Here is a 65,700-nt window from a genome sequence, read left to right as displayed (position 1 = left end):
AATTAACCAATGTTATACTATAGTCCTCAGGAAATCTGCTTCAACCTTGGAAGTCTTCCCAATTTTGACTTTTACCCCTTTGTATCTTTCATTCGAACATATTTATACATTCCCTTTAGTTCATACTCAAAGGGGGAAAACTTGTAGAGAAAGAATTCATACCCATTGCACAATTTGCTTGATTCATCATGCATAACTATTTCTGCCACTCTATGTAGTTGTATATGACAGACTTTGGCATATGGATAATAAACTGTTACGTCCTCTTGGTGTTTTTGTTCCCTCATTCCCTTAACCATCTCAGTCTTCTGGTTCCCTTAATCCTTTAATTCCCTTGACTTCGTTGGCTCAGTTTTCTCAGTCACTGTCCCCTGATTTCCTTTGTCTCTCCTCTTTTCCCCAGTATTCCTTTCTTGCCTTCTTACACCTCATGTCTGCTCCCCACCCTGTGTTTTGTGATCCAGTGACATGGGTGTCCTCTCTGTTCCAACAACACACTCATCTCTCCGTATGGGCATTTTCACAGGCTGTCCCTCATACCTAGAATCCTCTCCCTCCTCATCCTCTAAATCTTGCCTTCCTTGAGTGTCTTCAAGTCCTTGCTAATATTTCACCTTCTTCCTAGTTCCTTTCCTCTTTACGCAGATAGGTGTCTTAGAGCATTGAGTGTTACATATGGAGTCATGAAGAAGTGAGTTCACATCTGGCCTCAGATAACTGTGTGACCCTTGGTAAGTCACTTACCCTCTGTTTGCCTCTGATTTCTCATTTATAAAAGTGGGACAAAAACAGTATCTACCTCTCAAGATGGTTGAGGATAATATGAGAAATTTGTAAAGTGTTTTATGAACTTTAAGATGCTATATATATGCTAGCTCTCTAGCTCTGTGTGATTATCTCCAATTTATCCTGTATATATTTTGTTTGTATATTGTAGGTTGCATATTTTCTCTCCCATTAGATTGTGAGTGTCTTTAGGGCAGGAATTTTTTTTTGGCCTATCTTTGGAACCCCAATGTTTAGCATAGTGCCTTGCCCATAGCAGGTGCTGAACAAATGGTGGTTGACTTGACTTCATGGGTCACTGTCCCTAACTGGAAAAAATTTTCTATCTCCAAATTATAGGTTGTTCAACTTAATTTTCAGTCTAGTATTTATTTTAGCTTAAAAGAAAAGTAGCAACAAATGAAGAAGTAAAAAGAGAAAGAATCTATTTTGCTCTCTCCAAGAGACGACCAGAAACTTGGATATCATGGTAATTCTGTTTCTGTTTATATGGAAATATGTGTGTTGACTTCAACATTATGTTTATATGATTAGGGGAATGAATGGGGCATTCTAGGAAAATAAGGAATGAAGATACAGGAATCACCTTGGGGACACCTCAGAGCTTCCCACTTTCCAAAGATGCAGTATGAAATTTCATGGAGATCAATGTTTGGTTCTACAAGAATTCAGAAAAACCACTGTATGAGGACTTTTTCCTGCCTCTCTCCATGTCTGTAACTCTCTCCCTCCTTATTGCCACCTTCCCTGACTTCCTGTCCAGCTGAGTCCAATCTTCTGCAACAAGTCTTTCATGGTCTCCTTTAATTTTAGTGCTTCCTTTACGAGATGATCCACCATTTATCCTGCATATAGTTTGTTCTGGTCTGGTGTCAGGTCTCCACCAGACTGTGAGCTCCTTGAGAACAGAGACTGTCTTTTGCCTTTCTGTGTATTCTCAGAACTCAGCACAGTGCTGGGCACATGGTAGATGCTACTAGACAGACTTTTTGACAAGTAAAGCATAGAGGGTAGATTTGGGGTATTTTTTTGGGAAAACGGAATTTGTGGGGGTTTTAGTGGTCCACAATTTCTATGAGTTGACAGTATGATCCAGTACCCGATAGGGACTGTAGACATGGAGGGAAAAGGAAGCCCTCTTTCACTTTGTCTTGGACAGCCCCCAACCAGGGCTATTGAGTTCAGTTCTGGTCACTGCATTTTTAAAAAAATATTGAGGAAGTGGAATGAGTCCAGAGGCAGATGATGAGAGAATGGTAAAGGGGGAATCAGGTGAGCATCAATTTAGAGCTGGAAGGAGCCTCAGATAAAGGATGAGAGACCAAATCTGAACAATGGCCATTCACCATTTGTAATGTTAATGGGATATAAGATATTCCCCGCAGGTTAAAAGACCTTACATGTATACCAGTCTCAGAGATAATTAGGCTGTGGACCATAAGGATTCTCATATCTTTCCAATTAAGCTTCTCAGCACTAAGCCAATCAAGTGCCAAGACTTTCATTGGAAACAGTACATATTGTATTGCTTTGAGGGAAAGGGTGGAAGGAGAGAGAAGCAGGCATAGAGAAAAACAGGAGGAAGGAGGAACTTGTCTAGGGCAACTTGCTTAAGAGGTCAGCACTCCCTGAATTGGTGAAGAGTACCTTAGTAAATCTTGTCTTCTGGTATCCTAATAGCAGTGCTCAAAATCAATATTTTGCTTTTTTCTTGTAGGAGAACAACCCCTGGAATACATATGCATATTCATAGCAGCTGCTATGGGCATTGCATTGGCTTTACACCATTACTCCCCCAAACAGGAATTACTGTGTGGGAGGGCAGATCTAGAACTCCCCATGTGTTCTCTTAGCAGGTGCCATTTTCTACAATTATCCCATTATTTGCTGTTTTCATCCATAATCCTTCAAGTCAAACCTTTGTTGTGCCCAGGGGCTCACTTCCTCTAACTAGACTCTGACATAACTCTCTGGGCTTCAATTTCCTGCATGCCCCTGCATACTTTAACCACAAATGCTAGATCATCTCCTCTCTCTCTCTCTCTCTCTCTGTCTCTCTTCTCTCAGTCTCTGTCTCTGTCTCTCTGTGTCTCTGTCTCTGTCTCCTCTCTCTCTCTGTTTTTCTGTCCCTCTCTCTTCCCTGTTTTTCTGTCTATATCTCTGTCACTCTCTTCTGTTTCTCTGTCTCTCATATCTCTCTGTCCTCTCTATTCATTTTCTTTCTTTGGCATTGCCTCTATCTACGTCTCTTTCCTGCCTGCCCAACCATTAGATTAGGAGTTCCTTGAAAATAAGGACTATCTTTTGCCTCTTTTTGCATCCCCATCACTTAGCACAATACCTGGCATGTAGTGGTGACTGATAATTATTTACTGACTGACCGACTATCTATATCTCTCTCTGGAACCTTTTTTTTCACCCCTATTCGAAGACAGCTTGTTATTATAGAATGAGAATCTAGGTGTAAATGCCACCTCAGATGCTTCATAGTCCAAGTCCAAGTTAGGCCACTTAACTTCACTTTATTCAATATAAAAGAAGGGAGTTTTTGAGGTCCCTTCTAGCTTTTTCTTTGATCCTGTGATTCTTCCCTCTTCCTATTTGGCCCCTTCCCCTTCAATTGATGGAGTCTTAATTGCCTTGGTACATTGAGAAACTAAATGATACCTTCCTATTCTCCACAACAAAACTGTCCCCGGAAAAACCACCAACCAGCAAATTCAGCAGTTGGGCTCAGAGAAACAATGGTGTTTGCTTGTAGGGTTATGTGTGTAAAGGAATCTCAGGTATATCAGAGACAAGTGAGGAGGGACAAATGAGGAGGCAGGGTCAGCCTGAAGTTCTCATGTTATTAGGCACCTCCTTAAAACCCAGCCAATCAGGGAAGGTCTCCTCACTGGAGTTTTCAAATCTATACACACATTTCTGATGAACTGTTCAAAGGTGTGTCTCTGGGGAAAGAAAACCAACCCAGAAAGTCTTCTTTGGAGACCATCACCTTCCCTCACTTCAGAATGTGACTACTTTGCATTCAATGACCTTAGGGGACAGCAATAAGCAAAAACTTTCTTTGAAAGAGGCAGAAGAAAGTTATCCCTTTTTATGAGGCATGAGGAGTAATCTAGGATGCCTCTGAGTCCAGGGAGGGAGTGCGTTTGCTGTGATTTGGAGCCCAGAAAGGGTAGATTTGTCATGACCTGGGTTGATTTTCTTCATAGTGAAGATCATCACCTGCTGAGTGCATCCGCTGAAGCACCTCAAAGACAGGTTCTACCTGGAACCAAGGTGTCCCTTCTGGGTTGGGAGTGTAGGAGCTGGTGAGAAAGAGCTGAAGTTATTCTAACTTCTTGCAATCTGGTCTTTAGTAAGGGGGAGCCAGTAGCCTTTCTCCAAGGCAAGGCAGTTCTACAAAACTCAAGCCCAGTTGTTCCAGAGAATTCTATTGAATCTCCTATGCACAGGTGAGCAATTCTGAGTGCAGTTTTTCTTCAGATACTGAGAAGTGAGAAAACAAATCACTATGGGATTGGTCCTGTATCACTGTAAAACATGTTCCTAGGTGATCCACTGGATAGAGTGCTGAGTTTAGAGTCAAGAAGACAGGAGTGAAAATCCTTCCTCAGAAACTTCCTAGATGTGTGATCCTGGGCAAGAGACTTAATTGCTCTGTGTTTACTTATGGGGATACAATCCCCTACAACATACATGGGTGTTGTGAGGCTCAATCAATTAAAATATGTAAAACACTCTCAAAAATTCTTTTTAGGTTTCCTGCAATGTCTGTAGTCACAGTTAAAAGTAGTAATATTGGAAAATATTAGTTCTCCATAAATGTATGAGCAAGTCACTTAACCCTGTTTGCCTTAATTCCTTATGTATAAAATGAGTTAGAGAAGGAAGTGATAAGCTATTCCAGTTTCCTTGCCAATAAAAGAAAAAATAATGGGATCATAAAGAGTCAGACACAAATGAAACAACTGAAGAACAACCACAAAATATATAGAAACCATTTTCAAAGCCTAATTTTTTAGATGAGAAAAATTATACCTTTTATAATCATTAACTGAGTGGTTGCTATTCCTTTTTACATAATGTCAACTAAACTATTTCTGAACTTAATGCAATAAATCTGTACCTTTTTAGTTAGAGAAGAAAATTCGGTTCAATTATAAATATCATTACCAAAGTTTAGCTTTTTAATCAAATAATGTATTAGCAATTACCTAGTTTCAAATTAAACTCCTAGAACTTGACAAAGGTGATGTTTCTGTTTTTAAAACAATTTAATAAAAGTATTTTTTGTTGAATGGGAGAAGATCAGAAATTTGTCTACACTGGTTCACCACTCCACTAGCAGTGTATGTGTAATTTTCTTTCTATAACCCCTACAGGACTATTTGCATACATTAGCAATTTTTCTCAATTTCCTGATACTTTCTGATTTTAATATCTGATAACTAGATTATGTTTGATCTTTCTCCATGCAAGGGGTATTCAAAGGCTCCAAAACAGCCAGACAGCTCTAGGATTCAGTGTTTCCCAATTTTTTTTCCTCTCCAATCCTTTCAAATTTCCTGTGTAGATGAGTTTAGAGGAGTCAAAACCCAGGAATCTAAGTCCAGAGGGTCAACTCATTATCATTCCTATCTAGCCAGATTCCTGGTCTTTTACAGGTATGAAGACATATTAAGAAAAGCCTTCAGACTTTTGAGTTCACCCTTACAGGTGCTTAATACATGGTGGTTGAAGTCAATTGCATTTGTAGAGTCACCTGACCAAAAACTGCATGGACATCCCAATAGCAGCAGGCCAAGTGCTCCCGACTAGTTGAAATTCTCCATAAACTGAAGGGACCTCCAAGAAAGGAAATCCAAATCTGGGTTCAGGCTGTCCCACTTTATCCTGTGTCAAGTATGGTGAGGGAACCCAAGAGGAGATTCTGCTTTCCAGTCTTTCCTTCAAACCACATTCAGACCTAGGGGCTTTACTGACTTTTAGCAACTGGTCAATTCTTCCCTCTGTCCATGGCAAGAAAATTTATTTCCTTTTCCTCTTTGTTAGACCACAGGTCTTGAGGTGGAAGGGAGCTCAGAGGTCATCCAGCGCAGCCTCATTTTACAGTTGAAGAGACTGAGGCCTCCATAGGGTGACTTGTCACCTACAGGTGTTGAGTGTCAGAAACAGGGGTTGAATGTGGTTCCTCTGATTTATTAAGTATCTTTTACCTTCCACCCAAATAGCTCACTTTCCTTTTCCCTTTTCTCTCTCTCTCAGGTTCTGCCTTTTGACTATGCACCAACATGAACCTCTCTGTCTTCCTGGAGCTATTCTATTCCTTAGGAGGAAGGGGAGAATGGAGGACCTAATGGAGAAGGGAGGACTGCTTAGTAGCCAGTCTGACTCTTGCTCAGGCTGACATACCAGTGATCTTTTGTACTTGCCTTCATTTGGAATGCTACTCTGGCTGCACCTGCTGAGCTAGCCCACTGAGAGCTAGATAGAAGTGACTGAAAGCAATGCTATGGTTTACCGAAGCCTCCTCCCCAAGTCATCAAACAAGAACATCCTTCTTCAATGCTCTAGTGGTCCCTGGAAGGGACTGACCCTTCTCCTCCCCCTATACCTTTCAGTGTTGCTGAAAGACCCACAGATATCTCAGGCTTTACCTGCAGAGCCAGATGCTCTTGTACTCTGTATGCAGGGGTCCTCTCATGTATGTCTTTGCTTTTCCTTGTAATAAACTAAGTTGATACCTGACCTGATTAAACTCTCATTTGGAATCCAGAACTCTGGTCAATAGTCTCCACTAACTTGCCGTAAAGGAAAGCCTTCTGGATTAGCAGTCAGAAATCCCAGGTTTTATTCTCACCTGTTTCTAACTATCTGTGTGATTCAGTTTTCTCATTTGTAGGATGAACATGTTGGTCTTACAGCTCTAAATGTATGATCTGTTGACACTGTGTCAGAGGAAAGCACTTGAAAACAAGCATTCACCAGTAAATAGATTTTAAAGCTGGGGATGTAACCTTTGGACCCACCACTCCTTCCCCTTCCTCCCCCCCAACCCCTAGAGTGGAGAGAGGGGAAAGGAATAAGGTTTTTATTGGGGAGTCAGGGTGGAGGAGGGAGGAGCAGAGTGAGCAGTTTGGATATTTACCCAGGGCTTCCAAGAAGTCTGAAAGCAGGCTAGGTACTGGCTGCTTCTTCCTGAGGTGGGGAAGGACCTAAGAGAGGAAATCCAGATTTGAAGTCAGGTTGTCCTCTTGTCCTGTAGAAGAGGGAGCTGATGATTTGAAAGCAGTCCCTTCTACTGCATAGAGACTCAACATCTGCCAAAATCCTTCCCTGGGGAACTGCACTGTTTCTTAAAGGAGCTGCTCAGTTTTACCATCCATCTGCAGGAAGTAGTTGTAATTACTCCCTCTCTTTCTTAATTTTTGGGTAACAAAAGTAGAATTTCAAGAAACGTAGAATTTATTTCATAATAAAGTTTTTAGGAGAAGTTGGGATGAGAAGACGAGAATACAGGACAGAGATGGCATACCCATTTCGCATCATTCATCTTCTACTGGACATCTGGAGCTGCATATTTTTTCTCAGGTCAGCTCTGGGTCTTTTATTAGAAGGTATGTATTTCCGTATATTTTTGAAGTTCCATGGGGCAAGGGGAGAAAAAGAAGGAGGGGCATAATCAAAAAGAGAGAAAGAGGAAGGGGAGTGAGGTCAGCAAAGACCACAGGATCATTTTCAAGTGGCAGTCCTCCAAGTGGAGTTGCCTACCCACATTAACATGGTATTGTGATTTTTATAGCATCTTGTCTCCTGAGTCCTTAGACATAACACTGTGCAGTCTCGTTTCCTTTTTTAATGATCTTATATGAGTTTGTATTCTCTCTTCAAAGAGGTCATAAGCTTCTGATCAGGGACTATGTTTTATTTTACTGAATATCCCCCTGCACATCCCACATTGGCAGACAAGGTACCCAACTTAACTATTAACCTAGTTTGAAGACACCAGGCAAGACAAAAATAGGTCTTGAATACTTGGTTTGTCCATTCGTAGTAGACAGGACCAACCTTGGACAAAACTATGAAGTTGTTTAAGTTTGTTGTTACTCTCTCCAGACTCAGTTGTTGTCTTGAATCTCAGGCGTTCTGTTTTTCATTGTGAGCACCTTGGGGACAATACCCTCATTTTTGTTGTAGTGTTCTTGGGATATTTTGTTTTGTTTTCTTGTACCTTTATTAACGTAAGTTTTGTTTTACTTTGACTTTCTATTTAATGAACAAACATTTATTTTATATCCTTCCCACCTGTACATGCACTTAAGAGAGAGAAAAACAGAAGCCATGTGAATAGTCAAGCAAGACAAATAGTCACGCAGAGAGGAGAGAGGGGAAAGGAATAGGTTTTTATTGGGGAATGAGGATGGAGGAGGGAGAAGTGGAGTGAGGAATTTAGGTGTTTACTCAGGGGTTGCAAGAGGTCTAAATAACAGGTTAGGTTCTGGTTACTTCTTCCTAAGGTGGGGAAGGACCTGAGAGAGGAGATCCAGATTTGAAATCAGCTTGGTCTCTTGTCCTGTGCCTTGGATGGTGGAGTTGGTAATTGGAGAGCAGTTCCTTCTTAGAGACTCAACCTCTGCCAAACCCTCTGCCTGGGGAACCCCAGAGTTTCTTAAGGGAGCTGCTCGGTCTTTCTTCATTTTGGGTGTTCAAGAAAAATAGAATTTCTTTCACAATAAGCTTTTAATGGAAGTTGGGGCAAGAAGAGGAGAATGCAAGGACAGAGATGGCACACCCATTTGGCATCATTCACCTTCTACAGGATGTCTGAAGATGCACATTTTTTTCTCAACGGAGCTATTTTATTAGAAGGTTTGTATTTATGTATATTTCTGAAGGGCGATGAGGAAAGGAGAGAAAAAGAAGGTGGGGCATAATGAAATTCCCCCCCCCCCGAGTCACATGACTTTATATTCTCACCTATTTTCTCAGCTGGATCTTCTGACTCAACTTCATGTTCACTGCCTCAGAAGCACTCTCCCAAAGGTGTCCAGGATACATCTAGCGGAAACTCACACGTTAGGGTAAGCAAGAGGCCTAATTGATAACTAAATCAGTTAATTCTATTACTGTTCTGGTGAACCTCACTTTATGCAATGTATTCCTGATACCTGTCCTTGCTTCTGCTGTCTGTTCATGTCTTTTAAAAATCTAAAGTGGTGTAAGTTACTTACTCTTGCCTTTCTTGTCTCTTCATGGATTTTTAAAAATCTGAGGTGGTTTATAAATCTGAGGTGGACATTTACGTGAATCTTTTTAGATAATGTCTCATACTGGTTTACCAGAAACATTTCTTTAGACAGGATAGGATGGGTTGGTTGCTTTGGAGGGCCAACTAGATTCCAAGCCCTTAGACAAAGAGAGACTATTCATAGCTGTTTTATGGGAAAGGGTCTCAAGGTAAAATGGACAATCAACCAATATTATACTATAGTCCTCAGCATATCTGCTTCAACCTTGGAACTCTCCCCAATTTTGACTTTTACTCTTTCATATCTTTCACACTGACACATATATACTCACACATACTCTTTAGTTCATACTCAAATGGGGACAAATTATAGAACAAGAATTCATAAATCATGTACAATTTCCTTTACTCATCATGCATAACTGTTTCTGCTATTCGGTACAATTATATATGATAGACGTATGGACAATGATCTGTTATGTCTTCTTGGCATTTTTATTCCCTCATTTCCTTAACCATCTCAGTCTCCTGGTTCCCTTAATCCATTAATCCCCTTGACTGCATTGGCTCAGTTTTCTCAGCCACTGTCCCCTGGCTTCATTCCTTCTCCTGTTTTCCTCAATATCCCTTTCTTGCCCTCTTATATCTCATGCCTCCTCTCCACCCTGTTCTTTGTGATCCAGTGACAGTGATCCTTGCTGTTCCAACAAGACAGCCATCTTCCAAGTGCAGGCATTTTCACTAGCTGTCCCTCATGCCTGCAATCCTCTCCCTCCTCCTCATCTGTGTCCTGCCTTCCTTTGCTGCCTTCAAGTGCTAACTGATATTTCACCTTCTTCCTAGTTCCTTCCCTTTTTAAGCAGAGAGGTGGCTTGGAGCATAGAGTGTTAGATGTGGAGTCATGCAGACCTAAGTTCACATCTGGCCTCAGATAACTGTGTGACCCTTGGTAGGACACTTAACCTTTATTTGCCTCAGATTTCTTATGTGTAAAACTGGGACAATAATATTGCCTACCTCCCAGGGTTGTTGTGAGGATAATATGAGAAATTTTAAAAGTGTTTTGCAAACATTAAAGTGCTACATAAATGCTAGCTCTCTAGGTCTGGGTGATTATCTCTGATTTATCAGGTATACATTGTTTGTACAGTGTACTTGGCATGTTATATCTCCCATTCGACTTTGAATTTCTGGATGGCAGGAACTAATTTTTTTTTTTTTGCCTTTCTTTGGAACTCCCAGGCTTAGCAGAGTGCCTGGTACATGCTAGATTCTTAGTAAATGCTGGTTGACTTGACTTGATGGGTCAATAACCCTAGTTGGGGAAAAGTTTCTGTCTCCATTGTGGGTTGTTCAACTCAATCTTTAATCTTGTATTTTTTTAGCTTTAAGAAAACTAATGAAAGATGGAAAAAAAAAGAGAGAAAGAATCTATTTCACTCTCTCCAAGAAAGAATTACGTGGACAATCAGGGACTGGATATCACGGTAATTCTGTTTTTTCTTATATAAAATATGTGTTGGCCTCAACATCATGTCCAAACCATTGCTCCTCTCTCTCACTTATGTAGTCTTTGTGCATACTTATAGGAGGAAGAGCCAGATATTGTAGAAAAAACAAGGAATGAAGATACAGGAATCAACTTGGGGAATACACCAGAGCTTTCTGCTTTCCAGAGGTGTAGTATGACATTTCATGGGGATGAATATAAAGTCCTAGAAGAATTCAGAAAAACCACTGTACCTGTACTTTTATTGCCTGTCTCCCATATCTGGGACTCTCCTCCTCCTTATCCTCACCTTTCCTAGGGTCCTTCCCAGGTAAAGTCCAGCCTTGTTCAAGAAGCATTTCATGGTCGGGCTTAATTTTAGTGCTTTCCTTATGTGACTATCCACCATTTATCCAGTATATACTTTGTTCAGACTGTGTCTTCTTTGCATTAGACTGTGAGCTCCTTGAGAACAGAGACTGTCTTTTGATTTTCTTTGTATTCCTAGCACTGAGCACAGTGCCTGGCACATGGTAGGTGATAGTAGGCAAACTGAGAAAGTGTACTGGATAGTTTTTGTGAGACATGTTTGTGTGCAACTGTGGATTCTGGGGTTTTCGTGGCCCACAATTTCCATATGAGTCAATAGTATGACACAATAAGCAATAGAGACTGTCCAGTCAAAGGGAAATGGAAGCCAGCTTTCAGTCTGTCCTGGTCAGACCACCACCAGGGCTATTGAGCTCAATTCTGAGCACTACATCACATTTTTCTTCCTTCCTTCCTTCCTTCCTTCCTTCCTTCCTTCCTTCCTTCCTTCCTTCCTTCCTTCCTTCCTTCCTTCCTTCCTTCCTTCCTTCCTTCCTTCCTTCCTTCCTTCCTTCCTCCCTTCCTTCCTTCCTTTCTTTCTCTGTCTTTATTTATATTTTAAAATGTATTTATTTTTAATTTTCAACGTTTATTTCCACAAGGATTTGAGTTCCAAATTTATTGCCCCTCTCTCCCCTCCCCCATCTCAAGACATCATGCATTCTGATTACTTCTTCCCCCAATCTGCCCTCCCTTCTATCGCTTCCCTCCCTTCCCTTATCCCCATCTTCTCTCTTTTCTTGTAGGGCAATATACATTTCTATACACTATTATCTGTATTTCTTATTTCCCAGTTGCATGCAAAAGCAGTTTTCAACATTCATTGCTGAAACTTTGAGTTCCAACTTCTATCCCTTCCTCGCTCCTCATCCATCCCCACTGAGAAGGCCAGCAATTCAATATAGGCTATAAATGTGGAGTTATGCCAAAGACTTCCATAATGGTCATGTTATGAAAGACTAACTCTATTTCCTTCCATCCTATCCTGCCCCCTCCATTTATTCTATTCTCTTGTTTGACCTTGTCCCTCTCCAAAAGTGTTTACTTCTAATTGCTCCCACCTCCCATTTTCCCTCCCTTCTATCATCCCCCCCACACTCCACTTCTCCCCTGCTCTCCTGTACTGTGAGATATATGTTCATACTAAATTGAGTGTGCATGTTATTCCCTCCTTAAGTCAAATGTAATGAGAGTAAGCTTCACTTTTTCCCTCTCACCTCCCCCTTCTTCCCCTCCAATGAAAAAGGTTTTTCTTACCTCTTTTATGGGAGATAATTTGCCCCATTTCATTTATCCCTTTCTCCTCCCACTACATGCCTCTCTCATCCCTTAATTTTTTTTTTAAATATCATCCCTTCTCTGTGCCCTCTGTCTATATGTATATAATCCCTCCAACTACCCAAATACTGAGAAAAGTCTCAAGAGTTACAAATACTATCTTTCCATATAGGAATGTAGACAGTTCAACTTTAGTATGTCCCTTATGATTTCTCTTGTCTATTTATCTTTTCATGCTTCTCTTGATTCTTGTGTTTCAAATTTCAATTTTCTATTCAGCTCTGGTCTTTTCATCAAGAATGCTTGAAAGTCTTCTTTTTCATTGAATGACCATTTTTTCCCTGAAGCATTATTCTCAGTTTTTCTGGGTAGGTGACTCTTGGTTTTAATCCTAGTTCCTTTGACTTTTGGAATATCATATTCCAGGCCTTTCAGTCCCTTCATGTAGAAGCTGCTAGATCTTGTGTTGTCCTAACTGTATTTCCACATTACTCGAATTGTTTCTTTTTGGCTGCTTGCATTATTTTCTCCTTGACCTAGGAACTCTGGGATTTGGCTAAAATATTCCTAGGAGTTTTTCTTTTTGGATCTCTTTCAGGAGGTGATTGGTGAATTCTTTCAATATGGATTTTACCCTCTGGTTCTAGAATATCAGGACAGTTTTCCTTGATAATTTCATGGAAGATGATGTTTGGGCTCTTTTTGTGATCATGGTTTTCAGGTAGTCTCGTAATTTTTAAATTGTCTCTCCTGGATCTGTTTTCCACGTCAGTTGTTTTTCCCATGAGATGTTTCACATTGTCTTGTATTTTTTAAATCTTTTGGTTTTGTTTTGTAATTTCTTCATTTCTCATAAAGTCATTACCTTCCATCTGCTCCATTCTAATTTTTAAAGAACTATTTTCTTCAGTGAGCTTTTGAACCTCCTTTTTCATTTGGCCAGTTCTGCTTTTTAAAGCATTCTTCTGCTTATTGACTTTTTGCACCTCTTTTGTTATTTGGGTTAGTCTATTTTTAAAGGTGATACATTCTTCAGCATTTTTTGGGTCTCCTTTAGCAAGCTGTTGACTCATTTTTCATGCTTTTCTTTCATCACTCTCATTTTTCTTCTCAATTTTTCCTCCACTTCTCCTACTTGATTTTGAAAATCCTTTTTGAGGTCTTTCATGGCGTGAGACCACTGCATATTTTGTTTGGAGGTTCTCAGTTCCTCCAAGGTGGCACAATCAAAGGAGAGGAGTATACTCTTCTTCTGGTCTTTGCTCTGGTCTCTGAGCAACCACAAGCACTCTTTTCTGCCCAGGATCTGTCAGTAGGGTTCCCTCTCCAGAGCCTCCACCAGTTCCACCATACCAGTACTCCTCCTCCCCCCAGGACAGTCACTCAGAACTGAGAGACAGATCGCCTGCTCAATTCACCCAAGGTCTTTAGGCCCAGTGCTCCAAAAATGGAAGCTGCTGCTGCAGTGGGTGCCGCCACCCTGGGACTGGGGCTGTGGCCAAATCCTACTCCCTTCTAAGCCAGGTGAAAGAGCTTTCTCACTGACCTTTGAAGCTGTCTGGTGTTTGTGGGTTGAGAAATCTGGGAACCGCAACTGCTGCCCATGATTCTGCGCCCTGAAACTTGCTCCAGTCCTGTCCCAGCCAAGGCTGGGCTGTACTGTGTTCTGAGCCCTGTGTGATAGATCTTTTCTGTTGGCCTTCCAGGCTCTCTTGGGCTGGAAATCTCCTTCAGTCTGTCATTTTGTGGCTTCTGCTGCTCTGAAATTTGTTTAGAGTCATTTTTGTAGGTATTTTATCAACTATGGGGGTAGAGCTAGAGCAGGTCTATGCTTCTACTCCCTGGTCACTGCATTTTAGAAGGAACATTGACAAAATGAAAGAGTCCATAGGAAGATGATGAAAGGATAGTAAGGTGGCAGGGGAGGGAGTCAGGTAAGCATCACTTTAGAGCTGCAAGGTGCCTCAGATAAAGGATGAGAGACCAAATCTGAACAATGGCCATTCACTGTTACTGCCCCAGAATTGGAATTACTGTGTGGGAGGGCAGGTCTGGAACTCTACATGTGTTCTCTTAGCAGGTGCCATTTTCTTACTTACCAGTACTTACTGTTTTCATCCATACTCCTTCAAGACAAACCTTTATTCTGCCCAGAGGTTCACTTCCTTAATCTAGACTCTAGAAGAACCCTCTGAATTCCAATTTCCTGAATGCCCCTTTATATTTTAATGGCAAATGCTAGATTATCCTCTCTCTCCCTCCTCTCTCTCTCTGTGTCTCCTCCTCCTCCTCCTCCTCCTCCTCCTCCTTCTTCTTCTTCTTCTTCTTCTTCTTCTTCTTCTTCTTCTTCTTCTTCTTCTTCTTCTTCTCTCTCCTTCTGTCTCTCCCTCTCCCTCTCTCCTCTCTGTTATTCTGTCTATATCTCTGTCACTCTCTTCCGTTTCCTGTCTCTCATATCTGTCTCTCTTCTCTGTTTCTTTTTCATTCTTTTTCCTGTCTGTCCACTCATCAGATTGTGAGTTTCTTGAGAAGAAGGACTATCTTTTGCCTCTTTTTGCACCCCCAGCACTTATAAGGGTGCTTGGCACATAGGGGTGACTGATAAATGTTTGTTGACTATTTTTTTCTCCCTCTACAACCTTTGGTTTCCCCCCTATTCAAAGGCAGCTTGTTACAGTGGAATGAGTATCTAGGTTCAAATGCTGACTCTGATGCTTCCCTTTTTCAGCCTAGGCATAGGCTAAGACCAAGTTAAGTCAGTTAGCGTCAGTTTATTCAGGGTAAAATGAGGGAGCTTTTGATGTCCCTTCTAGCTCTTTTTCTATGATCCTGTGATGCCTGTCTCTTCACATTTGGCCACTTCCCCCTCAACTGATGCAGCCTTAGTTGCCTAGGCACACTGAGCAATTGAATGACACCCTCCTACTGTCCACAACAAAAACTCTCCCTGGAAAAATCACCATCCTCAAAGAGTTAGCAGTTGAGCTCAGAGAAACAAGGTTCACTTTTTGCCTTGCAGGTGTAAAGGAAGCTCAAAGATATCAGGGACAAGTGAGGAGAGGCCAGTGAGGAGACAGGATCATTCTGAAGCCCTCATCCTATTAGGTACCTCCCTACAACTGAGCCAATTGGAGAAGACCCCCTCCCTCACTGGAGTTTTCCAGTCTGTAAACACATTTCTGGTGGACTGTTCAAGGGTGTGTCTCTGGGGTGAAGAAAGCCCAGAAGGGCTTCTTAGGAGACCTTTACTTTCCCCCACGTCAGAATGTAACTACTCTGCATTTAGTGACGTTAGGGGACAGCAATGAGTGAAAACCTTCTTTGAAAGAGGCAGAAAAAACCTATTCCATTTTCTGAGGCATCAGGGATTATTTGGTATACCACAGGGTCCAGGGTGAATGAAGTTTGTTGCTGTATGGGGCCCAGAAAGGGTAGATTTGACACAAACAGGGTTGGTTTTCATCATACCAAAGACCGTCATCTTTTGAGTGAATCCACTAAAAAAGACAGGTTCTACCTGGAACCAAGGTGTTCTTCCTAGGTTGGGAGTATAGGAGCTGGTGAGAAGGAGCTGAGGCAATTTTACTTTCTTGCTATTTGGTCTTTAATAAGGGGGAGCCAGCAGACTTTCTCCAAGGCAAGACAGTTCTACAGAACTCATGCCCAGTTGTTCCGGCAAATCCTCTTGGGCCTCCTATGTACAGGTAAGACATTCTGAGTGAAGTTTTTCTTCAAATACTGAGAAGTGACAGATGAAATCACTGTGGGATTGGGGTTGTATCACTATAAAACATGCTGCTAGGTGGTGCAGTGGATAGAATGCTGTGTCTAGACTCAAGAAGACCTGAATTAAAATCCCTCCTCAGAAAATTCCTAGCTCTGTGACCCTGGGCAAGTGCCTTAACTGCTCTGGGTCTGCTTATGGGAATAATACCCCCTATAACACACAGGGATGTTGTGAGGCTCAAGTCAATTAATATATACAAGTACTCTGAAATATTCTTTTAAGGCTTACCAGAATGTCTTGTCACTTTAGTTGAAAGTACTAATTTTGGAAAACATTAGTTCTCCATAACTATATGGGCTAGTCACTTAACCCTATTTACCTTAGTTCCTTGTCTGTAAAATGAGCTAGAGCAGAAAGTGATAAGCCACTCTGGTGTCCTTGCCAATAAAACCTTGCCAATCATGGCAAGTCAGACATGACTGAAACAAGTGACCAACGTCAACAACAAAACATATAGAAACCATTTCCAAAATCTAATTTTTTACATGACAAAAATTATACATTTTGAAATCATTTACTGAGTGGTGGCCATCCCTTTTTATATAACATTCCATCTCTCTCTATATGCTTCTGACCTCCTACCCTGTTGCTGAACTTGATGCAATAAATCCCTACTTCTTTTGTTTACAGTATAAAAAATATGTTAAGTTGTATATATCATCACCCAAAGTTAGCTATATAGGTAAATAATGTATTAGCAAATATCTTATTTCAAATTAGGTTCGTAGAACTTGCAAAATAGATGTTTCTGTTTTTAAAATAAATTAATAAAAGCACATTTTGTTGAATGAGAGGACATTAGTTAGAAACTTAGTGCTTCAATATGAACTAGACACTTTCCTTTTTTACTTTTTGAGAAAAAAGCTTTTGAAAACTATATGCATATTTCATTAAATTATGCAGTAGTCTTCTTTTTTTAATTGTCCCAGAATTATTTTAGTGAAGATATGTGGTCAACTAATCAAACCTGATATTTCAGGAAAATAAGAATTATAATCCCCAGCCAAAACTAAATGGCCCTCATTTTGCATCCCTCCACCACATTTGTCTTCCAGGCTGTTTAGATCTGTTACTAAGAACTGTTGCATTATTATTTAACATTATGATTTTTCTTGTAGCTCATCCAGTCTTTTCTCTTGTTTAATACTTTTAGAATATTTCCTGAATGGCACCAATTATTTGCACCTGATCTTATACATGCCTAATTTTGTCATTTTCAGATCCAAATCTTGATTTGCATGGACCCCTTAGGAAAAAAAAAAGTCCTCTTCTTCATCTGAATCTTCTTCCAAAAGATTTTTTTCTCTTACTTTTCAGGGATCTAGTAACATCCTCCTTATTTTGGGGCTAATCAAATTTAGGAGGCATCTTTATGACGCAAAAAGTTGTTTTCTTTTCCCCAACTTTAACAGAGAGGTCTCTTGTTGTCCCTCAGAGCCAGAGTGGGATGGGCTGGCCTGGACAAGGCTAAGCTGGCCTGGGGGAAGGGAAAGGAAAGAAAGAGGAAGAAGAAGAAGGTAAGGAAGTGAAGGAGAAAATGGCCATGTGCCAGAACCCAGCTTTGTCCATTCTGGTACTTTTCCAGATCAGTAAGCTATCCATCCCTTTGCACATTTCTCTTTTTTTTCCGCAATAATATTTTATTTTTTCCCAATTACATGTCAAAACAATTTTTGGCATTCATTTTTTAAAATTTCGATTTCCACATTTTCTGTCTCCCTCCCTTAAATCACTGTTCCCTGAGACAGTAAGCAATTTGATATTGGTTATATATGTTTAATCATGCACAAAATATTACCATATTAGTCACATTTAAGAAACAGAACTAACAAAAATTTCCTATGAAATAAAAATACCGAAAATGAAAAATAATATGCTTTGATGTGCATTCATACTCTACCAATTATTTCTCTGGATGTGGACAGCATTTTTCATCCTGAGTCCTTTGGAATTGTCTTGGATCATTGTATTGCTGAGAGGAGCTAAGTCTTTCACAACTGATCATCATACAGTATTGCTCTCACTGTGTCTAATGTTCTACTGGTTCTACTCACTTCACTTTGCATCTGTTCATATAAGTCTTTCCCAGTTTTTTTTTTAAATCAGCCTGCCTGTCACTTCTTATAGCACAATAATATTCTATTTTAATCATATGTATATATATATATATATAATCATAACTTGTTCAGCCATTCCCCAATTGACGGATGTCCCCTCAGTTTCTAATTCTTTGTTACTAGAAAAAGAACTGCTATAACTATTTTTGGTACAAATAGACTCTTTGCTCTTTTTGTTGTTGTTCAGTTGTTAAGGTCACCTCTGACGCTATGTGATCCCGTTTGGGTGTTTGTGGCAAAGATACTGAAGTGGTTTGCCATTTCCTTCTCCAGATCATTTTACAGATGAGGAAGCTGAGGCAAACAGGGTTAAGTGACTTATCTTGGGTCACACAGATAAAAAGTGTCTGAGGCCAGATTTGAATTCAGGTGTTCCTGAATCCAGGCTCAGCACACTATCTATTTCACCACTTAGCTGCCCAAGAAAATCTTGAAATATTATGTAAATACTGGTTATTATGATGGCTGCTACATCAGTGGGTGGTAGAGTTTTAGAATTTTTATTTTGTTTTTGCTATCAAAAAAACCTAACAGGCTATGTTAAAATCATGTCTTATTGGCTTAAGTGAGAAATTTTTTTAAAAAGAAAGAAAAATGAGAAAGAAACATCAAAGAATCATCACCTTGCTCAAGGCAGGGTGGGCTCCAAAGAAGAAGCTGTGAAGGCCTCAGTGTTTCCTCTGTGAAACAGATGACCTCCAGTGTTGAGAGGCAGCATGTCATAGGGCACAGGCACTAGACTTGTGGACAAAGCCCGTCTCCCATACTTGATAGTGATGTGGCCCTGGGCAAGTCACTGAACCTTGTCCATCACTTGGGCAATAAATGATGCAGTGAAAAGGATGTTTTCAGAGAAACTTGTGTGAAGTGATACAGAGTGAAGTGAGCAGGTCCCGGAGATCAGTTTATACAAGGACAACAATATGGTAAAGACAAACAACTTTGAAATATTTAAGGACTTCGATCAGTGTAATGTTCAAACATGATTTCAGAGGATTCATGATGAAACATCCTACCAACATCCTAGACTTCAAATGCACAATGAGACATATATGCATGAACGTGTATTTATATATTTTTTCTTTGAGACATGATCAATGCAGAAGTTTGTGTGCTTGATGAAACTTGTTGGCAACAACATTTTAAAATTCTCGTTTAGGGGAAGGAATGAGATAAGAAGGAGAAAAGACAGCTTTTTTGTGATTGAAAAAAATAACACTTTTAAAGAAGAAAAGAAAATGACAGATATCTGAGCAATTCAGCTTAGGTCAAAGGCTATGTGATGCCAAGGACTAGGCTGAGCTTGAGAGATTGACTGTGGGTCTTTCTTGCTCAGATCCTTCAAACTGATGGCAGATGTTCTAGTTGCCCCTTTCAAGTCCATTCTCTGACCTTTATCCTTTTCTCTTTGAATTCTCTTTAGCCTATGCTGCCTACTTCCTGGCAGCCTGTATCCTGGATTTCCAGAGAGCCCTGGCTTTGTTTGTCCTCACCTGTTTGGGCCTCTTCTTGTTGGCTTACAGTCTCATTAAAAGGCATTTTGGGAAGAAACTGTTGAGATATGGGAAACCTTTTGGAAATTCTCAGCTGAGGCTTTGGCTAAAGTGGTGAGTGAGAAGAGAGCTTCAATGGCCAGTTGCCCCACAGTTTTGTTATCTTTGAGATTCTATTACTATGGATTATGGAATTCTTTTCCACCTCTCTCCTTTGTCTTCTCTCTCTCTCTCTGTTTCTGTCTCTGTCTCTGTCTCTCTGTCTCTCTCTGTCTCTCTCTCTCTCTGTCTCTCTCTCTCTGTCTCTCTCTGTCTCTGTCTCTCTCTCTCTGTCTCTCTCTCTCTCTGTCTCTCTCTCTCTCTGTCTCTCTCTCTCTCTGTCTCTCTCACTCTCTGTCTCTCTGTCTCTCTCTCTCTCTCTCTCTCTCTCTCTCTCTCTCTATATATATATATATATATATATATATATATATATATATATATATATATATATATATATATAAATATCCTGTAAGAAATTATTGGTGGATTCACTGGGGTTGTTGGGTTTACCCCTACCCCTTGCATCCATGTAGGTTAGCATGCTTGAAGGCTCTAATGATATTTCAGGGAAGGAAATAAATTGGTTCAACATTCCAACATCCATATCAGGAACAAGACAATCCAGTGCAATGAAGTAATTAGACAATGAACAGAAAACCTTTGAATGGGTTGTTACTCTGTTTACTGTGCTGATATCATCCTGTTCCAGAAATTCCATATCTTCCCCATATTCCTGCATCATATGCATAGGCTTCCTGGGACTATTGATAGTGCTGACAGATCTGCTCTTTACAATTCTAGAATTTCTAGCAGCAGACTTATTGCTTAGCCAGTGAGGAATGGGACATCATTTCCAACAATATATCTGTGGTCTTTTGAAAGGGTAATGTGACAGCTCTGAGACTCCTCCTGTTTTGGGATATTCCGTGTCCTCTTAGAGTTGTTCAATGGAAAGCCCAGGGATAAGGGGCCAGTGAGAATTTATACTAGCCTGAATCTACATAAATCCACCATTGGGATACACTATGATACAGTAGAAAGGGGGATGATTTGAAATCAGAGTATGTGGTTTGAATGCTGGCTCGGAACATTATAACCTATGTGATCCTGGGCAAAGCACTTACATTTCTCTTGACCTCAGTTTCCTATCTGTAAAATGAGGAAATTAAACTAGATGATGTCAATGACCCCTTCCACTTCTAAATCAATGATCCTTTCAACTCCACTCTGAGTCCCTGAGGTAGGTGGCATTATAGCAGATATGGGCAAAGAGAGAATTTTTTATTAGGTTAATAAGATAATGTACATCAAGGAATATGTAAACCTGAAAGCATCCTATGTGTCAACTCGTATTATTAGTTTTTGAAATAGTAATAATAATCCTATAGCTGTCATCTATGTTTGTACTTTCAAGTCTGTCAAATGTATTACATGTTATCCCATTGGAATAAGAAGCATGGAAGAGGGGCTGCTTTGGAGTCAGGAAGACCTGAGTTCGAGTTTTGCCCATGCCACTTACTGACTTGTATGACCATGGGGAAGCACCCTCTCAATATCTGGGGCAACTCTCTAAGATTGTACATTACAGTCAAGTTACCAAGTTGCCGTGGCAGAGGGAGTTTGTACACTCAGATTTCCCCATACCAGTGAAAGCACAGGCCCCTTCAGAAACTATTATTAGTAATTGTGACAAATTATTATACATCTCTAAATTGTGTTACACCAATAATTCTGGAAATAGTTTTTATTTGCTGATTGTAGTGGATTTTCATTGAGAATAATTATGTTTAATACTTCACTACTGTGCCTGTAATACCCTTTTATCTTTGAGCTATTCCAGTGAATAATATCTTCTCTTACTTTCTGTTTTCAGGGGTCTAGTGGCAGTTGCCTTGGTTGGCCTCGTCCTGTGGCTGGTCCTCGACACTGCCAGAAGGCCAAAGCAGCTCATTTCTTTTGCTGGAATCTCTATGTTTGTTATCATTCTCTTTGCCTGCTCCAAACACCACTTTGCAGTAAGTCTTGGGTTTATATACAAGGCTAAGAAAGTTACCTCAGTGACTTCCTATTTAATAACTGGGAGACCCTTCAGGTGGCTTCAATGAAGGTGATGTGAACTCTGACTACTTGGCCATAGAACCAACACTGAATCAATAAATATGTTGGTGTGAGGTGGGGAGTCAGCAGGGAGATAAGCAGTGTCAGGGAGCCTTATGGAATCCAGCCCAGTTCTTCTTTGATCAGGAGGAGCCAGGAAGACTTAAGTATTTGGGAGTGCTTGGGAATTTAGAAAACAAATCAGACAAGTCAAATGCATGGAACAGAAACCTCTATGTTTAATAAAACAGCATATAACATGAACAGAATCTTTCAGGTGAGATTCCTAAAGGACAGCAGATTTTCATACTGTCTATCAGAAAGTAAAATTTGTACATATTTGTGAAATATCAGAAGTGTAATGTTATCATGCAAGCTTAGCAAAGCTTTCTTTTTAAAATTTGTCTTATAAACTCTTAGAATGCCTGGTTCTGGAATGACCCCAATTCAAGCCCAGGGAATAGTTCCAGGGATCCCAGAGGCTCTGGATGGGTGTCATCTAACCATTAACCATGATTTCTGAAATTATTCAGGTTAGTTACCTCTGTGTTTTTCTGCATGGCATTAGACTGCTAGTAGGCCCTCAGGCTGTATCTAAAATCTCAGGTTGCCTCCAGTAATGGGTCAGCTAGGACATTTGAAATGATGTACAGGTATGATGGGCTCTGTTAAGAGGTGGTTCCCCTTTCTTGGAGGTCTTCAGGTAGAGGCTGGATGACCACTTGAGCATGTTGTAGTGTAGATTCCTTTTGTGTAGGAATTAGAGTAGATGCCTGTTGGGGTTCCCTCAAACTCTCAAATTCTGTGATTCTGGGATAGGGACCTAGATAATAAAGGGAAAATTATATTGTCCTCTCAATTTTGCAGATGGCGAAACTGAAACAGGGAAGTATTGCCCAGAGTCATACAGCTACTAAGTATCTCAGGAAGGATTCATACTTAGGTCCCATCTCTTTTCACTGTGCCATTTAACTGCCCTTTCTTATATCCAGGTGTCCTGGAGGACTGTGTTTTGGGGTCTTATGCTGCAATTTGTTCTTGGTATCTTGGTTATCCGAACTGATCCTGGATTTGCTGCATTTCAGTGGCTTGGTCAACAGGTTCAGGTATGGGAAATTGAGCTTTAGGTTGTATTGTGCCTCAGGATTCTGGAAAGAGAGGGCTTGAGAGAAGGGAGAGAGGGCTTGAGAGAAGGGAGAAAGGAAAATTCAGATCCTATCCTGAGTACTAGGGAACGATCTCAAAGGAGGAGATCCAAATATATAAGGAGTTTGTAAATGAATTATAATAAGGCTATGAGATAGACAAGGAGATAGGTAGAGCCAAGATGGTGGAGTAAGAGCCAACATTTTTGCTTAGATATTCCAACTCACCCCCTCCACAAGAAACAAAAAACACACCAAACAGTTCTGATCAGGAAAGTCAAGATAGACTGGGAGGATTTTTTTTCTTGCTCCCTCCCTATGTGAAGGACAGAGAGGTCACTGGCTCAGATCTAGAAATGGGAGGACCAGTTAGGAGTCAATGACATCTATTTTACTCTTTGGATGTGGATTGTTTTACCAAGGAACTCAGAGCCTGATACTTCACCAAAGGTCCTGAAAGTCTCCCCATGGGCAGAGGCTAGAAAGGAAAGCCCATTGTACTTGGTAGCTAGGCAGGTGACCTACAGCATGTTTTTCCTGCCCAGAGAGCATGAATCCACAGCATTAGACTGGTGGTCACTGGACACATCCCTGAAAGGCAACCAACCACATACCAAATTCCTAATAGTCTCAGAAGTGACCCCATTGTAAGGAAGTCCAATAGCGATGTTAGGATGGTGTGTGCATAGCACGGAAAGGGGGAGTATTAATCCTGTCGCAGGCCTTGACTGGGCCCACTTTAAGTCACCACTATAAGCCTCCAATTGTGTGTCCTGTGAGCACAGGCAGTGTTTAGTGATGTGTATGATTTATCTTTTGCCTCATGACTCTTTCTCATCTTTGCCTTGTTTTTCTTTCCTTTTAGGTTTTTCTCAGTTACACAGTGGCTGGCTCCAGTTTTGTCTTTGGGGATGTTCTCATCAATGATGTTTTTGCCTTTCAGGTGACACCTATCTTTGTGGGTAGAAATGGGTATTAAGTGGATAGTGGCTGAGCCAGAGTATGTGTGTGAGCGTGTGTGTGTGTTAGTGTGTGTGTACATGTGTGCGTGTGTGTGTGCATGTGTGTGCACCTATGTGTGTTATGTGCATGTGCATATGTGTGTGTGTGTGGTGGGAAAATGACTTTTCACAACAGGTTTTAGTTTTGGCCACATCAAAGCCCTCACAGTCATGAAGACAGTGAACTAATGGGCTGTCCTATGAAGTCAGGCTTGCCAAGTCAATCTGGCAATATGATCTTAACTGGATTTCAATAGGTACAAAAAATAGCAAGGAACTTAATCCCTCATTGGCTAAGCTCTCATTCTGCTCCAAGCAATGAGCAAAACATAGACAGGAAAAGTGAGACAGTCTTTGCTATCTAGAAAGTTCACTCTCCAGTTGGGGGAGATAAGACAAAACACAGCTGAACTACACAAGTTTATAGCAGGGTGGATGGCAAGGCCCAGGTGTCTTTAGGGGACTACATGGTACTGAAGCAGAGAATAGGTAAGAACTGAAGGACCTTGGGAGGCAAGGACAAGGGCAGGAGGCAAGGCCTGGGGATCTTCCATGTCACTGGAAGAAATAGAGTTGTTAGCTTCCATCTCATTGAAATCTTGTATGAACTCAAGCAGCAAGAGTGGGAAGGGGCTGCATCCCATAAGACTTTTGGACTGAGGGAAAGTCTTGGGGTGGAGGGGTGGGGGAATAGGAAGAGGAAAGAAAAAATGTGGAATGGCACCCTTGGTTTCCTTCGATGGCTATCACCTTCAGAAACTAGATTCACTTTTGGTGGAAAGTAAGATTCAAGTCAGTTTGGCATGGTTTCACTTTCCTCCTAAATTAGCTTGTATTTACTACTCATTGAGAATTTGCTCTGTGCTGGGCACTGCATTGGACCTAGTGTTCCCAGGGTGCTTTGACCTGCTAAGGTGGTGTGGCATAGAGTCGTCATATAATCAATCATTCAATCAGCAAACATTCATTAATCAAATATTATATCTGTGTTCCAGGCGTTGTAGTAGGTGCTTAGCTATAAAGACCAAAATGGAACAGTCTCTGCCCTCAAGGAATTTATATTCTATCAGAGGACACAAAATGTACATCTCTAAGTCTACAAAGAAATAAATAACAAAAGGAAAGCAAGTTAATGGTCTTGAGGGTAGAGAATGACATACAACTGGGTGGAATCAGTAAAGGTTTCATTTAAAATGTGACCCTTGACCTAAGCTTTGAGGCAAACCAGGATTCAAAGAGATAGAGCTGAGTGCATTCTAGGTGTAGGGGTCTACCTGTGCAAAGGCCCTTTGAAGGGTGATGGAATGCCATGTCCTGGGAGCAACAATTTGACTATTTTGACTGGACAGGATTTTAACGTGAGTGAAGGGGAGTTATCTGTGTAAAGGTGTAGGAATGAGATCTAAATACCATATCTCATCTCTTAAATGCCTCTTGCCATTCTCCTTCTAGGCCTTACCAATCATTGTCTTCTTTAGCTGTGTGATGTCCATCCTCTACTACCTGGGAATCATGCAGTGGTTGATTGTAAAGGTGGGTCCTGTTCCCACTCAGGTCATGAGATAACCCATTCTTTGTGATCTTTGGGGTCAAAACAGGTGGAGTCTCAGGTCTGAAATGCTTTAGAAAGTATTCAAGTCTGGGGTAGAGCTGTGTGTATACACATAAATACATATGCACACACACACACACACACACACACACACACACAGCTGAAGTAGAATTCAGTGTTATATACTTCCAAGTAGCACCACCACCAATTTCAGTAAATTAGGCTGTTCTATTCAATTAATTTTAAAAAATAAATAAATTATTTTATTCAATTGACTTTTTCTGTTATTTAAACCATCAGATATTCCCAATAAAGAGAGTAACTGATTCATGTAACTGAAGAAATCTGTCCTCCCCGCCCCAACACACAATAATAGGTCACAATTTATATAAACTTCAAAGTTTTCAAAGTCATTTACATGGGGTTATCTTTTTATTTTCATAACAACCTTTGATCGTTCTGGGTCCCAATTTCCTCATCTGTGAAATGGGGGGTATTACAATGATACATTTCTTTTTTTTCTTTTTTAGATTGCTTGGATTTTGCAAATTACCTTGGCCACCACAGCCACAGAGACCGTGAGTGTGGCAGGGAACATATTTGTGGGTATGGTAAGCAACACATAACCTCTTGGTTTCAATATAGTCATAGTTGGACATACAGTTTGATGTTCTTCAGTCAGATTCTTGACTTCCTTAGGCAGAATGGCTAGAGAATACCTTGACTTCTTTCTATCCCAGGACTCTCTAAGCACTTCCTGGCTTAAGTATCATTTTTATTACTTTAGCCCCAGGAACAGAGGGATGGGTAATGGGAAGAGAGAAAAGGTTGGCCCCCATATTGGTCTGCCATTAATGCAGTCAATCCTCAACTTTCATGGGAGTGCCATTCCTAGAAAACAGTAGGAAAGTTAACAACATGAATGATGATAAATTGAAGCTATGAGAAATAAGGGGTTAAGTTTCTGTGACCACCAACAACTGTAATCTTCCTCTAGAGATAGCTGAAAATATACTTTTCTGCATACAATTCTTTACAATAAAACCTTACTTCTGAAAAACAAGGGAGAGGTTGATGGGACTTTAGTCACTGTTGTCAGAAGACAGAGGTCTCAACATCACTTCTGACATCCCATCTTTTATGGCTGATGGATGGCATTGGAGAGTGTGAAGAACTCTCCAAGTTAAATGGTCCATCAGCTATGTCTGATTCAGGGGCTATTTGAGGTCTTTAAGGATCTGAGAGTATGGGAGCATAGCTGAGGCGAGTTCATGTTTAGTGTTGAGACTGCAATCAGTGTCAGCATCAGGAGCTTCGATGTCTCTAGCCAGCTGGTTGATTATGCCAACCTCCCATTTAAGCTTGGAAATTGTGAATGACACAATCTTGGAAGCTAGTTCATTATCATTGTCCTTGCTGTCCTGAAAAACTTCCAGAGTCAACTCATCTAACTCCTCGTTCATCAGCTCCTGGGACTTTCTCCTGCAAGATGTCAGAGACATCTTCTCCCATATCCTTGGACCTTTGCCTCCAGAGGTGTGCACTATACCCACACTTGGTTCAACATTTGACCTCACTGTTTCATCACCACTAGCTTTCCTAGAAAGTTTCACATTTGTTAAACCATTCCATAACTTAAAACAATATACCCACCCCAGGCTAGCTTACACAAAAAGATTCTTATTTTCTTGGGCTATTGTAACATGCTTATAAACTTGTTGGGCTTTCAAGTGGGTGCTTGCCATATTGGCTACTCTTATTCATTCTTTCTTCATTTCATTTAGCCACAAACTTAGTCCCTTTTTCATTTTTTTCAATCCCCTCATCATGCATTTCAGCCTTTATGTTAGCACTTTCTGGAAGGGATTCTCACACATTTAGGAACACTTTCGTCTTTTTTGTGGATATAAAGAATCATTGATTCATTAACTCTAAACTTATGATGGACAGTAGCCACAGTCATTCCAGCATGAAGTTTATCTCCCACTTTTATGTTCTCACTAAGTCGAATCACTGACTCTGGCATGCTTTCACTTAGAACCAATGCACTTGCACTACTTTTTGGGGACATAATTTCAACACAAAACTTGAATTTTAAAGTCAAGCAATGAAAATATGCAACCAATGCAAGGGAGCTCTTTACAATGGTAGGATGAACAAAATGAGTGGAGCGTCTAGTAGGATGCTAGCTGCTCCCCAACTTACTCATCTTGCCTCTCACCTTGAAGGTACTTAGTAAAAAGTGACTGATAGCTACATACTCTTATTCTCGTTTTTATAATATAGGATATCCTTAAAGTTTTAGACAAGCTTTAAGTCTGCTTTAATTTTAAGAGACTTCACTTATTGGACACCTTGTATTTTGTCATTCAGAGCTTTTCTTTGGTTCATCAAGTTTGGTGGATTTTTACATTTTATTTTGAAAGTTATGATTCTTTTCTTTTTTCTAGTGTTTGTCTTGCTGTTTTGAAGGGGAATATTGATGTTGTAGGCTTCCTTATGACCTCTATCATATTTTTCTATCAATCTCCATTTCCTTATATCCATGAATATCTCTGCTGAGTTTCAGTTTCCACCCATCCTCAAATTACTTGTGTCAAGTAGAACAAAAAGAGTATGTGAGTTTTCATAGTTTTTTTCCATGTTTATTTGTTTATTCACTTATTATTTATTTACAAACTTTTATATTAGTCCAAACTTTCTAATCATTCATGACTAAGTCTTCTCTCCTTCTGTTCCTCCTTCCTTTTCTTCCACAAGGATTTATATGCTTCATTCATCACAGGAACTGTGTTTCTCCCTCCCTCGATGTCTTAGAAATATCAGTATACAGTTGGTGTTCAATACAGGCTTCTGGCTGAATAACTGGATAATAGGACTAGTGTCTCATCCAATGGCATAGAGTTAATGACAAGGTAGACCTTGGCTGTAGGTCTATACTTCACTCAACATCCAAAGAATATTTATTAAATGCCTAGTTTGTAGTTAGATGCAGTGTGCTCAGAAGGCACAGAAGAAATAGGAAAAATAGTTTGTTCATTTAGGAGCTTATAACTTAGCAGTATAGGAACAGATGATAATTGATTGATTGATTGGTCCTGTAGAACTGATTTCTGATACTGCTTCAGAGTCAGTTTCACTGAGGACTCTGAACATCCCCTAACAATCTAAGGCAGCATAAGATCATGGGTTTATGGAATCAGAGATTTAGAGGTAGTAAGAACCTTAGGGACTATCTAGTGCAACTCCCTTATTTTACAGATGGAGAAACTGAAGTCTGAGGAGGTTAAATGCCTTGCCCCGGGTCACACAGGGAGTAAATGGAAAAGGTGGGATTTGAACCAAGGTGCAAATTCCTAATCCAAATTATTTGCTCTTTTAAAAGTGCCATGCTCATTAAATGCCACAATAAATGACACTGACATAGAGAGGTAGGAGAAGAGAAGGGTAAGTGATTCCTAGATCTGCATCCATCATCCATTCTTTTCTCAGCATAGTGAGCCAATGAAGGAAAACTCAAGGAATAATTAATCTATGAATAAGAGATTGTCTTCCTCTTCCTTACATCCCAAACACTGCCCTCTCAACATACCATTGTTTCTGTTTCTAGGTCAGTAGGGATAATAACACTTGGAATATCTGCTTCACAGAGTTGTTGGGAGGAAAGTGCTTTATAAACCTTAAAGAGCTTCCTCCTTGGGGGAATACATTCTGTGTCTTGGGCAGAGTAATGAGGATGATGGTGTTTGGAGACACTCATGTGTCCAAGCCCAACTCACTTTTTCTTCTTTCCAGACTGAGGCCCCTCTACTGATTCGGCCATACCTGCCAGACATGACATCCTCAGAAGTCCATGCTGTTATGACTGGAGGTTTCGCTACCATTTCAGGCTCTGTGTTGGGAGCCTACATCTCTTTTGGGGTAGGCATTGATCACTTAGCCCCTGCGTGAACCAGAATGCCATGCTGTCTTTCACAGAGGCAGTAGCCATTCCCCACAGAAATTCCTCGAGGAGCTTTTCTGGTTTCAGGCTCCTCCTGCTCTTTCCATTTATGGTGTATGCCTGGGCCCTAGGGAGCTTCAGCTAAGGTGCTTCAAGGTCCTAAGACTTTCCTGTATGGGTGTAATCAGCTAGCAGGAATTCAGAAATGAACACATAGTATAGAACTAGCATTTCAAACTTGAGTCTTGATGTACTGGGAGGACTTTGATTCTCTCCTGAGTATGATAACCCAAAGAATATGTCATCATGGACAAGAGATTGTCTTCTTGTACCCCAAATACTACCCTCTCAATATACCATGGTTCTTCTTCTTCTATGGTCTAGCAGTCAATGGGGATAATAACATTTTCAATACCTACTTCATAAGGTTCTTGGGAGGCAAGTGCTCTCCAAACCTTGAAGAGCTTTCAAAATGTGAATTATTATTTTTGTTTTTTTGTCATCATTATCATGCTAGGTTCCCTTCTGCCATGTTTCTTGGTTGTTTTCAGTTTATTTGTAGGTAACAATATGCCCTGGCCACAGGGAAATCCTTGGCATCAATTGACAGGCAGTCTCGGTTCCTGAACACTCACTGACCTTGAGATCTGACCTTTTAGATTGATCCTGCATCCTTGGTTTCTGCTTCTGTGATGGCTGCTCCTTGTGCTCTTGCCTTGTCCAAGCTCGTCTACCCTGAAGTGGAAGAATCCAAGTTCAAGAATAAGGAAGGAGTAAAAGTCTCCCATGGGTGAGTTCAACGAAACACATTACATGGGAGATTGTGGGGTAGGGGCCATGTACAGAGGCAGAAGAGAGCTGTGAAATGGGGTTCCATGTCTCATCTGGCTGAGGTGCCATGGTAAGAAGAGTCTGCTCTTCCCTTCCCCTACACTGTTTCCAAATAATTCTGCCTCCTTTCCTAACATTAGCATATCCTCTGGCCTGTTGTCTATGAAGTTCAGCAGAGTAGATGCTTATTAAATATTTGTAGATTGATTGGTTTTGTAACACTTAATTCTGATAGTAGCTCAGAGTCAGTTTCACTGAGGAGGTTTCAGAGCACCCCTGTCCTCCATGGAGCACATTCAAAGTTAGTTCCTTTGAGTGTAACCCCCCACAAGACACACACACACACACACACACACACACACACACACAGAGTTGCCAACTGTTCTTTTTTACCTATTATCTTTGATGACAATCACAGTGATCAGAACAACCTTCTAGAAGCCGCCAGCAGTGGAGCTGCAGACTCTATAGGACTCGTTGCTAACATTGCTGTCAACCTCATCGCCTTCTTGGCTGTGTTAGCCTTTATCAATGCTGCCCTTTCCTGGCTGGGTGAGATGGTGAACATAGAGGGACTCACCTTCCAGGTAATGTATGTCACAGTGACCCATCACAGTCCATTGCACTGGAATGTTGTCAGATTGATACTAATAATGAGCCTGTTACCTTGACCCTTTACAACCTACAGAGAAACCTGGAAGGATGGGAGAGATTGAGCCCTGGCTACAGGGGTGGATGTTCTTTCTTTTGGAGTTAGTTGGGGCTAAGTGATTCACCCAGGGTCATACAGCTAGCTAATAAGTGTCTGAGGTCATATTTGAACTCAGGCCTCTTGACTTCAGGGCCAGTGCTCTCCACTGTGCCACCTAGCGGCCACTGGGATAGATATTCTTACCTGACCTTTGCCACTTTTTTTTCCTTATCTTAGATAGACACACATTTTCATTCTCTCTCTTAGGTCATCTGTTCCTACATTCTACGACCCATCGCTTTCATGATGGGTGTGGACTGGGCAGACTGTGCAATGGTAGCTGAGCTGCTGGGGATCAAGTTCTTTCTGAATGAGTTTGTGGCCTATGAACAGTTGTCTCAGTACAAGAACAAACGTCTCTCTGGAACTGAGGAATGGGTTGGGGGTGAGAAGCAGTGGATTTCAGTAAGTGCTACATTCAGAGAAATATGAAACACTATAGGGTCCCAGCCAAGGCTACCCATATGCAGAAAGAACTGCCAAAGGAAATGCTGAAGCAGGTTCCAGGTCCCTCTTCTAGGTTCCTAGGATGAGCCCTAAAATAGGCTGTAAGATTGTGCTGACCAGCAAGGCAAGTCCAGAAGCCTTAGGACCTTGAACTTCCTTGAGGCCTGTGTTGTTTCTGCTTCATCCTTTGTCATTTTTTTTCCTCTACTCTAACACTGAGTGGTTGACTGGTCAGAGGGATAATTTCCTGGTGTTGTAGTAGTCTCACTCCTTCTTCACTTAGAGTCTTAGACTAACTCTTTGGGTTTCCTTGACTTGTAATTTGATGATCTCTCTCTCTCTCTCTCTCTCTCTCTCTCTCTCTCTCTTTCTCTGTCTCTCTCTCTCATTTTCTCCCTCTGTGAAAACATCTCCAGTATGTGTATATGTGTGTATATATGTGCATGTTGTTAACATTTGTATTGCAGCTCCCATGTGCCAAGCCCTGTGCTTCACAAATTTGTTATCATCTGATCCTCACAACAAGTTAGGTACTATTAATATCCTCATTTTACAGCTGGGGAAACTAAAGAACACAGAGGTTGTGTGGGGTCATGTAATTAATAATTGTATGAGGCTGGATTTGAACTCAAATCTCCCAGACTTTGTACTCTATCCATTAAGCCATAAACATGTATGTGTGTGTATGTATATATATAGACAGCTTACATATGCCATATATATATGTATGTATGTATATACTTGCATTCATACACAACTAGATGACCTGTGTATATGCATGTAGTATACACAAATTATACAGACACACATATGTATGTGTACACACACACATATACACACATATGTATATATACGCATGTGTACTTATACATGTGTCTAAAGTTCTTTTCTCTTCCAGGTGAGAGCAGAAGTCATCACAACTTTTGCACTGTGTGGATTTGCTAATCTCAGTTCGATGGGAATCACTTTAGGAGGCTTAAGTGAGTTACAGGAAATCCCTGTGTCTCTTGAAGGCTAAACCCAGGGCTTCAACAAGGCACTGAAAACCTTTTAATTTGCAGCCCTGATACTACAAAGGCAGGTGCACCTAGGCAGAGAAATGACAGCTAAGATAAACCCACCCAACTGGAAATACCAGAGAGCAGTTAGTTATGGGGAGAAAAAAGTGGGCCAGGGAGATTTCTGTTTATCCTCGGAGATGTCAGACGAGTCACAAGACACGTGCAGCTTGAACCAGGTGAAAGTGTAACTGAGAGATATTTAACAAAACGAATGAAAATATCACAAAATATAGATGATACTATATTTTAATAACTAAGTCGATAGGCTGCTCATAGGAAGTCTGGTATAAGGATTAATAGCCTCCATTTCTGTTTGAGTATGACACCTTTGGTCTAGATTCACCATCATATTGGGGATGAGATGCTTTTAAATTAAAAGGGACTTACCCCTTCTCAGTTCCCCCTTTCATCCTCTCTTGAGTAACCATTTTTCTTTAGCTAGATTGTGTCTAAGATACATCAGCCTTATAATGAATTCTGATCTTTGAGGAAAAGTATTATAGGAACATTGATATCTTTGACACTTAATGAGTAAAATGCTAATTGTATGCAAATTTTCCTGCTTTATTTGTGATCTGACAGCCAAAGTACTTTCTGTGTTTAGATTGCAGCCATGGCTATCCCTCTTGGAGCAGAAGTCCACAGAGAATCTGTGTCAAAGGCACAGAGAAGGAAAACTCCCTATCTATTTTTGCCTCATATATTTTCAGGGACAGAATCATTAGCTTTATTGATTTGGCTGCTTATTGAGTTGTGTTCATTAGAGATTGCGTCATTCACCCCCCTCCTGCTCAGTACTCCTCTGCATTGCACTAATTCTGAAAGTTAACTATTGATTAAATGTGAGACAGCCTTTGAGAGGAAGGCAAATTCATTATGGCCAGGACTGAATGAATAGGACATTATTCCTCTCTCTCTCTAGAGATTAATCTGACTCTTGCCAAGCCTTGGAAATTCTGACTGGGAGAGGTGCAGGGGGTTTGCTCCAATCTGGAGCAACCTCAAATCAAACTTGATCCATAGGACCCTTGGGATGCTGGAACAATTAAGGCACCATTGCTAAGACTTGGTCTTGCTATAGGCTGGCCCTGGAATTAACTAGGTCAGCCAATCTTGCCTTGAAACTTTTGCGTTGGATACACATGTTCCTGAAGGTCTCCAGACTAGTGATCACTTAGAACAGATACATAGCAATTCATGGAGCCACTCTGGGTCACTTTTGTATCTGGCCTCCTAGTGGTGAGCTTGCAGGGGACACAGATGATTTTGAAGCATGTTTTAGTCTTTGAATTATTGTCAGTGGGGGCTCACAGTAGGCTTGATTTTCTGGAATATGAAGTACCAACGCTAAGTTTCTTTTCTCTCCCAATCCCTGAAGCTTCAATCGCGCCTCAACGGAAGAGTGACTTTGCAAAACTGGTAACGAGGGCCCTCTTGACAGGGGCCTGTGTATCTCTGGTCAATGCCTGTGTGGCAGGTAGGTACCTCTGTCAACTTTCCTCATAGCTACTTTTTGGTTTGGAGCAGGACATAATCTAATTATCCAGGCATCTGGGTTGAAAGACGGTAACCCAATCCTATGGTATAAAAGAAATTCCCAAGGACACATTCCAAAGGACAGAGAAGACATGTTTGTGGCCTGCTTCCTGTCCAATATTTTTTATCTCCTTCGTCCAGGAATCCTGTATGTCCCCAGGGGGGCTGAAGCCAATTGTGCCTCCTTCCTAGACACAGCAAATTTCACCAGTCCTAGCTATGACATCTACATGTGCTGCAGAGAACTTTTCCAGAGGTGAGGACCTTGTGATTCCTGACTCCTTCTGCATTCCCTCAAAGGAGCCTCTGTGTGGCAGGGGAATTGGTCAGGGGTCAAGTACTAACTTAAGGGGTAGCTACTAATCATAGTACCAGTGCACTTAATCTGAGTGCTAAATGTGAAATGGAAAGGCTGGAAGCTGTTCTTATGTAGCAAGGGAATGTAGGAAGGAATTGATTGTAATTGTGGACAGGTAGATAAAAGGTAAAAGATGTTAGAACTTGACCTTTTGATCATGAGTGGTAAAGGTTAGGGGAGTTCACCCACATCTCCTCCCACAAGAAAGGGAATATACCATGAAGCTGGAAAGAAGTTGTTTTAGGATGCACAAGAATATTATATAAAATTCATAAATTCATACCAAGGACTAGTAACATTGAAAATGTATGTCAATAGGTTAGGTTGAAGAGATGATGTATACCAAGCTAGTAATGGAAGTAGTTCCTTGAGTCCCATGATGGACTTTCACCAAAATAACTTCTGCAATTATCAAAGGCAGACTTCTAAGCTGGATAGACCACTAGTCTCAGATGTTATCACAGGTTCCTATGGTATTCCAATAAAAGTAGAATTTCCCTGGGCTCTGTGAACTTTTATTTTTAAAAATATTTTTATAATGATGTCAATGGAATTGGTTTCCTTTATATTCCCATGTAATGAAATTTATGTATTGGAAAACATTTTTTTCAAGAAAGGGGATAGGTTTCCAAGGCTGCTACAGTGTTAAAATGTCCATGATACAACAAATATTAAGAATCCCCAAGTTTTAATGTAAAGTAACAATAGATAGGTAGGTGGCTTTGCTTTGAACTAAATTGTTTTCTCAAAGATGAACAGCTCCCAAATGAAGTATTTTTCCCCTGTTCTTTTTTTGTTCACCTAAGCCTCTATTGAACTTGTACCTAGAACCCCATTCCTGGAAGTTATTAGAATTAGAATGAGGCACAGATTCCTGCCTCACTGATTTACACTGCTCCTTGAGCCTGATCTTCCTTCCTTTGTCACCCAAGGGGAAAGAGGGTTTCTGTGTCCAATGAGTAATGTCCAAACCAAGCAGAGCTATTAGATATAGGAGGCCTGAGAACAAAGAACAAATAACTGACAGACCCGGAATGCCAGTTTACAAAGATTTATTAGTTACCTAAGAACTTTTAACTAGGAAAATTCATTAGCCTTGTCAAAGACATATGCAAAACAAGATATCTATCCAGGAATACTCATAGACCTTCATCCATCTCTGAATACATTCTTTTATAGTGGCATGAAATTTTTTTTATTCTGTTAATTTCATTTATTCTTTTAAATTTTAATGTTTATTTATTTTTAGTTTTTAACATTTATTTCATTCATTCTAACATTCAAAATTTTGAATTCTAAATTTTCTCCCCATCTCTCCTCTCCCCCCATCCCACAATACTTTGCATTCTGATTGCCCCTTCCCTCAAGATGCCTTCCCTTCTAATACACCCTTCCCTTCCCTTATCCTCATCTTGTCTCTTTTCTTGGAGGGTAAGATAGATTTCTATATCCCCTTACCTGTATTTCTTATTTCCCAGTTGTATGCAAAAACAATTCTCAACATTTGTTCCTAATACTTTGAGTTCCAACTTCTCTCCCTTCTTCCCTCCCCACCCATCCCCACTGAGAAGGCAAGCAATTCAATATCGTGTACATATGTGTACCTTTTCAGAAGACTTCCATAACAGTCATATTGTGTAAGACTAACTATATTTCCCTCCATCCTACCCTGCCCTCCATTTATTCTATTCTCTCTTTTGACCTTGTCCCTCTCCTACTTCTAATTACTCCCTCCTCCCACTTGCCCTCCCTTCTATCATCCCCTCAACTCAGCTTCTCCCCTTCTCCTCTACTTTCCTGTAGTGGAAGATAGATTTTTCATATCAAATTGAGTGTGCATGTTGTTCCTTCCTTCAGCCAAATGTGAGGAGAGTAAGTCTCACTTTTCCTCTCACCTCCTCCCCTTTCTATTCCATTGAAAAAGCTTTTTCTTGCCTTTTTTATGAGAGATTATTTGCCCCATTCCATTTCTCCTTTTCACCTCCCAATATATTCCTTTCTCACCCCTTAATTTTATTTTTTTAGATATCATCCCTTCCTATTCAACTCACCCTATTCTGTCTCTCTCTATGTGTGTTTCTGTGTGTGTGTGTCTGCATGTGTGCCTGTATAATCCCTCCAACTACCTAAATACTGAGAAAAATCCCAAGAGTTACAAATATTATCTTTCCATGTAGGAATGTAAACAGTTCAACTTTAGAAAGTCCTTTCTTATTTCTCTTTCCTGTTTACCTTTTCATACTTCTCTTGATTCTTGTGTTGGAAAGTCACATTTTCTTTTCATCTCAGATCTTTTCATCAAGAGTGTTTGAAAGTCCTCTTTTTCATGGAATAACTATTTTTTGCCCTTAAGTATTAATACTTAGATTTTCTGGGTAAGTGATTCTTGGTTTTAATCCTAGTTTCTTTGACTTCTGGAATATCACATTCCAAGCCCTTCAGTCCCTTAATGTAGTATCTGTCAGATCCTGTGTTATCCTGATTGTATTTCCACAATACTTGATTTGTTTCATTCTAGCTGCTTGCAATATTTTCCCCTTGACCTGGGAACTCTGGAATTTGGCCACAATGTTCCTAGGAGTTTCTCTGTTCGAGTCTCTTTCAGGGGGTGATTGATGGATATTTTTTTCAATATTTTACCCTCTGGTTCTAGAATATCAGATTTCCTTGATAATTCCATGGAAGATAATGTCTGGGCTCTTTTTTTGATCATGGCTTTCAGGTAGTCCCACAGTTTTTACATTGTCTTTCCTGGATCTATTTTCCAGGTCAGTTGTTTTTCCAATGAGATATTTCATATTATCTTCTATTCTTTCATTCTTTTGGTTTTGTTTTGTAATTTCTTGCCTTCTCATAAAGTCATTGTCTTCCATCTGCTCCATTCTCATTTTTAAAGACCTATTTTTTTCAGTGAGGTTTTGAGCCTGCATTTCCATTTGGCTAAATCAACTTTTAAAAGCATTCTTCTCCGCATTGGCTTTTTGGACCTTTTTTGTCAATTGAGTTCGCCTATTTTTAAAGGTGTTCTTTTCTTGAGAATTTTTTTGTGTCTCCTTTAGCAAGCTGTTGACTCACTTTTCATGATTTCTTGCATTGCTCTCATTTCTCTTCCCAATTTTTCCTCCACCTCTCTTTCTTGATTTTCAAAATCCTTTCTGAAGTCTTCCGTGGCCTAAGACCACTGCATATTTATTTTGGAGGTTTTGGATGCAGAAGCCTTGATTTCCTCTGACAGTATGCTTTGTTCTTCCTCATCTGAAAGGATGGAAGAAAATACCTGTTCACTAAGAAATAGTCCTATGCTTTCCCTTTTTTTGGACATTTCCCTGGCAAATTACTTGATGTTTGAGTCCTTTGTCAAGGGGAATATACTGTGGGGACCTATAAGTTCTCAATTCCTCCAAGGTGGGACAATCAAGGGAGAGGAGTTTAGTTCTCTCCTGGCCTGTGTACTGGTTTGGGAACATTCAAAAACTTTCCTGCCCAGAACCTGAGAGGTGAAGTCCCTCTCCACAACTGCCTCCACCTCCACCACACCAGCACTCCTCCTCACCCCAGGGCTGAACTCAGGGCTGAGATTCATTTCAGCCACTCAGTTCCCCCAGGGGCTTTAGACAGAGGGCTCCACAAAGGGGCACTGCTTTCGTAGTGGCTGCTGAAGGCAGTCCAGACCATGTTCCCTTCTCCTGGATGAAGGAACTTTCTCACTGACCATTGAAGTTGTCTGTGGCATTTGTGAGTTGAGCAATCTGGGAACTGGTGCTGCTGCTTGTGCACTGAAGCCTGTTCTGCGTTCTGTCCCTGCCATGCCCTGCAACCCACACTGGGCTGTGCTCTCCTCCACCCGCAGGAAGATAGACATTTCCTATTGGCCTTCCAGGATGTCTTTGGTAGAAATCTCTTTCACTCTTTCATTTTGTGGCTTCTGCTTTTCTAAAATTGGTTTAAAGTCATTTTTTACAGGTATTTTATGGGCTATGTCAGGAAGCAACTACAGGTCCATCTTTCTACTCTGCCATCTTGGCTCTACCCCCCAAATTTTTTTTAGCCTCATCAGGGTTCATCATGATGCAGGCATATATACTGATGGTATTGATGGGGCACTTCCCTGAAAGTGGCAATTATAGTGTCATTGGACTGTTTTTCATGCCTTTTGGGAGGCAAACAAGCTTGTCAACTCGATTAGTTTTCATTGTAAAACATACAACAACCTCACGGTGGTTCACATCACTTCAGCCACTCCAGAAAAAAAAAAATGTATACCTCCAACACTGGTAAGTTGGCCTTCATTTCTCAGCCTTGTTCCTCGCTATTGTTTGGATGTGAAGTCAGCTGAGTTTTCTCCCAACAAGAGCTTTCATCTTTCAGGTCTACTGGATTTCTTCTTGTCCATAATCATGTGCACATTCTATGTACTGATGATGAGTGAAATCACCACTGCAAAAGCTTCTGTACTTCTTTTGTATTTCTACCACCCAGAGTAGGATCCTCACCTGTTGCAATAAGCAGTCCAGGATCCAGCTAGGTAGCTTTTGGGGCACCTTTTCTAGCCTCTCAGGAAGTCAATAATGCAGTGCTTAAAAATGCTTCTCAGGCATCCAGTGGCCTGCCAAATCTCACTGCAGATTGAGTCCTGTAGGAAGATGACCCTCTGGCCTGAGCCACCTGTATTCAGGTTGTGACTACAGTTCACAGTGTGTCTGTACCTGCTGCTTCATTACTTGCTCACTGCCCTATGACACCATGATTACCACTTTCAGGAAAGCACCCTATCGCCACCTTCAGTGCATAGGCTCCCATCAGATGAGCCCTGATGAGGTTCAAGAAAAATATTAGGAAGACCTGGAGACCCTTATCATCAGAGTGCCAAAAGAGGACAAACTTATGATTCTGGGTAAAAATTGTCCTGAAGTGTTAGAACTAGAGAGGAAAGTAGAAGTAGAAAAAATCCATTGGTTATCACCTGAAAGATTTCCTAGAAGGAAAACTTAGAGGCTTATCATAACTGATTCTGAAACCCGCAGGTCAAGGAGAAAACAGTATAAGCAAAATACAACAAAAAAACAATTTAAATATGGCAGAGCCACAATTAAAATCACACAAGACCTAACAGCAGCTGCACTAAAAGACCACAGGTCTCAGAACACTCTATATAAAAGAGCAAAAGAACTAGGGTTGTGGCTAAAAATAACATACCCAGCATAATCCTGAATTGAAAAAAAGGGTATTCAAAGAATTGCCAGACTTTCAGGATTTTGCTGCAAAAGATCTGAAAACAATAGAAAATTTGACGTATAAGATCCAAGGGAAATATGTAAGCTGGACATCAAAGACTATTTACAAGGAACTCAATAATGACAGACTGTTTTTTTTTATACAAGGAAACGTAAAGCATATATCTAGGATTATTATCAGTAATTGAGTAGGCTGAAAGAAAGATTGGGGTAGAGCTGAGTATGACATGACATACTAAAAAAGAAACCATCTAGGAAAAGGAAAAACAAGTAATTACCATATATAAATGAAATGTCAGAGGAAGAATTGATACAGAGGAATTAGAAGGGGGAGGAGGGCTGGTAGTTCTAGAACTCTGCTTCCATAAAGAATGGGTTAAAAAATGGAACAATATATGTAAATCGAGAAGTACATAAAATTGTTCTAAATTCATAACGAAATAAAAGGCCAAGGGGATAGGAAGTGGGGAGAGGATAAGGGAGTGATATTTGGTGGAGGGTAGGTGAAGTAATAGAAGGGCAAAGAAGCAGGTAGGAGTAAAGTAGGGGAGTCAGGATTACTCAGGAGAGGAAATGAGAGATATACACAAACATAAAGCAAAGATCAGGAGTTGAATTTGTCAGGGAAAAAAGGACAGGGTTAGTAATCATGATCTCAGATGAAGTTAGAACTAAAGTATATTTAATCAATAGAGAAAAATAGAGAAACTACACTATATCAACCATATTAATCAATATTGTTTTAGATTATTTAAAATAACTAGACAGTATAAGGTTGGAATATTGGTATGGTATAGAAAACAATGAGTTGGTGGAGTTAGAACAATATGGAAAGGCTGTGAAGGAAAATGTGAAGAAAACTGTGAAGAAAAATATTATCTACCCTCAGAGAAACAGAGGTCAGACATATATAGTACGGTCTTATATAGATGAATGTGAATGTATATGTCTATATATATATATATATATAATCATAGGTATTTTAGTATATGTATGTGTATTTAAGTGTAGGTAGGTACGTTTATATCTCTGATACATCTATGTTTGTCTGTATATGTGCATATACATATATATATGTACGTATATGTGTGTGTGTGTGTCTGTGTGTATCCGTGCAAATTGTAGCCTTATCAGGGGAGGGGGAGAAGGAAGGGAGAAGAAAATAAGAGTAAAAAGCGCACAACAAAGAACAAAAGAAAACTTATAGGGAAGAAATGAAAAGAAAAACAGTTCTACAGTGTGAAGTATGTATTATATAGGCTTGCCTGAAATATAAATATATAGCTGTATATTTTTAATTCTTTCTTACGTTCTGCTGGGCTCATGGCAGTGCTTCTTTTCTTATTTTTCAAGTTTTACTATTTAAGGTTAACACAAATTATAAAAATGTTAAATAAAAAGCACTTTAGAATAGATTGTGAGACATGGAAGACACTGGCAAAACCCTGTGCAGGATGGTGTGATCAAATCAAAGAATGTGCGATGCCCTGTGTTCAAAGCAGAATCGCAATAGCTCAAAAGAAACATGAGAAGCACAAATTTAGAGACATCGTCACTTCAAATGTTCATATGGACTATTTGTGCTGGATCTGTTGTAGTGTCTTCTGAACGCATAGTGGTTTGATCAGCCACAGTCACATACACTGTACCTTGACATAATGATGTCATTTTGGTCTTCTTCAGGCATGAAGGAAAACGATCACCTGGGTGAAATTAAGCTAGTCACTTAAATTTCCCATGGTTTCACTTTCATCATTTGTAGAATGGGGGAGGATGGACTGGGTGACCCTGAGGTCCCTTTCAGCTTTATATCCATGTTCCTATGATAATACTTCAGTCTTCATGCTGGTTTTGCTAAATTGTTTTTCAGTCACATGTGATGCTCTGTGACCCTATTTGAGGTTTTCTTGGTAGAGACACTACAGTGGTTTGACATTTGCTCCTCCAGTTCATTTTACAGTTGAGAAACTGGGGCAAACAGGGTTAAGTGACTTGCCCAGGGTCACACAACACTAACTGTCTGAGGCTGGATTTGAACTCAGGAAGTTGAGTCTTTCTGACTCTAAGCTCAGCAGATTCACTTATTATGAAGGTACCTGGGTGGTGCAGGGATAGAGTTGTTAACTGAACCTGGAGTCATGAAGACCCATCTTCATGAATTCAAATCTAGCCTCAGATACTTACTGACTCTGTGACCCTGGGCAAGTCATTTACCTTTGTTTGCCTCAGTTTCCTCATCTGTAAAAGAAGCTGGAGAAGGAAATGTCAAACCACTCCAATATCTTTGCCAAGAAAACCCAAAAGGGGTCATGAAAAGTCAACCATGACTGAAATGACTGAACAGCAACAAATTATTATTATAGGGCTTGTAAAATTTAGATAGGTTTCTGCCCTCATGGAGTTCAGAGTCTATCACGGGGAACAAAACATTAGCATAAATATTATAATACACAAAAGTACAAGGTAAGTCATCAAAGCTGTAAAACAAAGTATAGTGTGAGTACAAAGGGGATTTGGGAAGGCTTCATGAAGGAAATGACATTTGCATTACATTTTAAAAGAGTTAAAATGTTATTCAATTTAAATTTCCTCTTAAATTGTTAACTGATTAATATGAACTCCATTTTACTTCACTATTAAAATTAGTGTCCATTAACTCTTGTACCAGTGCAACTGTTCCCTTCACTTAGACAAATCACAGTCCCTTCCCAGGCCTTTGGAGACAGCTGAATGTGTTGTTGTGGACAAAAATAATTACATTCTGATGGTCAACTTCTGGTGATGCACCTCTCTGAATCCGGTTGGGCTGGCCCTTGGCCATGCGTGTAATCAGTCATCAGGCCATAGTCCATAGTCCCCTCCAGTTTAGTAGGACCTGTCAGACTTTATGCTGTACCAGCCTAGGTTTGATGTATTCAGGGTGATCTTTGTGCCATCACAAAGTACCAGAGACCTTTTGTGGAAAATATCTTCCTACAGTTATAATGATTTATAGGTCTGTATTTAGTTCACAACATCCTATAGTTAGAAAGGTGCATTAGGACACCTGAAGCATCTTTTCAGAAGAGGAAGATTCCCGTTTTAAGGAAACTAGATCTCTAGGTTATGGTTAGAAAGGTCATTTCCACTCAGTTGTTCTAGAAATGGATTCTCCAAGAAGGCATGGCTTGGTCATGAGGTGTGTATGCATGGTGATGCTGTCACCTCCCTGTTCTCTGGGAATGAATGTATGCTGTGTGACATAGACATAAAACTTTACTGTGGGGAGTGGCCCAAATTAACAACAGGTTGGGCTCTATTTTCTCTAGTCATATGTAATTCTGGAGGGAGGAGAAAAATACAGGAAAAGATGACAGATCTAAGGCTGGAAGGGACTCTAAAGTTCATCTAATCCAACCCTATCATTTTACAGATGAGGAAACTGAGGCCCAGGTAACATAAGTGACTTGTTCAAAGTGATACATGCAGTATCAGAGGGCAGATATGAACTCAGATCCTCTAACTCCAAGTTCAGGGAGCTCTTCTTGAAATTCAACCCTAGGCTTGAAGGAGATGATAAATTTCACTAAGCAATTTGATTATTTCTGATTGGTCAATGTTTCCTTCCCGTTAGGTGAAATAGCTAAAAAAAAAAAAAAAGCTATTTGTCTTATTTTTCCTCAATAGAAATCCAATTCTGACCAATTGATAAATGTCTCTGGCTTTCCATTTCAGCATCCCACTCAACAACACTGGCCAGCTCCCTTTTTTACAAGTCTGGACAAGCCCAGGATTCAGTGCTAACACCCTTGACGGCTGCTGTGGACTCTACAACCATGCCAGCTGTACCAAAAACGGCCCCTTTGTGTAACTATATTTGATCATAATTCATAGACTCTGGAAAGATCTTTGGGCTCACCTAGTTCAGTAGTAATTCCTGCAACTGTATATGAATTTAGAAAACCACAGATTAACATTATCTATGTTGTTTTATATTTTAGTTCTTTTGTTAAACATTTCCCAATTATATTTTAACAAGGTTCAGATTATGTTGGGCCTAATGACTGTGGGCTACCCGAGTCTTCGGACCTTTTGCTAATCTTCGGTGATCACTCAGATAAAAGTATTGAGAGAAGAGACTTTCCAGAGTCAACCAAGGTGGTAGGCTTTATTCAGGGTCTTAGTTATGAATCCGTATGCAGGGTGAGTTCTTCCCCAGGAGAAAAGAACCCTCCTCCTCCGAAGGAGCAAGGACCATTCACCAAGAGGACAGGAGCAGAAAAAGGGAGGGACCCCCAGTGGGGACCCCGCAGCAAGAGAGAGCCGCCTCAGGCTTTCCTGTCCCTACTTAAGCTCTCCCAGCTGCATAGTTTGCACGTGAATACTATGGATGCTCTCAGCCCCTAGCTAGTTAACAACAGGTGTGCTCTGACCACGGACCAATCTCAAGGTCAGGATGCTCTAACCAGCAAGTTTCCACTACGAAGTGGTGGAAAGCTCGTGTTTCACTCCTCAATTCCCAGCTGTTCCCTGGGGGGCCTCTTGAAAGATCTGAGGTTTAGAAGCCCTCACTTTTACCTGACAGAAACCGTTCACGTGAAAACCCAGCTTACACCTCAACAAGATTGCACGTGAGAGTTCCCAAGGGTCAGAGCCATAAATTTGGTACCTCTGATATAGTCACACCTCTGATTTTACACTTCAAACAAAATGGTTTCCAATTCCTTATTAATGTCCAGACTGATTTAATACATGGTTCTGTGGGGTTTTAAACTGTCAAACCTACAATAAAAGAAACTGAGGCAGAGCCCTGAGACAATGGCACTTTATAAAAGGGTCTATACTCCCTCCTAATGAAGTGGACCTCAGATCTCCCTCACAATGTGAGATGCCCCCTTCCTCCAGGCCCTTATTTTTTAGAAGGTTTAATATCAAGGTTTATTATTTGAACACTCTAGAGGGTCTACAGAAAATTCAGAATCTCATTGATTGATTGGCCTTGCTTTGAGGGCCAAAAATGATGTATCAAACAAAAAATGGTATATCAGCAGGGTGGAGTGGAAGAGAGTGTCTTGGGTTGGATAAAGCATGGGGCATCTCCATTGCCTAAGGAGTCATAAGATGGTCACCTCCTCATGTTGGAAAAGAGAGAGTGATTTAGAGGTACACAAATAATAAATTGGGAGACTTTGTGAGTGATTGAATAATCTCAGCAGTGCTGGGCTAGGTCACCACAAAAAGGAAAAAAAAAGGTGGAGGGTCTCTAGTTGGCTTATTATGATTAAGCCAGTGAATTTACAATCTGCAGATCACAGCTCTAGGACCTAATATACAGAATTTATAATCATTACCCTGTGGAATCATATCAAAGTGATTAACACTGATTGGCATGGAGTAGGAGTCCACATGAATTATCGCTCACACTTCCTAACATACAGTTAATCCACCAAATTGTATTAACAATCATGAAAAATTCAAAAATTTCATTTTGATTCACAGTTCACAGATGAAAGTGAATACCCACGTGAGAAAAGACAAATTTACTCCTGCACCAAAGGAATAAAAACATTTCACACAAAATTTTGTAACCTTAATCCCAGAATCTATCATGGAAGTTGTTTGGAAGGGTACAAAGTGGAAATATGATTTTATGTGTGTGATTTGGGGTAAGTGAAAGAAAGAAATGCTTCTGTGAGTTTCCTGGTGAAGGTGGGGTTTATGAATTTCCATAGTCATGTTTGAAAGGTATATGCATATTTATTGAGAGCTAAAGTGTCCTTTAAAACATTCTCGGGGGGGGGAGCCAAGATGGCAGAGTAGAAAGACACACATATGCAGGGTTAGATATCTGCTCCCATCCTTTCAGATGAGGAAGAATAACACTTACCATCAGGGAAAGACATAAAAGTCAAGGTTTCTGTATCCCAAACATCCAAAGTAAATATTCAATGGGCTCAGGCCATGGAAGAGCTCAAAAAGGATTTTGAAAAGCAAGTAAGAGAGGTGGAAGAAAAATTGGGAAGAAAAATGAGAGAAATGAAAGAAAAGCATGAAAAGCAGGTCAACACCTTGCTAAAGGACACCCAAAAAAATGCTGAAGAAAATAACACCTTGAAAAATAGGTTAAGTCAATTGACAAAAGAGGTTCAAAAAGCCAATGAGGAGAAGAATGCTTTCAAAAGCAAATTAGACAAATGGAAAAGCACGTTCAAAAGCTCACTGAAGAAAATAGTTCTTTCAAAATGAGAATGGAACAGATGGAGGCTAATGACTTCATGAGAAACCAAGAAATCACAAAACAAAACTAAAAGAATGAAAAAATGGAAGATAATGTGAAATATCTCATTGCAAAAACAACTGGGAGAGACAATTTAAAAATTATGGGACTACCTGAAAGCCTTGATCCAGAAAAGAGCCTAGACATCATCTTTCATGAAATGGTCAAGGAAAACTGCCCTGAGATTCTAGAACCTGGGAGCAAAATAAATATTGAAAGAATCCACAGATCACCCCCTGAAAGAGATCCAGAAAGAGAAACTGCTAAGAGCATTGTGGACAAATTCCAGAGTTCCCTGATCAAGGAGAAAATATTGCAAGCAGCTAGAAAGAAACAATTCAAGTATTGTGGAAATACAATCAAGATAACACAAGATCTAGCAGCTTCTTAATTAAGGGACTGAAGGGAATGGACTATGATGTTCCAGAAGTTAAAGGAACTAGGACTAAAACCAAGAATCACCTACCCAGCAACACTGAGTATAATGCTTCAGGGGAAGAAATGGTCATTCAATAAAACAGAGGACTTTCAAGCATTCTTGATAAAAGACCAGATCTGAAAAGAAAATTTGACTTTCAAACACAAGAATGAAGCGAAACATGAAAAGGTAAACAGTAAAGAGAAGTCATAAGAGACTTACTAAAGTTGAACTATTTACATTCCTAAAGGGAAAGACAATATTTGAAACTCTTGAAACTTTTTTCAGTATCTAGGTAGTTGGTGGGATTACACACACACACACACACACACACACACACACACACACACACACACAGAGACAGAGGGAACAGGGTGAATTGAATAGGATGGGATCTTATCTTAAAATAATGAAATTAAGCAGTGAGAGAGAAATATATTGGGAGGAGAGAGGGAGAAATGGAATGGGGAAAATTATCTCTCATAAAAGAGGCAAGTAAGACTTTTCAGTGGAGGGAAAAATGGGGGAGGTGAGAGAAAAAACATGAAGCTTACTATCACCATATTCAACTAAAGGAAGAAAGAAAATGCACACTCATTTCAGTGTGAAAACCTATCTTACAATACAGGATAGTGGGGGAGAAGGGGATAAGAACAGTGAGGGGGATAATGGAAGAGAGGACAGTGGGAGGAGGGAGCACTCTTGGGGAAGGATAGAATCAAAAGAGAGAATAGAAGAAAGGGGGGCAGGATAGGATGGAGGGAAATATAGTTAGTCTTACACAACATGACTATTATGGAAGTCATTTGCAAAACTACACAGATATGGCCTATATTGAATTGCTTGCCTTCCCAAATGGAATGGGTGGGGAGGAAGGGATGAAGAGAAGCTGGAACTCAAACTTTCAGGAACAACTGTTGAGTATTGTTCTTGCAACTAGGAAATAAGAAATACAGGTAATGGGGTATAGAAATTTATGTTGCCCTCCAGGACAAAAGAGAAGATGGGGATAAGAGAAGGGAGGGATGTTAGGAGGGAGGACAGATTGGTGATAGGGGTAATTGGAATGCTCAGCGTTTTGGGGTGGGAGGCGGAGAGACATGGGGAGAAAATTTGGAAACAAAAATATTGTGGAAATGAAAATTGAAAACTTAAATAAATAAATTTCAATGGAAAAAAGAAAAACATTCTCAAGACCATATATTCCCCATTTCCCTAAGTAAATACCAATTAAAGTCCTTCACAATCTTGGCACCACCCTCTTTCCAGTTGTAATAGCCAGGATCCCAGCATACACAGGAGGGCTTGCTGAACAGGTCCTTAGATCTGCTTTTCTAAAAGGAAAGCAACTTTTGAGGGGTCAACTATCTAATTTAATCAAGCACATATATCATTCACTTTGTTCAAGGGGAAAAATCAGTGCCCTGAACTTCAGAGATAATACAGACAGAAAAATAAAGACCAACAGAGAGGGCTTCCAACTGTCTGACCATAACCAATATGCACATCACTTATCAACAGACAGATTCAACTGTCTGACCATTACGTACATACAGAGTTTCCAGACAAGGAAGCACCAGCATCTGGGTTTTCAAAGCAGGGAGGTAGGTGAAGCTCCTTAGGGGCTACTCAGTCTCATCTGGCCATGGGACTTTGACTGTGTCTCTTTACCTTGACTCTCACTTGTTGAGTTTACCCATGAGAAGCATACTGATATTTTACAGTTTTGGTGGTTCTCCAGTCTTGAAAAGGGAATAGTTTCTTTGCCCTCTTTCCCTTCATAAGGTACCTAAGAGATTCGTGTTTAAGCCCCTTTCAGTACCCTCTCCAACATGGGACTCTAGAATACAGTCCCCACGTAAATTGTGTATCACTGTTCTAAACTGTCTTTCTGGTGTTTGCTTTAGTGACTGTTAGACCATCCCCTGTGATAGAGCAACCTGTCACTCTGGCCTCAGTACTCCATCTCTCATCCTTCAGTTCACTTTTTTGCTGTATCTAAGCCCTAGGCAATGTCCTCTGCTTCCACTGATTCAATTATATCTCCCCTCTTTCCCATATATGTGTATCATATGTTATGTTGTTGTTGTTCAGTCATGTCTAACTTTTCATGAGCTCATTTGTGATTTTCTTGGTGGTAGTACTGGAGTACTTCCTTCTCCAGCTCACTTTACAGATGAGGAAATTGAGGGAAACAGGATTAATGGACTTACCCAGGGTCACACAGCTACTAAGTGTCTGAGGCCTGATTTGAACTCCAGAAGATGAGTTGTCATGACTCCAGGTCAAGCACTCTATCCACTGCAACACCTAGCTGTTTCCATTTTGCATGCTATCAACTTTATTTTGGATTCTATTTTGTATACTGTGCTAGAAAAAGGGCATGTTATCAGAATTAATGTTTTATTATAAAGAATGATATACACAAAGACTTTATGGACAGGAAGAGTATGAAATGGGACTAGAAAGGGAGGATGGCACCAGCCACTGGAGAGTTTTATATGCCCAGTAAAGGGTTAGAACTTGGCATGATAGTCAAAGGAGAAACATTAAAAGAGTTTGAGCAGACTAGTGATGTGATTGTATGTATTTCTAAGATTAATCTGACAGGATAGTATAGAAGAGGGAGACAGTAGAGTCCCAAAGATGTGTTAGGAGACTGTTGAAATAATCTGGGTGGTAATGAACCCTAGTCTCTCTCCTGAACTCAGTTCTGCATTAACAATTGACTATTGGACATTTTGAAGTGAATGTCACCTGGACATCTCAATTTCAACATGTGCATAACTGAAATCATTATCTTCTCACCCCCAAAACCTACTCCTCTTGAATGAATGGATGAATTGAAAAAAATACATTTTTAACCTCTTTTGATGAAAGCACTGTGCTAAGTGCTGGGCAAAAATAGAAAAATGAGATCATCTTTGATCTCAAGAAGCTTACAATCTAGTAGTGGGAGAAATGTATAGGAAGGTTCATCGGAAGGGTAAATGGAAAACCTTGTTGGTCCTTAGTCTCTTTACTTAGCAGGATAGAAAGGAAATTCCTGGTGCTCTACATGACAAGTAATGCAGTTTGATAGGATGATGAACAGACACCTATCATGTCACTTGAATAGCTCAAACAATATGTGTTTTGGTCATTGAACTATTTGATATTGCCAATTACTTTGATATTTCCAGCTTTATTTTTTCCTGAGTCTTCAGTAGTTGTGGTCACAGAGGAGAGGGTATCTGCAGTTCCCTAGGAAAATCACTTTGGTAGATTTGGATTAGTGAGAGGAGAGACTTGCTACACAGGAGACTAATTCAGAGGCTATTTTTTTCAGTAAGCACTAGTGTCACTCCCAAGGGACTGGGCTTTTGCACCTTCTCCTTTCTACTGATACTCCCTCTGCTCTGATGAACTTGGCTGATCAACCAGGTTTGGTCCTGCAAGATCCTGACCAATCAAGGAAAGGTCAGACTCCTTTTGTTGCATTCTGGCTTATTATGCCCCTATCAAAGCACCCCCAGAAAAATTATTTATGTCTTAGGTTTGACTTGTGTCTAGGCTCTCCCCAAGTTGGTAATAGAAAGGGACTCAATGCATAATTGTTACTTAGGTTTGAGAAAATATTTCATAAACATTAAGGAATGCTTGACAAAAAAGACTCTCACCAACTAAAAACAGAATAATGAGCTATAAGTACTATTATATTCACCTAGGAAGTGGAGACTTAAACATTGGAATGATAAACAGTTTTCAAGATTAGATGGTGCTGAATAAGCATCTTTATATTTCATCTGGTCTCTGTACTGTCAGTCTCAAAGTCTATGTTTTACAGCAAGCCAGGGTTAAATTCATCCTCTAGCTAGTAGTCATTTTCAAGACTTCTGGAGAAGTCATTGGGGATTCCTCCTGAAGGATAGCCAGTCTTGAGTGAGGATCCTGCATCATGTACAAGGTTACCTTCAAACTTGACACCTCTACCTCACGATTGCTTTACAGTCACCTATATTTAGGACAGAACAAACAGAAGAGGCAAGCAAAAAGCCCAGTTACAGCTTGCCTAGTCAAGTAGCTGCTCTAGTTCCCTCATAGGAGCAGACACCATTTTTGGGTAGGGAAAAGGATGACCACCTTTCCCTGTCCCTCCAGGATAGACTTGAATAGACCTGAAATGATCTAGAAGAGAAGAGGAAAGGTGGCTGACTCATGGAAGGTCACTCATTTTAAAAAAATCCACTGAATCACTGGCTCTTTCTGCTCAGTGACCAGTAAATAGGTTTGTTACCCTGAAAGCAGCCTTTAGTACTGAATCCCACATGGACTGCTGGAAATATCCAGAGGCTATGTCTGAGCTGGTGTGCATGGTCATCCAGAAGCAGATGGAGTAGTTTTGCATATGCCTTGATACAAGGTCCTAAACTAGGGTGGTAGTCCTGGTAGAGAGAAGACTGTAGATGTGAGAGAGGTGGTGGGTAGAATCAATGTCTTAGCAAGTGATTACATAGGTGGGGTAGGGTAAATAATGAAAGATGAATCAAAAGTTGTGACCACAGGTGACTAGAAACATAGTGATACCCTGGACAGAAAGAAAAAGTCCTAAAGAGGAATAGGGTTGGAAGTAAAATAATGGATTGCAAAGCTTTTACAATGAAAGGGAAGAGGGGAGAGGTGAGAAGGAATGAGTAAATTTGAATCTCATCGGATTTGGCTTAAAGATGGAATAACAAGCACATTCAATTGGGTATGAAAATCTCTCTTACTCTAAAGGAAAGTAGGGGAAAGGGGATAAGGAGGGGGATGATAGAATGGAGGGCAAATGGGAAGAGGTGTGAAAGGGCAAGCAAGGTAGTATCTTTTGCTGTTTCTGTTTTATTCAATGTGCCTCTGATTGAATAATGTGATTGAGGAAGATCTTTCCCGCCCATGGATGGGCCTGGGAAGATTTATAGGAAGGTCCACACCTTTTGCTAATGAGGTACTGGTTCTCAAGGGATGTGATGTCTTCTGGCTCTAAAAAATGTATAAATACTCGGAGTGTGAGGTTTTCCTTTGGGGCTTAGTTTTTGGAAGATGGTTTGTTTTTACTCAATCAATATCAGTTCTTTCTCTGGAGGCAGATAGTATGCTTCATCATTAGTCCTTTGGTATTATCTTGAATCATTGTATTGTTGAGAATGCTTAAGTCTTTCATTATTCTTCATTGAAGAGTATTGCTGTTGCAGTGTACAATGTTCTCCTGGTTCTGTTCACTTCACTATGCATCAGTTCATGTAAGTCTTTCCAGGTTTTGCTAAAGTTAATAATTTCAAGTAGTTTTCAAATTGATTCTCTAGGATTTTCTGAGTACAAGATCATATCATCTCCAAAGAGTGATAGTTATGTTTCCTCATTGCCTATTCTACTTCCCTTAGTCTTTTTTCTTTTATTGTTATAGCTTACATGTCTAGTACAATATTAAGTCATAGATGTGATAATGGGCATCTTTGCTTATCCCTGCTTGTACTGGGAAGACTTCTAGATTATCTAGATTATATTACAGATAATGCTGGCTAATGGTTTTCGAGAAATATTACTTATCATTTCAAGGTAAGTTCCTTTTATTTCTATGCTCTCTAGTGTTTTCAGTAGGAATGGGTGCTGTATTATGTCAAAGGCTTTTTCTGCATCTGGTGAGATGATTTCTATTGGTTTTGTTGTTGATTTGGTCAATTATGCTGATCGTTTTCCATATATTGTCCCAGTCCTGCATTCCTGTTATTAGTCTCACCTGGTCATAGTATTTGGTTCTTGTTTGATTATGTTTGATTATGTGATTCTTATGATGATTACTATAATCTCTGTTAGTATTTCATTTAAAATTTTTGCATCACTATTCAATAGGGAAATTGGTTTACGATTTTTTTGGTTCTGTTTTTGTTCTTCCTGGTGTGAGTACCAGCACCATATTTGTGTCATAAAAGGAATTTGGTAAGCCTCTTTCTTTGTCTATTGTTCCAAATATATAGTATTGGGATTATTAATCTTTTAATGTTTGGTAGAATTCTCTTGTGTATCCATCTGGTGCTGGAAATTTTTTCTTAGGAATTTTATTGATGGCTTGTTCCAATTCTTTATCCAAGATTGGGTTATTTAAGTATTTATTTCTTATGGTATCCTGGGTAACATATTTTTGTAGATATTCATCCATTTCATTTAGATTGTCAAATTTAATGGCATATAATTGGGTAAAATAGCTCCTAATAATTGTCTTAATTTCTTCATTTGTGGTGAACTCACCCTTTTCATTTTTTTTTTTTTTTCAAACAGGGGTTGAGCTTTATTACAGGGTTTTGGTTACAAGTGCAGGGGTTCTTCTTAGGACGAAGAGGGGGAGATTTCCTAAGAAGGCTAAGCTTAAGGGATTGGAAGTAGAAGTACAAGCGGGGAGAGAGGGGGAGGGGAGAGAGGAAAGAAAAGAAGCGGAGCCCTACTTTTCTCTTTGGCTCCACACGTGCTAAGAGAGAGCTTTCTGGCTTCCTCAATCCTACTTAATCTTCAGCCACACAGTTTGCATCTCAATACCATGCTGTTAGGTAACTAGGTGTGCTCCAATCCGGGACGACCTCGAGGGCAGGGAGACTCCACCCATCAGGTATCTCCGGGGGAGAGGCGGAAATACCCGAGCTAGCCGAGCTAGCTCGGTCTGACCTTCTCGAACCCCCGCTGTTCATGGAGGGCCTCGTAAGACTCTAAGATTTAGAAGTCCCACTTTTACCTGCCCGAGACTGTCCACACGGAATTGAGCTTCCAGTCCCAACATATCCCCTTCTTTGTTATACGCGGAGCGCACCTGGCTCTAGAGCAAACAGTGGCTGGAGGCTGAGTGGATTAAGGAAGGCCTTTAGCATATGAGTACCTTACAACAAGACTTCATTCACACAGAAATCTGCAGCTAGCACAACTGACAAAGGGAGGCATCAAATAAAACAAAGATGAAACTAAATGGCTGAGTTACAACAGGGGAAGTGCAATCAACTAATATACAGGTGGAAAATTGGTCACCTCCTCCCCACCCAAGTGTCCTGGGTTTGTGATATCAAAGTCCTCCTTCAGCTGGCGAAAAAAGGATGCCTAGATTGAAGCTGTAAGCAGCAGTGTCTGCGGTTGTGATGAGGGCTGCTTCCTCTCTGGGCAGCAAGGTTAAAGCTGTCAGCAGCAGGCTCAGGTGGTGTATGATCCTTCTCCGGGGTCTCTGTGCTCTCCGGGGTCTCCGCCTCCTGCGTCTCCGTCGTCTCCGACCTCGGTTCCCACCTACGGATCCTTCTAATGGGAATCCACGCATCACCTTTTCCTGTGGAGACACAAACATACCCTGGACCCCATATTAGTATCTTATACGGACCTTTCCATTTCCCTGAGGCCATATCCTTTACCATGGCCCATGTGTCTTTATATCCAGCCTGGGTATTACTTTCCTTGCGGGGTTGTCTTGGAAAAGTCACAAAATGTCTCATAGCTGGAGTAGTATGTGAGTTTCTTGAGATATGCAAAAAATTGTGTGTATACACAGCTGTATCAAGCTCTGATTGTGTTAGGCCTCTTGATCTTAGCTCTGATTGTATTACTCGACCTTTTCCCCTTCTTTGTTTAGCGAGGATCGCCTTTAAGGTAAAATTGATAAGGATGCAAACTGGCTCTTTACTTAGGTATAGTTGCTGCCAGGTGCTTACAAATGCTTGATTAACATCTGTAAGGAACCTGAATTTCCCGGATTTTTTCTTTATAACAAACACAGGAGCATTCCAGGGTGCTAATTGCTCCTTAACCAGTAGTTGTAATACCTGGAGTTTTTCTGGAGTCAGGGGCCATTGGTCCACCCAAATCGGGGTGTCTGACTTCCAATTCAAGGGTGGGGACTCCAGTGCAACTGCAATGGCCCTTACTAAAAATTTGATGACCTCATCCCGAGGCGGCTCATAATGTCTCTGCCCCAGATGTTAAAACTAAGTCCTGGAATCACCAACGGCCAAAAGGTCCCTTGGCGATCCTCTGCCTCCCACTTTACTGGGTGCATTGTCTCTAAGGTATTTTGGCACCCTCCTATTCCCCACACTGGTCTCTGGCTTTCTTTGAGCTTCCAGTGCCTTAAGGGAAGGGCAATAGCTATGGGAAGCTGATCCTGGCCCCTCCCTGTACTTATTTCTTTCTGCCCCGGGGTAAGGCAGGCTCTAGCTAAGCTCTTCCAGTCATTAGGAGTCAGAACAAACTGACCACTGAGAGTTTCAAGCATGGCTATAACAAAGGGTGAATTAGGGCCATGCTTGGTACAAGCCTCTTTAAGAGTCGCCACTCTCTTCCACTCTATAGGTATGTGGCTCCTCCGAACGCCACCGGGGACACTGGGGTCCGCTATTTCTAACACAGGAAATGTCCCTACATCTTCTCCATTCTCTATAGCCTTTCTTATTCCTTTTTCCAAACTGGACTGTGGCCCTGAACTGTCTGACCAATGGAGCAGGTTATAAGGAGGCGCGGAGGGAAGGCACGGCGTATTCTCCCCTGCCTCGCCTTTTCCATCCGCTAGATGGAGCTCCGGGTCTATTTTTTCTTTACGCTCCTTAACTTTCCGCTTAACTTTCTGCTTGCCTGGACTCTCCCTCCCTCCCGTGTTCTCCCCTCCCCTCTCTCCGCTTCCACTCTCATTCCAATCCCGCCCTGGCCTCTCCAGCCCTTCCAGCAGGCTTTTAATTACACTGAATATCAGGAAATCTAAATCCTCCAGCTCCCCAGGGTATTGTTGCTCGTAAGCAGTCATTTGCTCTCCGACCGCTCCCCATTTTTCTCTTGATATTCCTGCCTGCTTGAGCCAAGGAGAAACTTTCCAAATCCTTTCACAAAATTCTCGGAGGTCATCTAACTCTATTGTGACCCCCGCCTTCCTGCATTCCCTGTGAAGTGTCTCAGCCCAGACCTCCTGTTCCTCTGGCTTTATTACTGGCAATAGATTTCCCATCTCCGCCCTTTTCCCAGGGGTTTGGGAAGCTTCTCTCCCCTTTCTCTCCTTCCGAATCTAGGATTCGAGACTCGCTTCTTTCACAGCCCCTTCTGGGTGTACCCCAAAAGCACCCAGGATTATCTACGCTCCCAATCCCTGTTGGGGCGCCAACTGCCAAGCCTAGAGGCCTGTATTGGGCTACCTGAGTCTTTCTTACCTGTCCAGGTCTTCGGCTGGCCACGCCGGATGCACGTATGAGAGAAAGGACGTTCCAGAGTCAAACAGGGGTTGAGCTTTATTACAGGGTTTCGGTTACAAGTGCAGGGGCTCTTCTTTCTTAGGACGAAGAGGGGGAGATTTCCTAAGAAGGCTAAGCTTAAGGGATTGGAAGTAGAAGTACAAGCGGGGAGAGAGGGGGAGGGGAGAGAGGAAAGAAAAGAAGCGGAGCCCTACTTTTCTCTTTGGCTCCACACGTGCTAAGAGAGAGCTCACCCTTTTCATTTTTGATACTAATAATTTAGTTTTCTTCTTTCCTTTTTAAAATCAGATTAACCAAGGATTTGTTTATTTTATTCATAAAACCAAGTTCTAGTTTTATTAGTTCAATGTTTTTCTTACTTTCAATTTTATTAATATATCAGTTGATTTCAGGATTTCCAATTTGATGTTTAATTGGGAATTTTTAATTTGTTGTTTTCCTCCTTTTTTTAAGACGCCCAATTCATTGGTCTCCTTTTTCTTTATTTTATTGATGTAAGCAATTGGGGATATACATTTTCCCCTAAGTACCACTTTGACTTCATCACATAAATTTTGGCATGTTGTCTTGTTTCCATTTTTTAATGAAATCATTGATTGTCTCTTTGATTTGTTCTTTGACCCATTTGTTTCTTAGCATTAGATTATTTTATTTCCAACTAATTTTTGGTCTCTCCTTTCATTGTTCATTATTGAATAACATATCCATATTGAGAATTATGATCTGAAAAGAATATGCTTACTATTTCTGCTTTTCTGCATTTAGTTGTGAGGGTTTTATGTCCTAATACATGGTCAATTTTTGTGCAGGTGGCATGTACTGCTGAGAAAAAAGAATTTATTTCCATTCCCATTCAGTTTGCTCCAGAGATCTCTCATATCTAACTTTTCCAGAATTTTATTCACCTCCTTAATTTCTTGTTTAATTTTGGTTAGACTTATCGAGTTTTGAGAGGAGAAAGTTATGGTCCCTCACTAGTATAGTTTTATTATCTATTTCCTCCTGTCACTCATTCAACTGCTCTAAAAATTTAGATGCCATACCATTTGGTGCATATATATTCAGTATTGCAGTGATTTCATTGTCTATAGTACCTTTCAGCAAGATATGGTTTCCTTTGTTATCTCTTTTAGTTAGATCTACTTTTTCTTTTGCTTTGTCTGAGATCCTTATTGCTACTCCTGCTTTCTTTCCTTTAGCTCAATTATAATAGATTCTGTTCCTGCCTCTTGCCTTTACCCTGAGTGTATCTATTTACTTCAAATGTGTTTTTTGTAAACAATGTATGGTAGGGTTCTAGTTTTTAATCCATTTCTCTCTCTATTTGCATTTTATGGGTGCCTTCATCCTATTCACATTTATAAAAGCTAACTGTGTATATCCTTCAGTGCTATTTTTCATTTGTTTTTCCTCCCTCCCTTTTACCATCCATCCTTTCCCTCTGTATAGAGACATCCCCTTATGTGTATCTTTGCTTTAACTTGGAATTAACTAAGTTGATACAATAGTCTCATCTAGACCCAAGAACTTTGGTCGACAGTCTCCAATAACTTGCCATAGAGGTAGTATATGGAAAGCCTTCTGAATTAGGAGTCAGAAATCCCAGGTTCCATTCTTGCCTGTGTTTCTTACAATCTGTATAATTCAGTTTTATCATTTTTAAGATGAACAGGTTGGTCTCCCAGCTCCACATGTATGATCTGTTGACACTATGTCCTAGAAAAGCACTTGAGAGAGAACCATTCATTCACAAGTCCATAGATTTTTGAAGCTGAGAAAGTAGTCTTTGCACTCCCCACCCCCACCCCAACCCCCCGGAGTGGAAAGAGAGGAAAAGAATAAGGTTTTTATTGGGGGGTGAAGGTGGAAGAGGGAGGAGTGGAATGAGGGCTTTGGGTGTTGGCCCAAGGGTTGCAAGAGGTCTGAATACCATACTAGGTACTGGCTGCTTCTTCCTCAGGTGAGGATGGACCTGACACAAGATATTCAGATTTGGAGACAGGTTTTTCTTTTGTCCAATGCCTAGGAGGGTGGAGCTGGTAATTTGAGACTAGTCCCTCCTCCTGCTTACAGACTCAACATCTGCAAAAACCTCTGCCTGTGAAACACCCAGTATCTTAAAGCATCTGCTCACTTTTACAATCCATCTGTGTGAAGTGCTTGCAATTACATCCTTTCTTTCTCCATTTTTTGGTGTTCAAGAAAAGTAGAATTTTTTCATAATAAGTTTTTTAGGGGAAGTTGGGCAAGAAGAGGAGAATGCAAAGACAGAGATGGCACACCCATGTGGCATCATTCATCTTCTACTGGATGTCAGGAGCTACACATTTTTTCCCACCCCAACTCTGGGTCAGGAATTAGAAGGTTTGTATTTATGTGTATTTTTGAAGGGAAATGGGGAAAGGGGAGAAAAAGAGAGAAAGAGGAAGGGGAGTGAGGTTAGAAAAGACCACAGGATCATTGTGTGGTGACAGCATTCCATCCAAGTGGAGATGCCTGGAGGTAGTTACTCTTGCCCACATTCACGTATCCTTTTTCTGAACTCATGTAATTGTAATTTTTGTAACCCCCTTGTCTCCCTGAGTCCTTGAGACATAACATGGTGCAGTATGGTTTTCTTTTTTCACTCTTATAGGAGTTTGTATTGTCTCATCAAAGAGATCATAAACTTCTGATCAGGGACTATGTTTTAGTTTTAGCTGATATCTCCCTGCATGTCCCACAATGCCAGAAAAGGTACCCAACTCTATTGTTAACCTGGCTTGAAGACATCCGGAAAGACACAAAGAGGTCTTGAATACTTGGTTTGTTCCTTCATAGTAGACGGGATCAACCTTGGGTAAAATTGTGAAGTTGTTAAAGTTTGTCATTAGCATTTCCAGATCCAGTTGTTGTCTTGAATCTCAGATGTTCTTTCATTGTGAGCACCTTGGGGACAATACTCTCATTTTGGTTCTAGTGTTCTTGGGGATATTTTGTTTTATTTTATTGGATCTTTTTTAATGCAAATTTTATTTTTCTTTGACTTTCCTTCTAATGAGCAAACATTTGTTTTATGTCCTTCCCACCTCATCATGCAGATAAGAGAAAGAAAACAGAAGCCATGTGACTAGTCAAGCAGGAGAAATATCCACATGGACTGACTTCAAAAATGCATGTCTCATTCTGCATCTTGAATCTGTCATTCCTCTGTGAGGACGTTGGTGGTCTGTGTCATCATCAATTCACTGGAATTATGCCAACTCCTTAATTTTACAAATGAAGAAACTGATATTGCAGGGGGGTCTAAAGAGCAGTGATAGGTTTACAAATTCCATGCCTTTACTTCCCCCTATTTCTCATCCCATAAGTGGAGGGATTCTCCTCCCTAGAGCCACATGATATTCTCTTCCAACCTCTTTTCTCCCCTAGGTCTTTGTACTGAACTCCACATTCACTCCCTCAGAAACACTCTCCCAAACCTCTCAGGGACATCCAGCAAAAACTAACACGTTAAGGTAAGCAAGAGGCCTCAATGATAAACTTATCTGTGGGTCTTCTCTTAAGAGAGAATAACGAAATTCAGTGAATTCTATTACTGTTCAGGTGAACCCCATTTTATGCAATGTGTTCCTGATACCTATCCTTGCCTCTACTGTCACTTCATGTCTTAAAAATCTGAAAGAGTTCCTAAGGTACCTACCCTTGCTTTTGTTTTCTATTCATGGATTCTAAAAATCTGAGGTGGTTTATAAATCTAAGAAAGACATTTACATGGATCTTTTTAGATAGTGTTCCACACTGATTTACCATAAAGCTTTCTTTAAATACGATGGGATGGCTTGGTTCCTTTAGAGGGGTCACTAGATTCCAAGCCTTTAGACAAACAGCGACTATCCATACATAACTGTTGTGCAGGAAAGGGTCTCAAGCAGAAAAGAGCAATAGTCGATATTATACTATGGTCCTCAGGAAATCCACTTCAACCTTGGAGGTCTTCCCAGTTTTGACTTTTACTATTTCATATCTTTGACACTAACATATTTACATATATCCTTATGTATAGTTTGTACTGAAAGGGAAAAACCTCATAGAACAAAAATTCATACTCACTGTACAATGTGCTTGATTCATCATACATACCTGTTTCTGCTGCTCTATGCAGTTACATAGGATAGACTTTAACATATGGATAATGAACTGTTTTGTCCCCTTGGCATTTTTGTCCCCTCATTGCTTAACCATCTCAGTCTCCTGGTTTCTTAATCCTTTAATTCCCTTGACTTCATTGGCTCAGTTTTCTCAATCACTGTCCCCTGGCTTCCTCTGTCTCTCCTCTTTTCCCCAACATTTCTTTCTTGCCTTCTTACACCTCATGTCTGCTCCCCACCCTGTGTTTTGTGATCCAATGACATGGGTATCCCCTCTGTTCCAACAACACACTCATCTCTCCACATGGGCATTTTCACTGGCTGTCCCTCATGCTTAGAATCTTCTCCCTCCTCATCCTCTAAATCTTGCCTTCCTTAAGTGCCTTCAAGTCCTTGCTAATATTTCACCTTCTTCCTGGTTCCTTTCCTCGTTAGGCAGATAGGTGGCTTAGAGCACTGAGTGTCACATATAGAGTCATGAAGAAATAAGTTCACATCTGGCCTCAGATAGCTGTATGACCTTTGGTAAGTCACTTGCTCTCTGTTTGCCTTTGATTTCTCATTTGTGAAACTGGGACAAAAACAGTACCTACCTCTCAGGGTTTTTGCAGACAATATGAGAAATTGGTAAAGGATTTTATGAAGTTCAAGATAATATATATATGCTAGCTCTCTAGCTCTGTGTGATTTTCTCCAATTTATCCTGTATACATTTTATCTGTATTTTGTATGTTGCATGTTATCTCCCCCATTAGATTGTGAGTGTCTTTAGGGCAGAAATTTTTTTTTTGGCCTATCCTTGGAACCCCAATGTTTAGCATAGGGCCTTGCCCATAGTAGGTGCTGAACAAATGGTGGTTGACTTGACTTCATGGGTCACTGGCCCTAACTGGAAAAAATTTTCTATCTCCAAATTATAGGTTGTTCAACTTAATTTTTACTCTCGTATTTTTTTTTTTTTTTTTTTTTTTTGCTTAAAAGAAAAGTAGCAGCAAATGAAGAAGGAAAAAGAGAAAGAATCTATTTTGCTCTCTCCAACAGACGACCAGGAAGTGGATATCATGGTAATTGTTTCTGTTTCTATGGAAATATGTGTGTTGATTTCAACATCATATTTAAACCATTAGGGGAATGAATGGGACATTCTAGGAAAATAAGGAATGAAGGCACAGAAGTCAACTTGGGGAACACTTAGAGCTTTCCACTTTCCATAGATGCAGTATGAAATTTCATAGGGATAAATGTAAAGTTCTACAAGAATTCAGAAAAACCACTGTATGAGTACTTTTCCCTGCCTCTCTCCCATATTTGTAACTCTGTCCCTCCTTATTGCCACCTTCCCTGACTTCCTTTCCAGCTGAGTCCAATCTTCTGGAAGAAGTCTTTCACGGTCTCCCTTCATTTTAGTGCTTCCTTTATGAGATGATGGAGCGTTTATCCTGCGTACATTTTGTTCATACTGATTGTGTCTGGTCTCCACCAGACTGTGAGCTCCTTGAGAACAGAGACTGTCTTTTGCCTTTCTTTATATTGTCAGAACTCAGCAGAGTGCCTGGCCCATAGTGGGTGCTAGTAGACACACGTTTTGAGAAGTAAAGCACAGAGGGTAGATAAGGGGGTTTTGTTTTGGGAAAACACAGTTTCTGGGGGTTTTCATGGTCCACAATTTCAATATGAGTTGACAGTATGATCCAGTACCCAATAGAGACTGTAGAGATGGAGGGAAAAGCAAGCCCTCTTTCACTTTGTCTTGGTCAGCCCCCAACCAGGGCTATTGAGTTCAATTTTGGTCACTGCATTTTAGAGAAAACATTGTGGAAGTGGAACGAGTCCAGAGGCAGATGATGAGAGAATGGTAAGGAGGGAATCACGTGAGCACAAATTTAGAGCTGGAAGGAGCCTCAGATAAAGGATGAGAGAACAAATCTGAATAATGGCTATTCACCATTTGTAATGTCAATAGGATGTAAGATCTTCCCCACCCATTAAAAGACCTTACATGTATACCAGGCTCAGAGACAGTTAGGCTATGGACCATAGGGATTCTCATATCTTTCCAATTAAGCTTGTGAGCACTAAGCCAACCAAGTGCCAAGACTTTCATTGGAAACAGTACATATTGTATTGCTTTGAGGGAAAGGGTGGAAGGAGAGAGAAGCAGGCATAGAAAAAAACAGGAGGAAGGAGGAACTTGTCTAGGGGAACTTGCTTAAGAGGTCAGCACTCCCTGGATTGGTGAAGAGTACCTTAGTAAATCTTGTCTTCCGGTATCCTAATAGCAGTTCTCAAAATCAATATTTTGCTTTTGTCTCGCAGGAGGAGAACAAGCCCTGGAATACATATGCATATTCATAGCAGCTGCTATGGGTATTGCATTGGCTTTACACCATTACTCCCCCAAACAGGAATTACTGTGTGGGAGGGCAGATCTAGAACACCCCATGTGTTCTCTTAGCAGGTGCCATTTTCTACAATTATCCCATTATTTGCTGTTTTCATCCATAATCCTTCAAGTCAAACCTTTGTTGTGCCCAGGGGCTCACTTCCTCTAACTAGACTCTGACATAACCCTCTGGGCTCCAATTTCCTGCATGCCCCTGTATACTTTAACCACAAATGCTAGATCATCTCTCTGTTTCTCTCTCCCTCTGTCTCTCTCTCTCCCTCTGTCTCTCTCTTTCTCTCTCTCTGTTTTTCTCTACCTCTCTCTTCCCTGTTCTTCTTTCTATATCTCTGTCACTCTCTTCTCTTTCTCCGTCTCTCATATCTTTCTGTCCTCTCTATTCTTTTTCTTTCTGTGGCAGTGCCTCTCTCTATGTCTCCTTCCTTCCTGCCCAACCATTAGATTAGGAGTTCCTTGAAAAGAAGGACTATCTTTTGCCTCTTTTTGCATCCCCACCACTTAGCACAATACCTGGCATATATTGGTGACTGACAATTATTTACTGACTGACTGACTAGCTATGTCTCTCTCTGGAACCTTTGGTTGCATCCCTATTCAAAGACAGCATGTTATAATACAATGAGAATATAGCTGTCAATGCCACATCAGATGGTTCATAGTCCAAGTTCAAGTTAAGTCACTCAGGGCGGAGCCAAGATGGCGGAGTGAGAGCAACGACTCACCTGAGCTCCTGGACAAATTCCTTTGGATACCTCTGAAAGGAGAATCTGATTAAATTTTGGAGGTGCAGTATCCAGAGGCAGACAGACTGTGATGGATTCGGAGCTCAGGTTAGACTGGAAGGTCCATGGGAAGGATCTGTTCTGCGGGGGTGAGCCCCCTGCGCACAGCGCAGCGTGGTCAGTGCAGTGGGGCATAAGGGACCCGAGAAGCCTGAGAGCAGTGGGTGGAACCAGGGGAGCAGGAGACAAGCCAAACCAAGCCGGTGAGAGCCGCTGAGCGCCAGATATCAGCGCAGCAGCTCCTGAGACCTTCAGCCTGAAGATTAAACTTCGGTAAGTCACCTACTTGAACTTCCGGGAGCCAGAATGGCGGAGTGATCAGTAAATGCTCTCTCCTCCCCCCTGATGACCGTGAAAGAACCATAAAATATTTCCCCAGAAAAATCCTGGATCAGCGGGAACAGCAGAAGGGGACAAATAGTCTCATAACACCAGAGGCTGGGAAAATAGCAAAGGGGGATTCCTACTGCTGTGGCAGAGGCGATCCGGAAGGACAGAGGACCCAGGGCAGAGAAAATTTGCACTGAGACCCAGGCAAGCCTCAGCGCAGGGAGACGAGCCCCAGGAGGGGTGGGAACACGCATTAGCATCTAGGCATGCCTCAGCCCTCCAGGGGAAAAGGGAAGACAATCGGGAAGCTGGGATCACCATCCCCTGAGCTTGCCTTTGCCTCAGTTCAGCTGAGGAGATCTCCTGTGACCAGACCACTCCTCCCACACACTGAACAAGCTAACCCCAGGGTTGATCCGGGAAACAAAAAAACAAAAACCTGCTTTTAGCTCTTTCACACATCAGCTCAACACACAGTTCTGTACCTTCTGACTGAAAGAACCAGAAGCTGCAACACTCAGCCAAGTTAAGTCACTTAACTTCACTTTATTCAATGTGAAAGGAGGGAGTTTTTGAGGCCCCTTCTAGCTCTTTTTCTTTGATCCTGTGATTCTTCCCTCTTCCTATCTGGCCCCTTCCCCTTCAGCTGATGGAGTCTTAATTGCCTTGGTACACTGAGAAACTAAATGACACCTTCCTATTCTCCACAACAAAACTCTCGCAGAAAAACCACCATCCAGCAAATCCAGCGGTTAGGCTCAGAGAAACAATGGTGTTTGCTTGTGGGATTATGTGTGTAAAGGAATCTCAGGTATATCAGAGACAAGTAAGGAGGGACAAATGAGGAGGCAGGGTCAGTCTGAAGTTTTCATGTTATTAGGCACCTCCTTAAAACCCAGCCAATCAGGGAAGGTCTCCTCACTGTAGTCTTCAAATCTATACACACATTTCTGATGAACTGTTCAAAGGTGTATCTCTGGGGGAAGAAAGCCAGCCCAGAAAGGCTTCTTTGGAGACCATCACCTTCCCTCACTTCAGAATGTGACTATTTTGCATTCAGTGACCTTAGGGGACAGCAATGAGCAAAAACTTTCTTTGAAAGAGGCAGAAAAAAGCTATTCCCTTTTATGAGGCATGAGGAGTAATCTAGGATGCCTCTGGGTCCGGGGAGGGAGGGAGTTTCCTGCGATTTGGAGCCCAGAAAGGGTAGACTTGTCATGACGTGAGTTGATTTTCTTCATACTAAAGACCATCACGTGCTGAGTGCATCCATTGAACAAAGACAGGTTGTACCTGGAACCAAGGTGTCCCTCCTGGGTTGGGAGTGTAGGAGCTGGTGAGAAGAAGCTGAGGCAATTTTACTGTCTTGCTATTTGGTCTTTAACAAGGAGGTGCCAGCAGCCTTTCTCCAAGGCAAGGCAGTTCTACAAAACTCCTGCCCACTTGTTCCAGAGAATCCTATTGAATCTCCTATGCACAGGTGAGCCATTCTGAGTGCAGTTTTTTTTTCAGATACTGAGAAGTGAGAAAACAAATCACTCTGGGATTGGTCCTGTATCACTGTAAAACATGTTGCTAGGTGGTCCACTGGACAGAGTGCTGAGTTTAGAGTCAAGAAGACAGGAGTGAAAATCCTTCCTCAGAAACTTACTGGATGTGTGATCCTGGGCAAGTGACTTAACTGCTCTGTGTTTGTTTATGGGGAAACAATCCCCTACAACATACATGGCTGTTGTGAGGCTCAGTCAAGTAAAATATGTAAAGTACTCTCAAAAATTCTTTTTAGGTTTCCTGCAATGTCTTTAGTCACAGTTGAAGTAGTAATATTGGAAAATATTAGTTCTCCATAAATGTATGAGCAAGTCACTTAACCCTGTTTGCCTTAATTCCTTATGTATAAAATGAGTTAGAGAAGGAAGTGATAAGCCATTCCAGTTTCCTTGCCAACAAAACAAACAAAAAATGGTATCACAAAGACTCAGACACAACTGGAACAACTGAAGAACAACCAGAAAATATATAGAAACCGTTTTAAAAGCCTAATTTTTTAAATGAGAAAAATTATACATTTTGTAATCATTAACTGACTGGTTGCCATTCCTTTTTACATAATGTCAACTAAACTATTTCTGAACTTGATGCAATAAATCTGTACCTTTTTAGTTAGAGAAGAAAATTCGGCTCAATTACAAATATCATTACCAAAGTTTAGCTTTTTAATCAAGTAATGTATTAGCAATTATCTAATTTCAAATTAAACTCCTAGAACTTGGCAAAGGTGATGTTTCTGTTTTTAAAATGATTTCATAAAAGTATTTTTTGTTGAATGGAAGAAGATGAGAAATTTGTCTAGACTGATGCACCACTCCACTAACAGTGTATGCGTAATTTTCTTTCTATAACTCCTATGGGACTATTTCCATATATTCTCAATTCTTCTCAGCTTCCTGATACTTTCTGATTTTAATATCTGATAACTAGATTACATTTGATCTTTCTCCATGTAAGGGGTATTCAAAGGCTCCAAAACAGCCAGATAGCTCTAGGATTCAGTGTTTCCCAATTTTTTTTCCTCTCCAATC

At 40.7% G+C, this 65,700-nt stretch overlaps 1 protein-coding gene across 1 annotated transcript; it reads left to right on the top strand.

The window, feature by feature from the left end:
* The first annotated feature begins 8,316 nt into the window (after positions 1-8,316).
* LOC140513066 (sodium/nucleoside cotransporter 1-like) lies at positions 8,317-46,866 on the top strand. The gene is made up of 19 exons (XM_072622371.1): positions 8,317-8,664; positions 8,785-8,876; positions 10,429-10,530; positions 10,633-10,721; positions 15,792-15,883; positions 19,507-19,690; positions 21,492-21,633; positions 22,708-22,821; positions 23,726-23,803; positions 25,314-25,394; positions 25,944-26,024; positions 29,209-29,334; positions 30,016-30,146; positions 30,606-30,774; positions 31,146-31,343; positions 32,284-32,365; positions 33,825-33,923; positions 34,124-34,238; positions 43,289-46,866. The coding sequence occupies exons 3-19, from the start codon at positions 10,450-10,452 to the stop codon at positions 43,422-43,424; spliced, it is 1,998 nt and encodes a 665-aa protein (XP_072478472.1). The 5' UTR covers positions 8,317-8,664; positions 8,785-8,876; positions 10,429-10,449; the 3' UTR covers positions 43,425-46,866.
* The last annotated feature ends 18,834 nt before the right edge of the window (positions 46,867-65,700 follow it).

This window comes from Notamacropus eugenii, chromosome 7, assembly GCF_028372415.1.
Source record: "Notamacropus eugenii isolate mMacEug1 chromosome 7, mMacEug1.pri_v2, whole genome shotgun sequence".
Classification (NCBI taxonomy): Eukaryota; Metazoa; Chordata; class Mammalia; order Diprotodontia; family Macropodidae; genus Notamacropus; species Notamacropus eugenii.
Note: the sequence above shows the minus strand (reverse complement) of the source record. Positions and strands in the feature narration are given on the sequence as shown.

Excerpts from the sequence above, each read along its gene's own strand:
- LOC140513066 (XM_072622371.1), top strand. The coding sequence starts at position 10,450 with ATGGAAAAAAAAAGAGAGAAAGAATCTATTTCACTCTCTCCAAGAAAG. Across the intron at positions 23,804-25,313 it reads ATGATGTTTTTGCCTTTCAG|GCCTTACCAATCATTGTCTT; the intron begins GTGACACCTATC and ends TTCTCCTTCTAG. Across the intron at positions 26,025-29,208 it reads GGAACATATTTGTGGGTATG|ACTGAGGCCCCTCTACTGAT; the intron begins GTAAGCAACACA and ends TCTTCTTTCCAG.